The sequence below is a fragment of the Diabrotica virgifera genome, chromosome 2 (genome assembly GCF_917563875.1).
Source record: "Diabrotica virgifera virgifera chromosome 2, PGI_DIABVI_V3a".
In the NCBI taxonomy this organism is placed as follows: Eukaryota; Metazoa; Arthropoda; class Insecta; order Coleoptera; family Chrysomelidae; genus Diabrotica; species Diabrotica virgifera.
In genome coordinates, this window is record NC_065444.1 from 65,719,215 (window position 1) to 65,778,362 (window position 59,148).

The window sequence follows — 59,148 nt, forward strand, 5'->3', positions numbered from 1 at the left end:
ATATTTTTTTCAAAAAAAAAAAAAGAAATCCAATTGCAAGCATAATAATGTAAGTTAGCTTTGCTTTTAGTCATTGGCCTTATTAATTCTTCTTTATTTATGTATTATTAATAGATTTTAAAAGTTTGACTGGCTTAGAATGATTAGTTTTTAAAAAACTAGAGTTAAAAGCTGTGTGTGTGTGTGGAAAGATAATGGCATGGAATCAAGTCCATTTGCCACAGAAAGTTGTAAAAGGAATTTTCTTATAGTATAACTACAGAGATGTGGGTTATGCCGTTTTAAATTTGTATTTTATTTTCTTTAATAAAATTTACTAAAAGTTCCAAGGTGTTTTTATTGGCAGCTAACAAAATGTGTGTGAGATTTAATGGAAGAAAATATTTCATTTCAATAAGTGTACGAATTAAATCATTGGATTTTTTTAAATGTTTTTTGCAGCCGAAAAATATATGATTTAGATCTCCGTAAGAGTTCTGATCACAACTACAGGCCGAGGACTGTATAATGCCCAGCTTAGCAAGGTGCGATGGAAATCGCCCATGATTTGTTTTAAGTCGAAAAACACTTGCCGAAAAGAATTTTGAAGTAGGGTAGTTGAAAATATATAGAGGTGGGGATGGTAGGGTAGGATGTATTTTAAAGTAGGTATTTTGTGAGTTTTCTACAGTATTTTCCCACTGTCGTTCCCATTTTAATCTTATTTTATTTTTTATCAAATGAAAGACGTCTGGTAATGTATAAATATTACAAAGAACTCCGTTAAGTACTGCTTCCTTAGCCAAACTATCAGCTTTTTCATTACCTAGTATACCTGTATGACCTTTGACCCATACAAATGTTATATTTAAATCTGCTATCAAATTTTTTAAATTGCATAATATAGGACATTTCATTCTTTCAAATTTTATGCTTTTTATTGACTCCAATGCAGACTTAGAATCAGTTAGTATTACTCCATCTCGTAAATTATTTGATGTTAACCAAGTAATGCCCTTCCAAATTGCTATAAGTTCAGCAGTATATATGCTACATATTGATGGTAATTTAAACATAAATGATTGTTTTGTATTTTGGATAAAAACTCCACAACCAACTCCGTGTTTTGTTTTTGATCCATCTGTATATATAAATGGCTTATTGACTAATCCACCTAATATGGATTTTAGAAGGGTGTGATTTATATGATGGTATTCTGTATAATTGGGTATTATGACTCTGTGTGGTTTTATTAGTGATCTATAGGGTATGGTATACATAAACAATGTTTTATTTTTACCAAAAGAAATGTGATCAGCATTGGTCTCAACGAAAGCTTCTGCCAGTGGAGGAGAATTCTTTAATTTCCAAAAGCGGTTTGTTAAATCTTCTTTTGCAATATCACTTAATTTGTTGATCATGTTTGACTCTAAGGATTTTAGTTTTAAAAGATATTTTTGTGATAATAGCTGCCGACGCAAATCCAAAGGCAATTCATTACATTCTGCCAGTATTGCTTTCACCGGTGATGATATCATTCCACCTATGCAAGTTCTAAGACATTTATATTGAACTCTGTTTATTTTGTTTAGATTGGTGTTACCAGCAGATCCGTATAAACAACATCCATAGTCAATGATAGACCGCACATAGGCTCTATAAAACAATAAAGCTATACCAGTAGCTGCGCCCCAACTTCGATTTGTTACACACCTAAGCAAATTATAGCCTTTCTCACATTTGTTTATTAAGTGACGTATGTGACTCGACCATAGTAACTTGGTGTCAACAATGATACCTAAATACTTAAACTCTTTAACTACCGACAAGGTACGCCCACACAGAGTTAATCTCTCTGGTGCACGTAGTCTATGCCTGGTAAAAAACATAATAGAGCATTTTTCTGTTGAAAGGGTCATACCAGTTTCTTCTGTCCATGTACTTACCTTATGCATAATATTATCAAGAGCCTCAGTGCATGCTTCATAACTATTTTGGATGGTGTATATACAGATATCATCTGCATATTGTATGCAATTTACGGAATTATGAAATAGTGAATGAATATTGGCAGAATATATATTAAAGAGTATAGGACTAAGTACGGATCCCTGTGGCAACCCATGATAAACAACCCTTGGACCATGTAACACATTTCTATGGTCTCTAATATAGACATGTCTAGAAAAATATAGTTGCAATATATTTAGAGCAGTCGTTTCGCTAAGACCAATCTTAACCATTTTCTGTTTAAGTATATTTATATTTACAGAGTCGTAAGCCCCTTTTATATCTAGGAATAAACAAGCTAGATACTTGTTGCCAGAAAAGGCAATCTGGATGTCATTTACTAAATGAGTTACTGCATCCAAAGTACCATATCCCCTTCTAAAACCGTATTGAGTATTAGGTAAGATATTGTTATACTCGATGTACCACTCCAGTCTTGTTTTTATCATTCTTTCGAACGTTTTAGTTATACATGACATTAAAGATATAGGGCGATAAGAGGAAGGCATATTACTATCTTTAGTAGGTTTTAAAATTAAACAAATGGTAATTTGTTTGAGATGCTCAACATAGTTTGAATTCACCCACCAATCATTGTATATATTTAGTATAAAATTTTTAGCAACTTGGGGAAGATTTTTAATAATGTCATATGTAACATAATCATTACCCGGAGCAGTACATCTAGAGGTCTTAATTGAAGCTTCAAGTTCTGTTATATCAAAAGGTGCATCCATGTAGTGGCTGCCAATTTTCTCGTTCGGACCTTCAAGCATATTTGGCACAAAACTAGGCACAATATCAAAAATTTGGTTTATTAGTTCTTCAGATAGAGGATGTTTTTTAAAAGTTGAGTTTTTGTTCGATATTTTTTTTATAAAACTCCAAATTTTTGATATTGGGGTATTTTTATTTAATTTGTTAATAAAATTTTTCCAGCATAGTTGTTGCTTTTGTTTAAAAAGTAATTTAGCTTTGGCCTGAATATGCTTAAACTTGAGGTAATTTTCATAATTCGTGGTAATTTTATATTCATGGTATGCGTCTTTTCTATCATTAACAATTAAAGTGCATTCATTATCCCACCAAATAGGATTTGGAGGTTTTTTACTGTTACCTGAACGAGATTTCATTGACTTAGAAGCTGCATCATTTATTACTTTCATAAAAAAATCAAAGGAGTTATTATTACTGTTATTGTTATAGATTTGTGTTTCGATTAGGTTTTGAAAAAGCGTCCAGTCAGCTGAAGACTCAATCCATTTTCTAGAAGGTGTTTTGTTAGTGGGGGTATATTCCCGAGATATAGTAATATGGATAGGAAGATGATCTGAGCCAAGTGTATCATTCAGAGGATTCCATTCAGATAAACTTAAAAGGTTAGGTGAGACAAAGGTAAGATCTATGGCAGAAGGTCTTTCGTTAGGTCTGACTATCTTAGTAGGTCGTCCGTCGTTTAAAATAATTAGGTTAGTTTCTTCTATAGCTTCTACAAGTCGATTTCCTTGTGAGTTATCTATTGTAGAGCCCCAAAGACTGTGATGACAGTTAAAATCACCGCATATAATGACATCACCCTGTAGTTGTGAAAAAAGATTATTCCAGTCAGTCTTAGTTGCTTTTATGTTGGGAGCTTTATAAATGGAGGCTAAGGATATCTTAAGGTCATCGATATATGCTGCACATACTTCTATTTTGGAATTAAAGTTTTTACGAATTGAAATTTCATGATAGCATAGGGAATCTTTAATAAGTATGGCAGTGCCTCCGAATCCATCAGTTCGATCTACATGTAATATATTGTAAGTTGGTAAATGAAATATTTTCTTTTTAGATAACCAAGTTTCGTTAAGCATAATTAAATCAAATTTAACAGCGTGATCGTTTAGAAAATTAATAAGATTAGCTTTGTTTTTTGTAATGGAGTTACAGTTCCATTGCAATATATTTATCATCTACTTAATAATAATTTTCGTCACTATCACTATCATTGTATTGTATCGTATCTAAGATTGTTCTGAGTTCTGTTTGTGTTTCCTGGATAACTAGTGGATCTGGGTTTACCAAATTAAATTTTTTAAGCATATTTTCAAAAATAGAAGGAAGTTTCTGCAGTATCTGTGATTCTAATTTTTCTTTGTATGAATGGAAAGCTTCTCTATGTGGATTAGGAATGATAGGGTTTGAAGCGGTATTTTTAAGTTTAAATGAAGGGGGTTTATTAACTGAAAGGGGCGAACTTACTTTGCGCTTTTTCGGCTGTTGGTAATGAGGACGTGGTACCCAATTTTTATTACTCGTGGAGGGGGAATTGTTCATGTCAATATTACCATTCAGCTCAGGGAAATTGTTTAAATTATTTAAAATATCGAAATTATTATGTGTTACTATTTTAGCGTAAGACGGATTTCTTACAATAACTTCAGCTTCTTTAAATGATACATTTTTTTCAGACATGATCTTTTTAATTTTTAATTGTTCCTGGTATTTCGGGCAAATTTTTGATACGGACTGATGGTCATGCTTTTCACAGTATATGCAGTAAGTGTCAGAAGTGCAATCGGTATCATCATTTTCATCGTGGGTTTGACCACATTTTTTACATTTAGTTGTAGTGCTTTTACAGTATTTGGCTGTGTGGCCATATCGAAGGCACCTGAAACACTGAACTACAGGATATATGTAGGGCTCTACAGCAAATCTCACCAAATCAATTTTAACAAATTTTGGCAAACTATTTCCTAAAAACGTCAAGACGATCATTTGCCTAGGGACAAACTGTGTCTCATTATCAGAATCAACTATCCTACGTTTCATTCTTTTTACATCTACAACTTTATGTTCACTTTCGATATTCTCCATTATATACTTTTCGGACAAAAATGTGTCAATTTGTCTGATAATTGCCTTTTTATGGTTGAAAAAAATAGGTATATACGCGATCAAATTGTTATCTTTTATTAATTTATGTCCTATAATGGCATTAGCAATATTATAAGATTTAAAAATAATTTTTACTTTATTTCTCCCGACTAATTTTATGTCAATAACATGTGTGTTAAAAGTAGTATTTTTAAATAAATAGTGCCCAACTTTAACAGCCGATAAATGACTTTTTTTATCAACCGGTTCAACGATAACATAGTACGGTCCGATGTCTGTCGAAATATATTTGTTGTCTAAATTATATATTTTATTATCAATTTCCATTTCGCCTTGTATATCTTTCTCATCTGGTGGGTCTTTTCCAGACGGGGGAGTACCCCCGTCGGAAGAGTTACTCATTATAATATTAAAAAACTTGTACTTACCTTAACTATGGGTTTATGAAATAACAAACCAAAATAAAATATCTACCTGCCTAAATTCGAGCAAAAAGTAATTAAGCGCGTGTAACAAAACCAACCTTACTGTTCGGAAGACACACTAATACTGGAGTTAAAAGCTAATAACGACTTTTTGTAGTTTGGTAAAAAATGCCATTTTCTTCAAAATAGAAAGATTAGCATCAGATATACGAAAAAATGTTTTTATATGAAATTGTAGGTTATTTAATTCCCAAGAAATTGTTTTGAAAAAAATTTTTTCTACGGCAAAAATTGAGTGAATGGTAAATGAGTATATATCGAAAAACATTGATTTTTTCTATATAAAACTAACACTTTCGATAGCGAATAAATCGAAAAGTATTAATTTTATCAAAAAAATGTATAGAACATTTTTTGCTTAGAATGAATGTTTTTATCAAATTTTGCAGTCAAAATTTAATAAAAAATTTCCACCCCTAAGATGGGGTGGCAACCGACCCCATGGTAAAAGCGCCTTTCGGCATTATATAGATTTTGATCCTTGAACTATCCACTACTTATTCTCAAATTTTCAAGCAAATCGATCCATTCTGTAAAAATTGCGAGGTGAAATGCTTTGGTTCCTGGACTAAATAGATTTTTTAAAGACTTTGCTTATCATTTTGACGTTCTATTGATAAAATATGAATTTCTTACTTCGGATACTTTCACAATTATCGTGTAGATGGCGCTAAGATTAATAGATTAATTTATAATTACATATTACGGAACATTAAAACAACGTAAATTCAGTATTTAAAACGTAAGTATATTTAAGGTAAAAATATATACCACAGCTTTGACCAACTAATATTTTTTATAATTAATGTTTTTAATTTTAATTTTAAATTAATCATTTTGACATTTATGTCAAATTTCCAGTAAACTTTTACAGACTTGTCACTACTGGCGCTCGCGAATTTATAAATATCCCCTCTACGTACGAGCTCACAGCGTATAGATAGATAAATCAAATAGTGCAGTCACTGAAGGTGGATATGAGCTATTACCTCCGATTTCGTTGAACCTCTATCGATTTCCATGAAAATTGGTGAGTGGTTAGAGGATATCTCAAGGAACAAAGGTGACATGGTCCCAACTTGCGCTTTTACTCTGGGGGTGGATGCCACCCCTCTTCGGGGGTGAAAATTATTTTATTAAAAATAACCCCAGAATTCGATAGAGGGATAAATTATCAGCAAAATTTGTTATATAAAGTTATTAAAATAAATCAAAACTTTTTGAGTTATTAAATATCAAAGATTTTAATTTTTCTTGAGAAAAATGCATGTTTTTAACCGATTTTTCATAAATAACTCAAAAACTATAAGTTTTGCAAAAAGGTTATTATTATCAAAATTGAGGCTAATAAAAAATCAAATAAACATCTTACTAGAAAAACCTTTCAATGCTAACTAAAAGTGAGTTATAGGTAATTGAATGTATATTTCTTTCGTCGAGTACCCAAATCTAAGTATTCAAGCTTAAATACCGGAAAAATGATGCATTTTATAACATAAACTTATTAAACATTTGTCAAAGTTCATAGAAATATCTATCAAATAAGCCCTCGAACAAGTTGATAGCATTAAAATTTATGCACCAAAAATGTTTCAAAATGTATCTTTTAAAAATTTTTCCAAAAAATGTTATTGTTTTTTTGTAAATAACTCCGTTAATTTTTAAGATATCAGGTTCACCTAAAAACTAATTGAAAGCTGATTCAAAGAGCTATTAAAAACGTCAAAATTGGTCTTTTAAACGTGTTACTTTTTTAAAAATAAAAGGTTAAATGGCCTCGGATACATAGTTCTCGCAGCAAAATTGAAATCGTTTTTATCTCGATTATTTTTTATTCTACGGAAATAGTAAAATGGGTAAAGTATTCTGAACTGAAAAAACTAAAATCTAGTTATATATCATTTTTACGTGTATTGAGTATTTTTGGAGTTATTATCAAAAGAAAATGAAAAGGAAGATAATTTTAAAAATTCTGATTTTTTTAAATTATATCTTTTTTTTTCAAAAAGATGAATTCTAAACCGGTCAAAATTGTTGAAATCATTATCTATGTTAACCTAAAGAAATTCTTGTGAGGATTACTACAAATTTTAATTTTTATGGAAATGGCGTATGTTTTATTTTTCACTTTTTCCTAAAAAAATCGAAAGGGTTATCTTATTTTCATCATAACTTGCTTAATTTTGATGCTATGAACTTCTACTGGAGCTCATTTGATAGGTATTGCGAAGTACTTTGACAAGTGCTTAACAAGTATATTCTATAAAATGCATCGTTTTCCCGTTATGTAAGCTTGAATACTTAGATTTGAGTAGTCGTCGAAAAAAATATACATTCCATTGCCCATAACTCACTTTGAAATAACATTAGTTTAGTTCTTTAAGTGGGGAGTGTATTAAATTTTTTATTATCTTTATTTTGGTAATAATATTACAAATAAAATAAAAATTTTATTTTTAATTCAGTTGCAATGCGAAGGCAAAACAATCCTACTTTTCAATTAGAATACGGAGCGCAGTCCAGTCCCTTGAATCGCGATTTTCGGCTCTTATTGGAGCCTCATCGGAAAGAACGTAGGCTTGTTCTCCATATCCTAACTGATCCGCACTTAGAGGTTTTCCCATCCATTGCAACTGAAGTGAAAATATTAGGTGACTAGCGTCATCTGGCAATTAAAAGATGAAGTTTTCGATCCTAATAGCATTATTAATAATATTTAGAAAATATTAAAATATTACTAAAAGATTTTTAAATCGAAAACTTATTGGTCCATTTCCTTGGTAACACCTCCAAGGCTTCTAAAATTTGCAAGCCAAATGGACGCTGAAGCGAAGAAGACAAGAGGGAATTCAAAAAACTTTTCGAAATCGAAAATCGCGATTCAAGGGACTGGACTGCGCTCCGTATTCTAATTGAAAAGTAGGATTGTTTGCCTTCGCATTGCAACTGAATTAAAAATAAAATTTTTATTTTATTTTTATATTGGTCTTTACTCCTTCGAGTAACTAGGTCCATTTTCTGTTGGAATTTACCAGCTGAACAGACGGGGTCGTGAATTGTAAGTTTTTTAAATTCCCTCTTGTCTTCTTCGTTTCAGCATCCATTTGGCTTGCAAATTTTAGAAGCCTTGGAGGTGTTACCAAGGAAACTTCATCTAATAATATTAGAATTTTTACAAAAGCTTATAGTTTTTGATTAATATGTGAAAACAGCTAGTCCTGTCGCCAGTGAGGGTACAACGGCCTCCTTAATTCAGATGGACTTACCCAAGTTTTTTTTATGTATTTTGACCCGTAGAACACGAATTTTTTGGGTAACAGTCGATCCGGATGTCGATAAGATTGTTATACACAAAGAACTTGAGAAATCACATTACAGCGATTTTTTGCAAAACAAAACATTTTTTTGTATTTTTTGAGTCATTCTAAGCAAAAAATGTTTTTACAAGTTTTTTCGTAAGATGCATAGTTTTTGACATAAACGCGGTTGAACTTTTAAAAAATCGAAAAATTTCAATTTTTGAACCCGAATAACTTTTGATTGAAAAATAAAATAGCAATTCTGATTACCGCATTTGAAAGTTCAAGTCAAATTCTATCGGTTTTGATTATTTTCATTGCTAAAAATTAAGTTTTTTATTGTTAAACAAAACTATAAACACATAGTGATTGAATGATGTTTTCAATGCATTTCCCATTTGAAATCGACCGAGTAGGCGCGCATACATACAATTTCTACGTAGATTACGTACATTAAAACGCATGCATTGGGCACGGGAAACACTATGTGTTTATAGCTTTGTTTAATAAATAAAAACTTAATTTTTAGCAATGCAAATAATCAAAACCGATAGAATTTGACTTGAACTTTCAAATGCAGCAAGCAGAATTTGCTATTTTATTTTTTAATTTTAATCAAAAGTTATTCGGGATCAAAAATTGCACTTTCTCGATTTTTTTAAAGTTCAACCGCGTTTATCTCGAAAACTATGCATCCTACGAAGAAACTTGTAAAATCATCTTTTGCTGGGAATCACTCAAAAAATACAAAAAAATGTTTCGTTTTGCGAAAAATCGCTGTTATGTAATTCCTCAAGTTCTTTGTTTATAACAATCTTATCGACATCCGGATCAACTGTTACCCAAAAAATTCGTGTTCTACGGGTGAAAATACATAAAAAAACTTGGGTAAGTCCATCTGAATTAAGGAGGCGGTTGTACCCCCCTGGCGACAGGACTAAGCTTTAAGACATGCATTTTTTTAAGAAAAAATAAAATTTTTGATATTTAATAACTCAAAAAGTATTGATTTATGTTAATAACTTTATAAAACAAGTTTTGCTTAGAAGTTGCCCCTCTATCGATTTCTAATATTATTTTTAATAAAAAAAATTTCATCCCCGAGAAGTGGTGGCATCCACCCCCAGGGTAAAAGCGCAAGTTGGCATCATGTCACCTTTGTTCCTTGAAGTATCTTCTAACTACTCACAAATTTTCATGAAAATTGATGAAGGTTCAACGAAATCGGAGGTGAAAACCTTCAGTGACTCCACTAAAAGTGTGAATACACAAATCACTTTAACTCCGTTCCGGACACCTCTAATTTCCCATTAAAAATTACTTAACGTTTAACACACAATTATCGGAAATAGTTAGCAACAAACTATTATTTGAATTTACAGCATTCGAATAAAAATCTGATATTTACCTTCAAACGTCGGGAAGCATAGTAATTATAATTCTTCCGACGTATTAATAATGTGAAACCAAGGCGGAGAAAACCAGTTTTAAATAATTATTCGAATGCTTCAATCATATCTCAGACTCCGTAAAGATCTAACTGTATCATGTCAACAATTGTCTTGTTATTGATGTTATTGGTGTACCAAGTGATGTGTGTTCCTCCCAGATGTCAAGAGGTGAACGTAGAAACTGACGAAGTCTCTGGACAGTGTTGTTTGTTTTTCAAAAATAATATTGAAAGTAGCAGGAGGACGGAAGTTATCCAGCGGTTTTTGAAAAGTGTAAATACAGGTTAGTCTGTAAAAAATGACAATAATTTTAATCCATTCACTCATGGTAAAATATTGTAAAACTTCCGAATTCTAAAGAACCGCTCCGATTTAGATAAAATTTTGCAAGTGAGTTTATCTTGCCTTCCTCTTCAAAAACGATATGCTTATAATAATAGGCGATCTTTGTTTTTAAGGGCTGAAAACTACCCTTTTTACCAAAAATTAAAAACAGCAGATATAAGCGTTATCTAAATCCAAATTATGTGTATGTACCTAAGTATGTTAAATTAAGATTTGTTTCTCATAGGAATGTATTTTATAGTTTATTACCATTTTTCAACCCTTAAAAACTACCCTTCAGGTAAAATTTTAAATGGGTGAAATTTGTTTTTTTTTAATTCTTTGGACTGTCGTTGTACTTAACTCTGTATTGTTGTTCATTTGGCGGGTACTAATTTGTGTATTTTCTACTAGATGTCCTATTATAACTCGAACTTAACTGTCATTCGCTAAAACCCTTTTTGGAATTAATGGTTTCAAGTACTCTACATTACCTGATGGGACGAAGCGGTTTAAAAGTTTTTCGAAGGTTTTTTTGGTAGGATGTCCTCTATACGAAAATCTCTCACTATACCAGGGCCGCCGCTAAGGTGTTAGTCGCCCGTGTGCAACTTAATATTTGCTGCCCTCTTCCAATTTCAACACTTTAGAAAAATGTACCTTACTAGTATTTAAAGAAATGTGCAGAAGTAATGTGTTGCGTAAATGTCTTGTTACTTTGAAATGTCGACTTCATTGTCTTTCCAAAGAGAAGCTAATTGTATCTAAACGTCTGCTGTCTTTCCGGTGAGTACCGATTCCACAAGGATAGAAACTATTTTCACCTATTATTTTTAATAAATGAAATGTCTGTCTGTCTGTTCTCTTCTCCCTCTTTTTCTCTTCTTGTTCTCTTTCTTTCTTCCTCTCTCTTTGTTTGCTGTTTCTCTCTTCCTTCCCTCTTTTCTTCTCTGGCTTTTCCATTGCTTTTGATTGCACTGGTTCTAGATCCGATTTATTCCTTTTCTTCCACTTCTCGCCTCCAGCTTTTCTTCCCTCGAGTTTCGTTCCTTCCTTTTTCCCTCCCTCTTTTGTTTTCTCTTTCGCCCCCGCTGCTCTCTTTTCCGACTTTATTGTTTTTCTTTTTTTGTCCCATTTTTCTTCCCACTAGTTGGGTCATGCTGATCGGTTCAGTGGGGTAGTGAGCCCTTGCCCCTCCTAGGCTATTTTCCACTCGGGTTCGCCATCTATCTTAGGCATTGCTTGTAACCCACTATGTTACCCCTGGACCATCACCCCTTCGGCATGATGGTGTTACACCTTGAGTTTGGGGTGGCGCTATATTAGGATGCTACATAGCCGTCATCCCTATGCATATCCGTTTGTTTTCAGTGGTTTCCTCCACTGGTTTCAGAGGTTTTCTCCTCGGGTATAGGTTTGAGTATCGGGACTTGTACCTATGATGGGTAGGGGTGGGTATCGTATGATAGTTGGGAGTATTAACTATCACACAGGGACAGCTTAGGAGCTTGGCTAGAGGAAAGCGGACAGCTGCTCCAATTTGTTGCCTGTTACGATGAGCAGGCCCGCCTGCACACAGGGGCGAGAAAATGTCTAAAAGTCTGAAAGCCGCCAGCCGCTTTGAATGAAAAAGTATTCCCGGAACTGCTTTATGACTATACTTACAAAAGGGCAGTGCATACAATAAATAATATTTTATGATATTTTTGTTTAGATTAGGATGAAAAAGGAACTATAAATGATAAATTAAACGCATTTTAGTATTATCAGGTAATAATAATAATGGTTTACAGAATTATCTGAATCATTACTATTTAATTATTTGAATTTATTTTCGTTTTAAAAAAAGTATTATTATCAGTGGCCTGCTTTTGGCCGCCCCTATTGTTTGCCGCCCGTGTGCGATGCACAATGCTAGGTACATACATACAACCCTACCTATATCAAAAGAAATGTTGTAATATTTACTACAAAATGCAAGACTAATATACAGGGTGTTCCATTTAAAAAAAATGAGAAATTTTTGTATTTGCAAATAGTGATGACACTGTATATTTAGTAGGGAAGCCTTGGATGCTAAATTTGCAGTAACTATAGCGTCACGGGACCTATTGGGTTGTGAGGATTATGTCCTAAAACCAAAAAAAGTTCAATTTTCCATTTTAGTGAGGATTTTCCATTTTTTAATTTAATTTTCCATTGCCAAAATCGTTTTTTTTTCGATTATAGCGTCATCTATCTATAATTCGAAAAAATGTCTCGGCGAATAAAAGTTTACTTATTTTTACGTAGGAATCCAATTCTGCAATAGAAAGATGGGTTCCTATTTAAAATTTTAAAGGAATCCCCCACCCCACCCACTTCAAGATAAGATGGGGGCCTTCAATCAGATGGGGGCCTTCAATCAGATGGGGGCATTCTTGAAGAGCTACAACCTCTCTTGTCATAAAAGTAAGCATTCTGCGATACTACGCCTTCTCTGCTCTTTTTTATGGTGTTAAATCGTGGACCTTGAACAAAAATGTGCAGAAAATTGGAAGCATTTGAGATGTGGCTATATCGAAGAATACTTAAAATCCCGTGGACTGACTGGGCCACAAATAAGGAGAAGAGAGAATTCCTCAGAAGAATGAAGAAGAACCGAGAGCTACTGACCACCATCAAATCTCGAAAGTTATAATATTTCGGAGACATTATGCGAAATTAATCCAGATATGGATTTTCCTATAAGCCATCCTGCAAGGAAAAATATTTGGAAAGCTAGGTCCAGGAAGCAGAAGAACAATTGTTCCTCAGAACCTGGTTTAACATGTGCAGCTTTCCCACACTGCCACAGATAAAATAAAGATTGTCACAATCATAGCCAACATTTCGTTACGGATAGGCATATTAAGAATATGAAGAACCCATGTGTGTATAGTCTTCTTGGTGAACGAAATCTACTTTTTCACATTCAGGAAGTCGACCGGTTTCACTAATCCTACAGACCTCATAAATATCCATCGTAACCTGGAAGATTCAAGTTATATCGACAACGTTTTGGATAAATATGGTGTTTAATTAGCGAAGCCGTTTTCGAGGTTAACATTTTAACTTCAGATAAAAATATGAGTGGACACTGGACCCTGATTCTAATTCAAATTTATACTCAAAACAGGTCGCAATCAATATGGCGACGTTGAAATGCGACTTTGCGTTCCTTGTGGATTTCAGTTGAACTAACTAAAGGACGTCATGAAATTTCGATAGGTCGCAATTAATTTCGACTCCTCAAAAGTGGTTGAAATTACAATTTCGAGTCGAAATTATTGTGACACGGACATGAATGAATGGCCGAAAGCGAGGTTATGTTTAGTTAGGAGATGTGTTTTGTTTGTTTCTTGCAAGGAAAACTAAAACAAAAGGTATTAATATGGCTGGGTTTTATGGAAATTTGCTGGTTTTGGAGGAATTAGATAGAATAGTATTAAATTAGAAATATAATAATTGAGAATCTCCACAACGTGAATTATCAACTCAATGAAACGTGTAAGGTAATAATCTGGGAAAATTAATATAAAACAAGGAAAATTATGTACCAGCTATTTTATTGCTCGACATGCTGGAATCAACTCTTAAGATTTCATATATTAGTAATATAGCTATGCAGAGTCCGCAGAAAGTGTGGTATTTGGTTTATAAACAAATTAGCGCTTCGAAATCTTTTTTCAATTATTCCTCTGTAACTCGAAAGATTTTAACGTTAAACCAAAACCACTCACATAAAAATTCACTGTAATTTAATTCTGAACATAGATTTTTTTTCCGATTTCCTTCCTCGGAAATTTTCCTTGGAAAATTCGAGTTTTCCAAAGAAAATCTTTAATTTTCAACTAAAATTTTAGGGAAGTAATTATTCATCAATAATTAAATAACTTGGTGACATATAAATCTTTTTTGTTATGAGTGTCTTGAAAATATGAAAATTTGTATGTACAAAGAGGACCGGAATAAAAAGGTAATGGTTCAAAGATTGAAATCCTGTTGTTTATAACTCTGTCGCAAATGCCGGTCAAATTTGACCGGTTATACTTGGAACCACTCTTCGCAATTCAATTTTTTGGGCACAGAAGCCGTGCCCCTTTCAATAGCTTAACTTAATTTAATTTAATCTAATATTTTCTGAAGGGTTCTGTTTGTTTATAAGCCAAAAAATTGTTTGTTTATAAGCCAAAAAATTGTTTGTTTATAACATTCCTGAGACCGCTCAAATAGTCCAATTTCAATTCTGTAAAGTACGTTGAATAGGTATAGTGCTTTTTTTATACGAAAACCATAGTTATTCTGGTGTATCATAATATTTCTGGTTATTATTTCGACCGAATTTTTTTAATTAACATTTTAATTATTGCTAAACTATTGGTTAGATTGACGCCGGCCTCCTGATATATAATCTACTATAAAAAATGGTTCATGTCACCAAATTATTTAATTATTGATAAATAATTGCTTCCCTAAAATTTTAATTGAAAATTGCAGATTTTTTTGAGAAAACTCGGATTTTCCGAGGAAAATTTTTGTTGAAGGAAATCGGAGAAAAATGACTTTGTGCAGAACTAAATTACGGTGAATTTTTATTTGAGTGTTTTTGGTTTAAAGGCAAAATCATAGGAGTTACAGAGCACTAATTGGAAAAAAAGATTTAGGAGTGCTAATTTGTTTATAAATAAAATAAAACACTTTTTGCGGACTTGTCATACCCCATATTACTAATATTATGCAATCTTAAGATTCGATTTTAGCAATAAAATAGCTGGTAAATAACTTTTCCCAAAAATGACATTTTATCGATAATTTGCCCAGACTATCAACAAACGTTGTGGTGGTTGCATAGCCAATAAATCCAATAAACAGGAGGACCAACCTAAATTCTGAGAAGTTGCAAAATGATAACGTTAATATCCCCAGTTGGAATTATTATCGAAATGAATACGAATCGCTATAAATTGCGACTGTCATGGCGGAGTCGAAATTAAATTGCGACCTCGAAATAAATTAGAATCAGTCCCCTGGTTAGCTCCTCTATCCGCAGCTCCGAAGCTGTTGAGAAGCAAGAGGAAACGACTTATTCCGGCAGTTGCTCGGTCACCAGAACCAAAGACATCTAGATGAACCGGATAAACGAAGTTACTGAACGAGCAGGTGAGGTTAAGTTTTGGATGTTTTTGGGCTAGTATGTGCTTATTGTAGCTTTCGTCCCTGAGCCCTCACATTTAGGATATTTAAAGAGTTTATTTTCTGCTTAATATTGCTTAAAATAATAATAACTATTCAAATGCTTTAAGCTGTACCTGTTGTCATTTGAAAATACTTTTTACATCGTGACACTATCAACACCCGTGAGTCAAGCTCTTTGATATAGTAACAAATATAATAAAATACATAAGGAACTGACTATAGTCTAAGAGCTAGTGAACCCTCCGACTAACGGTCGTCCTGTAAGGCTAAAAATTTTTCTAGTGATAATTTATAGCACACCAAGGCTAAAAACCATGACCTGGCAGGCCTCAGCGGTGCACGTGTATCTACCAGGTGAATCGAAAAGTGCAAATTTAGGGGGTAAAATAAACTTTCTCCTGTAAGGTTTAAATTTAAGTATGTGTTTGAGTAAGTCATTTAGAAGAAATGTGTCCTTTTTCCTAAAATTATTCTTTTTGCATTTAACAAATTTTTTTAGGTTTTTTGAATCATTTCAAACAGAAAACGTCTTCAGTGATTTTTCTCTTAAGTTAATAGTTTTTGTTATATGAGCGATTGAAAATTTTGAAAATTGAGAATTCGGCCATTTGCAACCCTAAATCGGACATTTATCTAAAAATTTCAATGTTTCCAAGGTACGTAGATATTCTTTAAACATTGATTGATGAAATCCCAAAGAGTTTTTTGCAATAAAATATCGAATACCCCTTTGTTTTTTTAATTGCTAATCAAGCGTGTGCGACACTGTAGTATAAGTGAGGACGTTTTGAGTTTGCATACATTCATTATCTCGAGAATGGGCAAATTTCAAGAGAAATCCTCAGACAAGTCGATTTTTATTTTTGAATTAGGAGTTTTTGGCTTATATATAATACTAGTGACGTCATCCATCTGGGCGTGATGACGTAATCGATGATTTTTTTAAATAAGAGTAGGGGTTGTGTGATAGCTCATTTGAAAGGTTATTTAATTCTCTATTCAGTAATATAAACATTAACATAATTATTTATACAGGGTGTACAAAAAAATTTTTTCTTCTATTTGTCAAATTTAATCAAAGTTAATTTAATAAAAATTTTTTTTTGTACACCCTGTATAAATAATTATGTTAATGTTTATATTAGTGAATAGAAAATTTAATAACCTCTCAAATGAGCTATCACACAACCCCTACTCTCATTTAAAAAAATCATCGATTACGTCATCACGCAGTATTATATATATGCCAAAAAGTCCCAATTTAAAAATAAAAATCGACCTGTCTGAGGATTTCTCTTGAAATTGGCCCATTCTTGAGATAATGAATTTATGCAAACTCAAACGTCCTCACTTATACTACAGTGTCGCACCTGCTTGATTAGCAATTAAAAAAACAATGGGGTTTTCGATATTTTATTGCAAAAAACTCTTCGGGATTTCATCAATCAATGCTTAAAGAATATCTACGTATCTTGGCAACATTGAAATTTGTAGATAAATGTCCGATTTAGAGTTAAAAATGGCCGATTGCGCAATTTTCAAAATTTTCAATCGCTGATATAACAAAAACTGTTAATTTAAGAGAAAAATCACTAAAGACGTTTTCTGTTTGGAATGATTCAAAAAATCTAAAAAAAAATGTTCGATGCAAAAAGAATAATTTTAGGAAAAACCGCTAATCTTTCCCCTCGCCTGGCAAGGTCTTATGCTCTTCAGAATCGCCTGTCATTGTACACATTTCTTCTGAATGACTTACTCAAACACATACTTAAATTTAAACCTTACAGGAGAAAGTTTATTTTACCCCCTAAATTTGCACTTTTCGATTCACCTGGTAGATACACGTGCACTACTGAGGCCTGCCAGGTCATGGTTTTTAGCCTTGGTGTGCTATGAATTATCACTAGAAAAATTTTTAGCCTTACAGGACGACCGTTAGTCGGAGGGTTCACTAGCTCTTAGACTACTCGTTTATGCTACTGCGTATGAAACCCAATTTTCTTAGTTATTCATTAAGAAATTCTTCGATTGAATAGTATGGTCTTTTAGATAGATAGGCTTTTGTCATTTTACGGAACTTTGGGAAAGATGTTACAGATTTAAGTTGTAACGGGAGATGGTTGTACAGTTTCTTTTCGGAATGTAATATACATAGATTTCTTTACTAACTCAGTGGATGGAATCGGTAAATAAATGTCAAAAATTGAATTTCTGGTGGAGTAAAGATGATTGGGCCTTGCTGGAAAGACATGAAGGTGTTTACGAATTAAACAAACCGTTTCTAGAATATATAAAGATGGAAGTGTTAAAATTCCGTGATCTCTGAAGTAACTTCTACAATGTGTAGATCTTCTGAGGCCAAACAGATATCTTATTGCTCTTTTTTGCAATTTAAAAATAACATCAAATTGAGCAACTGTACTAGAACCCCAAAAAGGAAGACCATATCGAAGATGAGACTCGAACAACGAAAAATATGTTATTTTAGAAGATGCTAAATTGAGTTCCCTTGAGACAGATCTTATTGCATAGCAAGCTGAGGCGAGTTTCTTACTTAACGAATCGATATGAAGAGACCATTTGAGGTTACTGTCTAAAAAAATACCAAGAAATTTTACAGAATCAACGGTACTGATCTGGCTGTTATTAAGAAGCAAAGGTTGAAGAGCTCCTTTATAGGATAATGCTACTGTTTTATTTACGTTAAAAGAGAGTAAATTAGAGTCAGACCAGGTCTTTATCGTCAGTAGATCCGAAGTTATAGTTTCATGAAGAGATACAATAGTTGAGTTGCTCCAAGTAATACTGGTATCATCAGCAAAAAGAAAAATTTTCCCATCGATTTTTAAATTAGTGATGTCATTTATAAAGATAAGAAACAGAAGAGGACCCAATACTGAACCTTGTGGTACTCCACATACAATGTTTTTGAGAGTAGAGTCAGTATCATTTACTCTAACTAGTTGTTTCCGATTATTCAAGTAGGATTGGAACCAATTTAAAGAAATGCCTCGAATTCCATAGAAATTTAGTTTTGTAATCAAGATGTCGTGATTTACACAATCAAAAGCTTTGGCAATGATAACATGTCTCTTGCGCTAGCAATACTGTATAATTTTTTTTATCCTCTATCAGTCTATCGGGTGTTTCCAACTCTTAATAAAGCTCTGTAGACGATCTATCAGAAGCAGCTACAACGCGCTTTGCTTCCCTTCCCTTCCCGTCTATTATTTGAATATGAATTCTATCTGCGACAGGCCTTTTGTTATTTTTTTCTATAAGTATAAATTTGACAACAAGCCACGAGACACTTTTATCAATCAATTTCGTATTTCGTTATCATTTTTTTCTGTTGTAATACTTCTAATATTACAACAGTAATTAAAAAAAACCAGAAAAGACAATTATCACAAACACCAATGGTAGAGATCGTGACAGTGACCTCATTAAAACCGATAACCAACACTGCCAACACTTTCATTTATGATAAGTGACATGCTTATTATGACACAAAACTATTCTTTTCATTCCTACATATTTACGTATAACGATTTACTTAAATGATGATAAAAACATCTAACGTATAATACGACAAGGAAATCATTATATTATATTGTATTACCTATTTAAGGTCGTTCATTTAATCAATAGTTTTTCTTTCATCTTAATTATTGAAAACGTGGTTGGGATAGGCATCGCCATATCAGGCTTTTAATATTGTGTTTTTTCTCAGTTTTTGTCATTATTGAAATGGAAAATATAATAGTAGAGACTCAATAGTTAAAATCCCAAATTAAAATTAAAATATATATTAACATAAATATATTCTGCTCCACTAGCCAATTGACATGTTCTCTTGTTTGTGACGAGGTTCAATTTGAGCCCTATGTTAGCTTGTGTGAGAGTCAAAGGAAAAGCCTTAAGTCTTCTCCTAACTATCCACTGAGTGACGGTGACATCTCAAACATTCCTTAATAATTGTTGAAGCTCAACTCCTGTCGCGTGCCGATTCTTCAAGGCACCCAGGACAATGAATCGATCATCCCTCTCTGTCTCTGTCATTACATGTTGCCGACCCAACTTGGTCCTCGACTCTAGCTACTGGTCTCCTTGTATTGACGATAAGCCCTTGAGACTGCAGACTACGGGCGCAGGAGGCGACGGGCAAATGTCCTCTGGCTATAGCCCTCTAGTAATTTTGCAATTACCTGGGCCGCCTTCACTGGCGAAGTATCCATTTATGAAATATTTACTTACTTCACTTCGAAGTGTACAACCACGTTACCGTTTGAAAAGCGACTGAGACGACCACCGGCAAATTCATAGAGGTCTAAATTGCGTAGAACACGACAGTTACAATCAGGGGTAGAGTCGCAAATTAAGCAGTACCGGAACGCTATGACTTTGTGATATTACTTGTCAGTGCAGTGGTCAATTTTCCGCGGGTTTAACAACTAGAGTGATAAATATGAAAATCAGCTCACTTTTTAAATTTTAAAAAAGCAGTACCGGAACGGGGTTCCGGCTCCACTACACCCCTGGTTACAATGTTTGCTGCATTATTAGGCAAATTAAAAAAAAAATAGTTTTGTGCCAATTGGCATAAAACAATTATTTTTTGAATGCTCCATAATAGACAATTTTTTTTGCATTACCTAGTTGTTTTAATTTAAAGAACAGAACATGAAATTATTAAGCATAAACTACAATTCATCGAGCGAGTCGATTTTTTTGCTCGCAAGCGTAGAATAAAATTAAAGAAACCATGCAATATTTTTTATCGCAAATATACAGAACAGAACAATCTATTAAGATGAGCATGACATAATGTTTACTAACAATAGGTATTACCCGATTATATCACACAGGTATTGTTTGTTGTTAAAAATCGTAATTATTTATCTATTGAAATAATATTTATTTATATAAACATGTTGTAGATTATAATGAAATATTTTAAATTTTGTCTTTAAAAAATATATTTGTAAATATTATGTACCTACCTATTAGGCCTGGATTCCGCGTACAAAAAAAAGTTGATTAATAGCAAGCTGAAAATTTGTTAATAGCTTAACGGTGTCTAGTCGGATAAACTTTGATATATGGGAACACTGGAACAGGGGAAGTTTTAATGGTGGAACAGGTTAAAAATTTGGAACGTGAGACTACGAAACGTCCCATGTATTTTGTCGGACAGAACTTCCAATTGATTTGTTACCCTTTCATTAAACTCTTATGCAAAAATCAGACTGGTATTTATCACCAACTGGGCATTTTAATAAGTCCGACACGTAGAACATGTCAAATGACAAGAATTATGACAGGTGATAAATAGCAGTCTGATTTTTGCATGAGAGTTTAATGAAAGGGTACCAAATCAATTGGAAGTTCTGTCCGACAAAATTCATGGGACGTGTTCGTAGTCTGACATTCCAAATTTTAACATGTTCCACAATTAAACCTTCCCCTGTTCCAGTGTTCCGTACATCAAAGTTTGTCCAACTAGACACCGTTAAGCTATTAACAAATTTTCAGCTTGCTTTAATCAACTTTTCTTTTGTACGCTGGATCCAGGCCTAATGTACTTGTTGACTTCTAGATGTGTTTTGATAAGTTAGAACTTAAATACCCAAATTATTATTATACAGGGTGTCCAGAAACTCTCTTGGCAAACGAAAACCTGAGATTCCTCAGATAATTTTAAGACAATTTAACCCAAGTCAATAAGTCATATAGTCCGAAAATGCTTTCTAAAGGAACCGAGAGCTCTTTGAAGATGGCGCCTTGTAATTAGTTTTTTTTTAAATACCTCCAGAAAGCTTCCATTTAGAAAAACGAAAACTGGTATGCCTATTTATCTTTCAGAGATTATTGATTCTATTAATTGCGAATTTCTGGTACCGGTCATAGGCGTCCCTTTTGGGTAGGGCAACGGTTATTTTATCGCATAACTCTTTAACTTTTGACACAAGATTATTAAATTGTGAGGTATTTTAGTAATAAAAGATACTCTTACTTTAAGTCCGTAGGATACACTGTTTTCTAGAAAAATGGTTTTTTTTTTAATTTGAAAAAAATTAAAACAAAAACGGTGTATTTTATCGACTTAAAGCAATAATACCTTTTGCTACTAGAATACCTCATAATTTAATAATGTAGGGTCAAAATTGCTTAAAAATTAACGACAAAAACTATGCGATATAATAACCATTGATCTACCCAAAACGGAAGCATATTACCAGAGAACGGCAGTTCTCGTCAGTGGCGCACACACACAGTGAATTGAAAATTGGGCTAACTCCCATCTTAAACTTCAGGAAAAGACTCACCCATTCATGTGTCAACCATCCATTTTGGTCCAAGGGTGTGGATTTTACAGCCTTCCTATTTAGAGTCTGTTTTTTGTTCTCGTCCCCAAAACTCCCAAAAACTTCGAAAATTTAAGTCCGACCTTTGCGGCTTCTAATAGAACTGATCATTACCTTTCCAACGCATGTCTAATCGGTTGAAAATCGGTTATACCATTCAAAAGTTACCGAGCTCAGAAATATCTCAATTTCTATTTAAAAAAAGGGAAAATGTTTGTGGATATGTATGTACAATATGTGGAAAAGTTAAACCGATCTGAATTTTTTTCTGTGTTTGAAGAGGGGGCCAGGACCGATTCAAAACCGGTGTAGTTTTTAAATTTTGACCAACCATAAGCCAGCTATAGGACTTGGTAGGTACAAAATGGCATATTTTTTGGGGGTATATATCTTCGGTTCAAGAAGAGAAGGAGAACCACAATTGCACCAAATCAATAATGTTGAGTTAATCTTTCAAATAGTGTCTAAGCCGTCAGGGTCAGACATACACACGGCTCAGTATAGCCGAAAAACTGAAAAACAAACTTTGAAAATTTTGGTTTTTCGACAATTACTCAAAATTTCAACCTACGAATTGCGCCAATAACTGAGCGTTTGTAAAAGGACTCTAGACGAATCTAACGGTGTGTACCTCATATCCGGGAAAAATCGAATTTTTAAGTTATATGCTTCATAAGTATGATCAAATCTATTTCCTATGGGAAAAAACGGTTTTTCAAGCTCAATAATTTCTGTAATAGCTTTAGTTATCATACTTGACCTTAGATGCATCAGATACTACTTGTAGATACTGCTAGTTGTAGTGGTTACGACGCTAAATTTGATCTGGCAACCGGCAATCCGAGTACATTTACCGACCATCCCAATATTTTTTTCAATCTATTTCGAATAGAAAAAAATCTAGTGTACATTCGATGGACACTTGGTCATTTGGGAGATAATGCGACAAAGGCGACCATTTATAAAGCTTAACGTGTAATCGAGAAACATTGCATTCAACTTCATACATTTAATTTATAAATAACTTTGAAAAACTCCTGATACAAGAATAAAAAACCGCTTAACGCCGTAAAAATGGGTGGCGTATACAATATTCCAGCTACAAAAGAGGATATGAATATTACGTGGGGCGAAAATGTATTTTCGTTTTGATGCAAAACAAAATTCTAGTTTTATTTTAAAAGATTTTTCCATAATATTTGCTAAATTTGAAGTAAACGCGCCACAAAAGAGTTTCAAAATTCAGACTGTATCAAAGTTACTCTTTTATGGCGCGTTTTACTTCAAATTGAGCAAATATTATGAAAAAAATATTTTAAAATAAAACTAGAATTTTGTTTTGCATCAAAATGAAAATACATTTTGGCGCCACGTAATATTCATATTAGATCTTTTGTAGCTGGAATACTTAGGTTTGTTCGTAGTACGATCCAATCGATCAGCAACCGTTGCCAACCATCAGTCGCATGCGCAGTTAACAGTTAGCGCTGCGCAGTTAACAGTTCGAGTTCGTAGACTACGAACGCGCTTGCGTCTGACGGTTGGCAACGGTTGCTGATCGTTCTACGAACAAACCTATTGTATGCGCCACCTATTTTTACGGCGTTTAGCGGTTTTTATTCTTGTGACCTGTATACTAGAAATTCGCAATTGATGAAATCTATTCATATCTGGAAGATAAATAAACGTACCAGTTTTGTTTTACTAAATAAAAGCGTTCTGGAGGTATTTAAAAAAACTAATTACAATACGCCATCTTCAAAGAGCTTTAGCTCCCTTAGGACGCATTTTTGGACTAGGTAAATTGGGTTAAATTGTCTTAAAATTATCTGAGGAATCTCGGGTCTTCTGTTGCCAGGAGAGTTTCTGAATAACCTGTACTGTTCTTATTTTTTTCAATAACTTTATGCTTGTTACAGCCTTATTTCTTACATCATATTTGTATTGTCTCCTATGAACGTTATAAATTAGTATGATCTTCAATACAAGATTTAAACAGTTTCTTCTGCTTCTTCTTACGGTGCCTATCCATTCCGGATGTTGGCGATCAGCATAACTATTCTAACTTTGGTTGCTGCTATTCGGAATAGTCCTATTGTAGATAAATGAAACCTTTTCTTCTCCCTGGTCCCTCGCTTTCCAAATACCTTTCCCTGAAGAATAAGTTGGAACAATCTATGCCTCTATTCATTCCTCATAACATGGCTAAGATATTTTAGTTTGCGCTCTTTAATTGTGGTAATAACCTCGCATTCCTTACAGGGCCGTGCCGTGCTATGATGCGGCGAGGCAGTCGCATCAGGCGGCATGACAAGGGGGGCGGCATAAACAGTAAAATTAAAAATAAATGTCAGATTGTGTAAAAATGTAGTCAGAAACTATAGAAAAAATGAAAAGTTACAGACAATATGGCTAATGACCAAATGAAAATTTTAATAAAATTGCAGAAAATTGTGTTCCGAATTTCCAGCTGAAAATGAAATTCTAGCCAGGAGAAAAAAAAGCGTTTATTTGACTACTTACGAAAAATCTGTGGACGAGCTCTTAATAGATGAAGCTAAATTTGAAATAAATTTGTTCATCTATAATTTAGATATTGCCGTTAATACTTTATTTGATCGATTTTCGCTTCTAGAAACTCATAATAAAAATTTAAAATTTTTATAAATACTATTTTTAAATTAAGGGAAATAGATGACGAAATACTAGAAAAATATTGTATAAATCTTCATTAAATACTTTCAATAGAAAAAGAAAAAAAATCTGATGACATAATGACCTTCTAAAAGAATTGCGTGATATATTTCAAATGATATCATACTTTATGAAACCTTTAGAGGTTTTGAACTATTGGTCGTGCCAAAACGTCCTAATTTCTTTATACCCAAATGTAGTTGAAAACTAAGAATTTTATTAACACTCCCTGTCTCGGTAGCTAGTGGGGAAAGAAGTTTTTTAAAATTAAAAATTATTTACGAAGCTCCATAAGACAAACAGAACTAAAAAATTTAGCACTTATTTCAATAGAGTTCTCACTAGCTGCTATACATATCTATCCCCACTAGACTACACCAATATGATTGACGAGTTTGCTTAAAGTCATAAGGGTAAAATATAATTTTGTAAATGTTACTTAAGAGCATAAACGCAAAATTTGCTTGCAATGCTTTTTAAATGCATTCACTTTTTTTCGAATCCTCAAAAAACTAATAAATATTTTTGAAAAATTTAAACGCTGATTGAAAGAATACATTATTAACGAGGGCTGAAAGTCCCTTAGAATAAACAAAAGGTTTCTTTTGATTAATATATTTGAAATTAAAAATTACACTCAGTTTTCTTTTTTGTTCGCCCTGTAAACTATTCAAATAGACATTATAGAGCTTTTCAGGGACTTTTGACCCTCGGTAATAAATTAATCGTTTATTCTACATTTATATTTTTCAAAAATACTAATTAGTTTTCTCAGGATTCGAAAAAAAATTAATGCATTTAAAAAGCATTGCAAGCAAATTTTGCGCCTACCCACTTGATGTAGTGTTAATACATATATATTTAATTTAATTTAAAATATGTTTTGTTTTTAAAATAAAAGTTTCTGTTCATTTTGTGTAGTTTCGTTTAATAAAAATAGAAGTTAAATTTCAATAATGTTTAAGGGGCGGCATTTCGAAGATTTGCATCATATTGAAAAGATGTACCGCACGGCTCTGATTCCTTACCTATTCTACACGGGGCCTCAATATTAGTCACACGATCCACTAATGAAATTCTTAAAATGCGTCTGTAACATCACACCTCGAATGCCTCGAGTTTTCTTAAGGCTCGTTTTCACGCTACGTCTTATTGTACGTTTTGTGTGTCGTGCAAAACGTACGACAAAACGTACGTTTTGTCAATAAGCGGATTTAATTTTTTCGATTCGACAAGACGTACGTTTTGCTGTTTTCACGCTACGTCTTATTGTACGCAGGGCAGCTAAATCCATTCGGCAATATAGGCAGTTGCCTAGGGCGGCACATTATGAGAGGGCGGCAAGAATACTGTACAAAAAATATTTATATATAAAAATTACGGATCTGGGTTCTGTCATTAAAGAGTATGAAGCTCTTTCAAATTACTTTTCCGCAAGAAAGCCAAAAAATTGTGCCCAAATAAAACATATAAACAAATAAGAAAGAGAAAAATTCAATTTGACGAGGAAGCCGATGATGAACTAAACTTTTCAACTAGTGATGAGATGAAAATCCACACATTCTATATTATAATCGACACTCTGATAAGGTACCTGAATAGACATCTTGGATAGACACCTGGAATCTTATCGACTTACGTATCAACGTTTTCGTGTTATTAACAGATTTGCCAAAATTAAGCAATGAAGAAATTATTAAAGAAGCTGAAAATTTGATACAAAATAAAGAAGACCAAGATACATCATTCATACATGAATGCATTCACTTAAAGGGTCATTTGGATATCACAAAAAAATCACCAATTTATTGACATAAGAAGAGTTAGTGCAGTCACTGAATGTGGATATGAGCTATTACCTCCGATTTCGTTGAACCTCCATCGATTTGCATGAAAATTGGTGAGTGGTTAGAGGATATCTCAAGGAACAAAGATGACATGGTGTCAAATTGCGCTTTTACCCTGGGGGTGGATGCCACCCCTTGTCGGGGGTGAAAATTATTTTATTAAAAATATCCCCAGAATTAGATAGTGGGACAAATTCTAAGCAAAATTTGTTAAATAAAGTTATTAAAATAAATCAAGACTTTTTGAGTTATTAAAGATCAAAGATTTTAATTTTTCGTGAGAAAAATGCATGTTTTTAACCGATTTTTCATAAATAACTCAAAAACTATAGATTTTATTAAAAAGTTGAAGCTAATAAAAAATGAAATAAACTCCTTACTGGAAAAACCTTTTAGTGTTAACTAAAAGTGAGTTATAATAGGTAATTGAATGTATATTTTTTTCGGCGAGTACCCAAATCTAAGTACCTATTCAAGCTTGAATAACGGGAAAATGATGCATTTTATAACATAACCTTATTAAACATTTGTCAAAGTACTTAGAAATATCTATAACATGAGCCCCCGAACAAGTTGATAATCTATATTTTAAAAAATTTTTCAATAAAATTATTGTTTTTTTTAAATAACTCCGTTAATTTTGACGATATCCGGTTTGCCTAAAAAACATTTGAAAGTTAATGTTAATGGCTATTAAACCACGTTGAATTTAATCTTTTAAACCCTTTACAATTTTTAAAAATAAAAGGTTGAATGGCCCCGGTTACATGGTTCTCGCAGCAAAATTTAAGTTTTAAACGTTTCTATCTCGGATATTTTTTACCCTACAGAAATAGTAAAAAGGTAAAATATTTGATACAGAAAAATCTAAAATTTGGTTAAACAATCACTTTTTACGTATATTGAGTATTTTTGGAGTTATTATCAAAAGAAAATGAAAATTACAATAATTTTAAAAATTCTGATTTATTTAAATTATATATTTTTCAAAAATATGAATTCTAAACCGGTCAAAATTGTTGAATTCATTATATTTTACAGGTATATTTTATAAAATGCATTGTTTTCCCGTTATTTAAGCTTGAATACTTAGATTTGCATACTCGTCGAAAAAAATATACATTCAATTACCCTTACCCATAACTCACTTTGAATTAACATTAGTTTAGTTCTTTAAGTGAGGAGTCTATTCAGATTTTTATTATCTTTAATTTTGGTAATAATAACTTTTTTGTAAAAGCTTATAGTTTTTGAGTTATACTTGAAAAACAGCTTTAAAACATCCATTTTTTTACGAAAAATAAAAGCTTTGATCTTTAATAACTCAAAAAATATTGATTTATATTAATAACTTTATATAACAAATTTTGCTTAGAATTTGTCTCTCTATCGATTTATGGTACCTATTATCTAAAAAAAATAATAATTTTCACCCCTGAGAAGGGGGGCATCCACCACCACGGTAAAAGCGCAAGTTGGCATCATGTCACCTTTGTTGCTTGAGCTATCCTCTAACTACTCACCAATTTTCATGAAAATCGATGGAGGTTCAACGAAATCGGAGGTGAAAACCTTCAATGACTGCACTAAGTGAATTGAAAGATAGATATTTTCCCTAATTTTGACATTGCTTTGTACATTTATTTGTGCATCCCAGTTGCCAACGTGTCCGCTGAGAGGTCATTTTCGAAATTGTCAAGAATTAAAAATAATTTCCCATCAAGTATGACGCAAAAACGTGTTAACAATTTGTCGATTTTGTTAAGAAAAAAATTTTTTTTTTGAAAAGTCTTTTTTTGAAAAGTCTTTTTTTGAAAAGAATTCTCTGATGTGATCGAACTGGAGTGACGATTTTTTCTATTATAGGTATATAAACATCGTAGTTTAAATCCATTTTTAGTGTGTTCTTATTTAAATAAAAATTTCTGCAATTTTTTTTCGCAAAAATGGTAGGTACATGTTTGAAGGGCGGCTACTAGAGAATTGCCTAGGGCGTCAATTGACCTAAACGCGGCCCTAATTGTACGTTTTGTGAGATAGGACAAGTCCTATCACACAAAACGTAAAATAAGACGTAGCGTGAAAACGAGCCTTTAAAGAAGCTTCAGAAAGTATCACGCTACTCATGCCTTTTCTATGCGTTGTTTTATTTCAGTAAAGTGGTCCCATTGGCTGTTTATGTTGGTACCAAAGTATGTGTAGCTGTCCACCAGTGGCGTAGCTAGCCCCACAGGGGCCCCATATCAAAGTTTGTCGCGGGGCCCTTTTCCACCACTGATATGGCATAGTGCTAAAAAATTTTCAACAAAAGAAGCAAAAACGCTTGTATCGAATAGAATAGAAATATGCTTTATTGTCACTTAAAGTTTTGCAATTTTATGGACAAAGCTTACAAAGATTAGGAAAAAGCAATAACAAATACAGTTTACTGAAATTACAAAAATCTTCAATATTGTTACAAAATAAAAGATAATGAAATAAAACAAAACAATATAGGGTGTTTCTAGATTCCTGGGCTCAAAATATTATGGATTAACCCAAATTACCTACTTCGAAAATGCTTCCTAAGGGAGCTGGAGTTCTTTGAAGATGGTGACTTTTAATCAGTTTTTTTAAATACATACCACTAGAACACTTCTATTTAGAAAAACGAAAACTAGTACATCTATTTTATCTTCCAAATATAAATCGATTTCATAAATTGTGAATTTCTAGTACCAGTCATATGCGTCCTCTTTGGGTAGGGCAACGGTTATTTTATCGCATAACTTTTTTGTCTTTGACTTTTAAGCATTTTTGATACTGGATTGTTAAATCGTAAGGTATTCTAGTACTAAAAGTTACTCTTACTTTCGGTAGGATACACCGTCTTCTAGAAAAATCGATTTGAAAATGAAAATTTTCAAAAAAAAATGGTGTATTTTACCGACCTAAAGCAAGAGTAACTTTTAGTACTAGAATACCTCATAATTTAATAATTTAGTGTCAAAAATGTTTAACAGTGAACATACAAAAAATAATGCGATAAAATATCCGTTGACCTACCCAAAACTGATGCATATGATCATGATCGGTACTAGAAATTCGCAATTGATGAAATCGATTCATCCCTGGAATAAACGTACCTACCAGTTTTCGTTTTTTGTTTTTGGGTTAAATCTTAATATTTTGAGCCCAGGAATCTACAGTTAAATTATTTCCAATTATTAATGAAACAAACATATTGCAAAATTTAAATAAATTGCAAATTGCATAATACAACTTTAGAAACTAATAAGTTCTGCGTATAAAACCCAAATATAGATAATAATAATAAACCTAATAAACTCTAATAAAGCAAAGTCGAAAAATAGATTTGAATTGTTGAGGCTCGTTGTTTTGAAACAGATTCAGTTTTTTCAAGCCAAGGGTAAATGGACATACAAAATGAACGTAAACAAAGAAGCTCTGTACTTTAACGGTGAGCTACCGGCAAATTCATAGATATACTTAAATACAATTTATAGATAAAGAACAGATTACACGAAAATATACGCAAACAATACACAGTGTTTCAATGTTTCAAATATTCAAAGGTAAAGCGATTACAAATATTGCAATTTGGCATTATAAACATTATATAATGTCTCACATACAACCAACGGTGAATAGACAATAAAAAGTAGCTTGAAAACAAAAAAGTTCTGTAATTATAGAAAGCCGAGAGGCAGAAAATAGATAGGTACCTGTACATTATAATAGTTTATGTATAGATAAAGTATCCATTTCACGAAAATGTCGATATCCAAACAATATACACTGTTCAAACCGTTTATTTTGTGAAATAGTTGTAAAATATGTTCTTCAATTTTTTGAATGGAATTTTGTGTCGACATGCCGCGCTGGGGCCCCTGAATGTCGGGGGCCCCGTATAATTGATACGGCTGATACGGCGGTAGCTACGCCTCTGCTGTCCACCCTGTCAATTGGTTGCTGGTTAATCAAAAGCCAGGCATTTAATATTTGTCGATTGTGGTTACCGTGTACTTTGTTTTTTTTTTGTACTGAGATCAAGTCCATGTTCTCTACTTATATCTGATATGAGGGACACTATTCTTTGCAAGCCATCTGCAAAAATTCTTTAGACGCATTCCGTTGACTATTAGGTATGCCATATTGCACTTCTCCCAGTGCTTGCTCAAAAATATATGATCAGAGTACATATTAAAATAAAAACACTTTATACTTCTCCAGTTTCTATTTAATCAAATAACAGTTTTCCAAAACTCTCCCGTAGTTTCTTGATCACGTTCTTAAGTTAGTCATATAAAACTAAATCAAAATGTTTTGTACATCTTACTAATGACTAAATGGTAATTCAATGATTGGGAGACGTGGTTAATGAATCGACTTAAAGCATTTTTAGTTCAGTCAACAGTATCGGTGATCTTGTGGCTAATGAAGAAGTTCACAATTTCCTCCTCAAAGATGCTTTCCAAGATTTTCCCGGAGATACCAGATTTCCCGGATTACGGAAGTCGGTCCGAAAAAATACGCGTAGGTTAAACAATTTTCAGAGGTTTCAAGGTTTTATAATAATTATAACGCTTATAATTTTCCACGTGGCAGGAAAATAGCTTAACATTTTCGCATTTATTAGCTTTCTGCTTATAGTCCAGAGCGCATCTGTTTTGAGATGGACGTTGAGAGGTGACTCAAATTTTTTTGCAGAAATTGCTTGAAAATAACTCAAATAATAATATTTGAGTTATCCTCCCACTCAAAATGGTCAGGAACATTGTTTAAATAATCAAAATGTCAAAAAATGAAGGAAAAATTCGATTTTTTCTTCGTTTTCTGATTATAACTTTAAAAGTGTTCATTTCCGAGAAAAGTTTAACTGACATAAAAGTTGCGTAATTAAATTTCCTACAATATAGATTTGGTTAATAATTTAAAAAATAGTCAACCTTGTTGCAAAATAGCAATAATTGCGAAAAAATCCATACAAAAACAAGTATTGGCATTTTACGTTTTTCAACCATTTATGCTAAACTTAGGACCTTCGTATTTTACCCAGAAAAACTTTATGATATAGTTAAACAACACTGTAAATTTCATTAAGATCGGTTTAATAGATTTTGCAAAATAAATTTTGCAATCCAGCTTTCGCAAAAAAATATCATTTTTTTAAAATGTTGCAGGACTGAAAATAAAGCAGATAGCAAGTTGAATTTTTTTTGCTAATAGAAGTGTACTGTATCTTTAATTTGAAATTTGCAAAATTAAAGTCGATTAATTATTACGGCGTCAGGAAATTTTTTAAATAAACATTAATTTTTGGTGCTACGCGGTGTTCGATTCACATAAGTTGATTTCCACCAAAATTTCTTCCAATCTTTATCTAATATATTATTTTCTTACTCTAGCAGATATAGATAAGAAAATAAAGCAGATAGCAAGTTGAATTTTTTTTGCTAATAGAAGTGTACTGTATCTTTAATTTGAAATTTGCAAAATTAAAGTCGATTAATTATTACGGCGTCAGGAAATTTTTTAAATAAACATTAATTTTTGGTGCTACGCGGTGTTCGATTCACATAAGTTGATTTCCACCAAAATTTCTTCCAATCTTTATCTAATATATTATTTTCTTACTCTACATTTTGTTGTACAGTGGAACCCCGATAAGTCGGCCCCCGATAACCCGGAAGTCCGGCTAACCCGGACCGATTTTCATCAGATAAACATTTTGATTTTCAATATTTTGTATTTTTCAATTTAATTGTGGCTTATTTCCAATCAAAATAGTTAATTATCAGACACACCTTTCAACAATAAAAATGTATGTAATATAATATTTGAGAGATAATGTGTACTTATGTGTGTAATTTGAACTATACGATATTAAAAATGACTCATAGCACACGCCGCAGAAACAACAGCCACCTGTCTGTAGTATCTATTCCTTTTTATTTCAAACTTTCAGCATTGTTTAGGAAAGACTATTTAAAAATTCTTTTATAAACAATGGTCTTTAGTATTGTGTGTCTTGTATTGTTCGCTTCCATTTGCTTACGTTTGGGTTTGGTGTTTTTTAGTAATTTTAATGAGTAGGTACTGTGCATATTTATAAATATATTTCATGTTATTTCAATTCTAACGGAGTTTATCTGTAAGTATACCGTATTTTATTAATTTTTACCATATTCTCCGGCTATCTCGGATTTTCGATAACCCGGATCGGTCGCGGTCCCGATTAATCCGAGTTATCGAAGTTCCACTGTATTTTAATATTTTAATTCCACAAAAATCAAACTAATTTTATTATTGTTTGTGAAATATTGTTTAAACAATTGCAATGTTCAAAAATAATAAACTTTTATTCTCTAAGTTAAAATATATGAACAAAGAAAGTTTTTACTAAAAAAAGTGTTATTTCAAAGGATAGAGTATGTGTTTTTATTTTGCAATAAACAAATTGCAAATGAAATGCAATAAAAATTAAAATGTATCAATCATTTCAAAGGTCATTGGAATGCCCAATCAGAGCAAACTATCCGCTCTCCTGCGCGTAGCACCAATAATTAATGTTTATTTAAAAAAATTTCTGACGCCGCGGTAGTTAATCGATTTTAATATTGCAAATGAAAGGTACAGTACACTTCTATACACAAATAAAATTTCAACTTGCTATCTGCTTTATTTTCAGTCCTGTAACATTTTCAAAAACAGAATTTTTTTTGCGAAAGCTGGATTGCAAAATTTATTTTGCAAAATTTGTTAAACCGATCGTAATGAAATTTACAATATTGTTTTATAATATCATAAAGTTTTTCTGTGTGAAATATAAAGGTCCTAAGTGTAGCACAAATGGTTGAAAAACCTAAAATGCGAATACTTGTTTTTGGATGGTTTTTTCGCAATTATTGCTATTTTGCAACAAGGGTGACTATTTTTTAAATTTTTAAAGAATTTTATATTATAGGAAATTTAATTACGCAACTTTTATGTTAGTACAACTTTTCTCGAAAATGAACACTTTTAAAGTTATAATCAAAAAACAAAGAAGAAAATCGAATTTTTCCTTCATTTTTTGACATTTTGATTATTTAAACAATGTTCCGGACCTTTTTGAGAGGGAGGATAACTCAAATATTATTATTTGAGTTATTTTTAAGCAATTTCTGCAAAAAAATTTGAGTCACCTCTCAACGCCCAAATGTACTAATATTTTTACAGATGCGCCCTGGTCTATTATACAAGACTTTTAAAACATCACTTAGCATAAACATTTGCACTTTAACTCATCACATGCTTTTCAAATGCTAAATTTTAACACTTGCCTCTTCTAGATCCAACTCCAAGAAGACAACCCAGCACCGTCCATAAAATAGTCTATCCCGACGATGAAATCAGGCAGAGGAAACCAGTCCAAACCAAAAATAAAGGCAATTCAGACCAAGATATTGCTACTAGGAGACTTCCTCCTGTAGAACCTACTGCTTCAAAAAATATCAGTCTAGGAATGAGGGTAAATGTGGATGTTCCAGATACGTGTACTAAAGGATATAAGAAAGACGCCAATGGAGAATGCATGGAAGTTTTCGATGATTAGTAACTGAAATAGTGGAGTCACTGAAGGTGGATATGAGCTATTACCTCCGAGTTCGTTGAACCTCCATCGATTTGCATGAAAATTGGTGAGTGGTTAGAGGATATCTCAAGGAACAAAGGTGACATGGTGCCAACTTGCGCTTTTATCCTGGGGGTCGATGCCACCCCTTCTCGGGGGTGAAAATTATTTAATTAAAAATAACCCCATAATTAGATAGAGGCACAAATTTCAAGCAAAATTTGTTATATAAAGTTATTAAAATAAATCAAAACTATTTAAGGTATTAAAGATCAAACATTTTAATTTTTCTTGAGAAAATAGCATGTTTTTAACCAATTTTTCAACAATAACTCAAAAAGTGTAAGTTTTTACAAAAAAGTTATTATTATCAAAATTGAAGCTAATAAAAAACTAAATAAACTTCCTAGTAAAAAAACCTTTTATTGTTAAATAAAAGTGAGTTATAGGTAATTGAATGTATATTGTTTTCGGCGAGTAAATAACTCTAAGTATTCAAGCTGAAATAACGAGACATTGATGCATTTTATAACATAATCTTATTAAAGATTTGCAAAGTACTTAAAAATATCTATCAAATGAGCCCCCGAATATGTTGATAGCGTTAAAATTTATGCTCCAAATTTTTTTCAAAATTTATCTGTTAAAAATTTTTCCAAAAAATGTTATTGTTTTTTTTACTAACTCCGTTCGTGTTTACTATATCAGGTTCATCTAAAAACTGTTTGAAAGTAAATTCCAAGTGTTATTTAAGCACGTTAAACTTAATCTTTTAAACCCCTTACTTTTTTTTAATAAAAGGTTAAATGGCCCCGGTTGCATGGTTCCCACAGCAAAATTTAAGATTTAAACGTTTCTATCTCGGTTATTTTTTAGCCTATAGAAATAATAAAACAAGTAAAATATTTGGCACAGAAAAAACTAAAATTTGGTTATATATAATTTTTTACGTATATTGAGTATTTTTGGAGTATTATCAAAAGAATATGAAAATTACAATAATTTTAAAATTAGGATTTTTTTAAATTATATCTTTTTTCAAAAATACGCATTCTAAACCGGTCAAAATTATCTAAAACATTTACTTATGCTAATATAAAGAAAATTTTCTAAGGATTACTATAAATTTTAATTTTTGTGGAAATGGCGTATGTTTTATTTTCCACTTTTTCCTAAAAAATTCGAAAAGGTTCTTTTATTTTCATTATAACTTACTTAATATTGACGCTATTACCTTGTTCTGAAGCTCATTGGATAGGTATTTCGAAGTACTTTGACAAATGTTTAGCGGGAATATTTTATAGATTGCATCGTTTTCCCGTTATTTAAGCTTAAATACTTAGATTTGAGTACTCGTCGAAAAAAATACACATTCAATTGCCAATAACTTACTTTGAACTAACATTAGTTTAGTTCTTTATATGAGGAATATATTTAGCTTTCTATTATCTTTAATTTCAGTAATAACAACTTTTTTGTAAAAGATTACAGTTTTTGATTTATACGTGAAAAAACGATTTAAAACATGCATTTTTTAAGAAAAAATAAAATTTTTGGTCTTTAATAACTCAAAAAGTGTTGATTTATTTTAATAACTTTATATAACAAATTTTGCTTATAATTTTTCCCTCTATCGACCTAAGGTATTATTTTTAATAAAATAATTTTCACCCTCGAGAAGGGGTGGCATCCACCCCCAGGGTAAAAGCGCAAGTAGGCATCATGTCACCTTTGTTCCTTGAGGTATCCTCTAATTACTCACCAATTTTCATGAAAATCTATGGAGGTACAACGAAATCGGAGGTGAAAACCTCAGTGACTGCACTAAAAAGACTCTTATTAATTTTAATAATAAAATATTTTTTATTAAGTAATAAATATTTATATTTTATTTCTGTAGAAATATACAAAAATACATAAATCGTTTGTAACTTATTTGTAATTTTTTGTTTTATGTGTTAGTATAACTATTTCTTTTTATATTATTTTATATTCCTTTAAAAATAACGAGCTAAAGATTGTCATCAAGATCTAAATGCTACATTCACTTCTATAAATAATTTTTTTTTGTGTTTAGTATGCAATCTGTTCTAGGCCTGGATCCCGCGTACCAAAATAAAGTTTATTAATAGCGAGCTGAAAATTTGTTAAAAGCTTAACGGTGCCTAGTTGGACAAACTTTGATGTACGGGAACACTGGAACAGGGGAAGTTTTAATTGTGGAACGTGATTTTAATTGTGGAACGTGTCATCCTGACAAGTATATGATTGTGAAAACTAGCAGGTTGTTTTTAAGTTTATTTAGAGACAGGGGTTAAACATGGATGTATACTATCGCCACTATTGTCCTCCATTTTATTAGATGACGTAATGAGGAAAGCATTAAATAACAAGAAGGGAGGAATACAATGGGGTTTAACGGAAAACCTATAAGATCTAGATTTTGTAGATATGCTTACTGTCGCAAAGCAGGGAACATGCAGGAAAAGATAGAAGCGTTATGGCGCGTCCGCATTGAAGCATGGTATTGAACTAATGGTTTATCGCAAGAATTTGCGTCGCAAGAATTTGAGTAGCAAATTTTTACCAGTGAGGACGCGGTGCTCAAATCGTTTTGTCTTCGCTCGAAAGCGATAATCGATGGAACGCGTGCGTTGTATGCGTCGAAAATTCTTGCGTCCGATTTATGCGACGAACACGTCCACCTAGCACAATTTACTTCGAGCACGCAAATATTTGCGACGAACAGCTGGTACAAATGAAAAATTTACCAATGCGGACGCGGCATTAGAAAAAGAAGCGGGCAAAGTCGGTTTAAAAATAAATAAAGGAAAGACCAAATCGATGAGCTTGAATACGACACAAAATATACAACTAAGAGTAAGAGAAGGAATTATAGAAGAAATAGACGAGTTTAACTATCTAGGAAGTACTATGTCGAAAAAGAATGCAGTACTCAGAGACGTCGACAAAAGAATAAATAAGGCCAGGAGCACTTTCGCAAGATTAAACAAGATATGGCGTACAAGCCAGTGGCGTAGCGTGAGTGTCGGCTGCCCGGGGCGCGAAGACAATTTTGCCGCACTCTTGTTAAGTATTTTAATTTAATGTGTACTATACATTACATACATTAATTATATAGAACTTTTCGGCGAGAACAGTCATCTTTATTTTGTATTATATAGGTTAGATTTTAAATAAAAAAGTTTATCTAAGTTTTACAATCACGTTTATTAATACAAAAATTCTATTACTTTAACCAATTAGATACATTGATATAACTTAGGTAGCTATCACTTAAGGTTAGGTACACCTTGACTATCGACAAGATTAAATAAAATCAATTTTTAATTAGAACTATACTAAATTTACAATCAAGATGCAGTAGAAATAAACAAACCAAGACACGCTAAATGCTACTAGGAGCACTGCCGAATCATAATCCCAAATCATGATTTCCAAAGTTTATACATTGTAAATTATGATTCGGGAGTGCTTCTAGTAGAATTTAACGTGTCTTGGTTTGTTTATTTCTACTGAATCTTGATTGTAAATTTAGTATACAGAGAAGTCCTAAATTATGGAATAAATTCATTTTCTCTAAAATGGACGACTATAGAGAAAAATCCTGAAACAGGTCGATTTTTGTTTTTAAATTACAACTTTTTGGCATATATTTCATACTAGTGACGTCATCCATCTGAGCATGATGACGTAATCGATGATTTTTTTAAATAGGAATAGGGGTCGTGTGGCACCTCATTGGAAAGGGCGTTCAATGCTCTATTCAATAATACAAACATTAATATCATTATTTATACAGGGTGACCAAAAAAATAATTTTTGAAATAAATTAATTGACGAAAAAAGAAGAATTAATGCAATTTATTTAACTCAAAATACATTCTATCGCTGTCACAAAATAGAAAAAAATGTTTATTTGGCAAATAAACCTTGCTTTTCGCTTAAATTAAATGTTCAAACTGCCAAGTGGTAGGTGGGAGGCTGTTTGTGATTTAATTTAAGCGAAAAGAAATGTTTATTTGTCAAATAAACATTTTTTTTGTATTTGCTGACAGCACTATAATGTATTTTGAGTTAAATAAATTGCATACATTCTTCTTTTTTCGTCAATTAATTTATTTCAAAAATTATTTTTTTGGTCACCCTGTATAAATAATGATATTAATGTTTGTATTACTGAATAGAGCATTGAACGCCCTTTAAAATGAGGTGCCACACAACCCCTATTCCCATTTAAAAAAATCATCGATTACGTCATCACGCTCAGATGGATGACATCACTAGTATGAAATATATGTCAAAAAGTTGTAATTTAAGAACAAAAATCGACATGTTTCCGGATTTTTCTCTATAGTCGTCCATTTTAGAGAAAATGAATTTATTCCATAATTTAGGACCTCTCTGTAGAACGATATATTGTTATATTTTTATTTTTATTGCAAAGTAATATGAGTATTTGTTGGAATTAAAAACAAAACTTCCGTCTTCAATTAAAAATTTATACTTCTACTTTTTGAAGAGCAAAGTCTTTTATTGCACCGTCAATGTCTATCGCATCACACATCTCTTGCTCAATAGACAGAATAGCCAAATTAGTTAGTCTTAGAGTACTCATTGTCGATCTTAAATATTTTTTAATCAATTTCAATTTTCAAAAACTTCTCTCACAGCTGGCATTGCTTATAGAAACTGTTAAAGATATTCGGAACATTATTAAAATATTGAGCAGAGTATCTTCCAGCTTTGATTTAACAATAAATTTAAATAATTCAAGTGAGTCTGCATTAATCAACTTATTTTCATTGCCTGTAGCAGCAACGAAAATCCGCAGTCGAAGTCTTTCCAGCTTGAAATCCTGCACGCCAATTTCGTCAGATGGGTAGTCTAGATTACATTCAGTGTTGTCTGGATCTAATAATATAGCAGCGTTAGATAAGCAAACTTATCCGTTACATTCTGTAGCTGTTGAACACACTCAAGAATTTCTACAATAATCTATCTAACGAAGAAAACAGCTTCCGTCTCAACTCATTTTCACAAGACAAGTTTGCATCTCTAGTTCCGTCATTAAAAATATGCTTTCTTGTTATGCGCTCCGAGGTTTTATGGAAATTACAAGTTCTTCACACATATTTTTTGTATAACCTACGGCGCCATTTGCCCATTCCTCTCTTTTCTTTGTCAATATTGTGAGCGCACAACATTATGTCAAGTCCTCTTATTTGTAAATATTTTCTGCATCATGTAGCACCGCATAGCACAGGCCCAAAAAACAAAGAAAGGAAAATGACTGCATCGAAACTAGTAAAACACCTGCATCTGTTCTAGTGTTTAAGCTTTCACCTGCTTCAGTTTTTCACCTGCTTTCATCTCAGTTTTTCCAAAGTGACGAGAATGTCTTTGTAATGAGGCCATGTCACATTTACGGCATCGCTTCTTGCATTACACCGCGTGTCTTGAACCCTTTTTACTTTTGCCTGTAGCTGCTATCAAAACTTCCCAACGATGTGTCGATAAAGAAAAAAAATAGCAACGTTCTGAAGTGCCGAAAAAAGTTACTGAATCCACCTCAACTGAGGCAGCGTGTAAACAAACTAGGTTTAACGAATGATTTGAGCAAGGTACGAATTCAGCTTTAAGGTTTATTTCTTGAATTCTTTGCTGAACTCCTGAATCCTTTCCAGCCGTAACAGCAGCATTATCATATGCTTGGCATCTACAGTTGCTTATATCTAGGCCATCAGCTTGAATCTTTTCCAAAATCATCTTTAAAATTCCCTCAGCACTTTTGTCTTTAGTTTCAATGAAATCTATATTTATTTATTTATTTATTTATTAACGGGATAAACCCAATACATACAAAATACAATAAAGCAGAGCTTTTGTCATAATAATGAAAATATAAAATTTAGATACATGTAAAACTACAACTATAAAACACAAACATAAAAAATAAAAAAGAATATAAATTATTTGTAAATGATGAAAACAACTGAATTAACTATAACAGTTAAATCTATTTAATTTTTTAAATTCAAAATTCAAGACGCCCGAGTTCTTGTTTAATAGAGGAAACTGAAGAACCAAACAGATCTATTACATGACTAAACTTGTTTCCATACAGGGCCAATCTACTAATTGGTGCATATTGACCATAATTTGTAGCATGTCGTTGTTCCCTGAATATTTGTGGATTTCGTGCCAATCTAGCAGGTATATTAAAGTATACAAGACTTATCAATTCTTCGGAGTTAATAACACCAGAGATAATTTTGCGAAGACAACAAATATCCAACATGTCTCTTCTGCGTTCAAGAGTTTGTAAATTTAATCTCTTTAATATATTATCATAAGTATAATTTCTAACTGTTAAACCCATCTTAAAAGCTGCGAAACGTAAAAATTTGTTTTGAACCTTTTCAATATTTAGGATTTGATATGCATAACTAGGTGACCAGATAATAGAACCATATTCAATAATTGATCTCACGATACTGCAATATAAGATTTTTATTGTGTGAATTGACAAATCTTTTAATGAACGCAATACAAAACCCAACATCTTAAATGCTTTCGAAACAATATGGTCAATGTGAGAGTAAAATGTTAATTTACAATCAAATATTATACCCAAATCCCGAATTTCGTTCACACGTGTGACAGGAGTATTATTAATAAAATATTGATGGTGAATAGGCGAATGGGATCTAGCAAAAGTTATTAAAAAGCATTTATTAATATTAAGTTCCATATCATTTCTACCACACCACTCATAAAAATCATTTACTTGTGACTGAAGCTGAAAAATGTTATCCTCATTATTGACAGTCTTATATATTTTAACATCATCAGCAAACATTAAAAAGTTAACTTCCTTAAAAATAGAGTGAACATCATTCAAGAACAGATTAAATAGAAGAGGGCCACAGTGGGAACCTTGCGGTACTCCAGATGTAGCTGTAAAAGCATTAGAAAGAAAACATCCTATTTTTACACTTAAACTTCGATTAGTCAGGTAACTTTGCATCCAATCAAAGAGACTTCCAGAAACACCGTATGCTGTAAGTTTTGCAAGATATTATGATTGACCTTATCGAATGCTTTAGAAAAATCAGTATAGATGGAATCTACTTGTAATTTGTTCTCCAAAGCAATAACAATGTCATTCTGATAAAGAAGTAAATTAGTTACTGTAGATTTACCCTGTACAAAACCGTGTTGTTCATTCACCAGAATACTGCCGAATTCACAAGTAAGCTGCTTAGTAACTAAATAATCTAATAATTTTGGAATTGCTGATATAGTACAAACTGCTCTGTAGTTTTCCACATTTGACTTTGAACCAGATTTAAATATAGGTTTTACGTAACTTCGTTTCCAGCAATCAGGGAAAACCCCTTCTTGCAAAGATTTATTAAAGAGTATACACAATGGCTTAGATATAGTACAAACACATTGTTTTAATAGATAGTTAGGAATGCCATCAGGGCCAAAATTTAGTGTAGGAGCCAAATTGTGAATACTCTCAAAAATAGTATTTATGTTAAAAGAGCATGAACTCATGTTACCAGCATTTTCAAATTGATATTGTGGGGGGGTAGTAATATGGTCAGTGAACACTGTAGAAAAAAATTTGGCAAATAAATTCACAGCTTCCTCCCCAGAACTACTTTGATCATCTCCTAAATATAAATGGTAAGGTACATCATAATTTTTTTTGCGACTGTTTATATATTTCCAAAAAGTTCCTGGGTCATTATTAATTCTAAATTCAGAATCTCTAACATATAAATTATAACAATCTTTACTCAGTGTACTACATTCAGATCGTAAGTTATGAAAAATAATAAAATCATCATAATTGTTGAACATCTTATACTTTTTATGATATTTTTTCTTTTCTATTATTAGTCGTTTTAACTCCGGGCTAAACCAAATTGGAAATGTACTTGTCTTACATACTTTTTTAGGAACATAAGAATTTATTGCATGATTGACAATATCGTAAAATTTAGACACAGCGTCTTTAATATTCAAAGCCTTTAGTGAATCCCAATTTATTTCCGACAAGAAAAAGTTCATACCAATATAATCACCGTTTTCAAAAACCATAATATGACTCTGCGTACTTTAAAGGATCACTGTTATTTATTATATTAACATCAAATGTTACACCATTGTGGTTAAGGGAGTTAGGAAAAATTAAATCAGCAGCATTTACAACACTCAACTCGTTACAATTAGAAAAGATTAAGTCTAAAATTACATTTCTACTATTGGACACAAAATTATTTTGAAAAAGGTTGTAAAAACTATAGCAATTGACCATATGTAAAGCTGGTGAATTTGGTGGATAGTTCAATAAACTAACTCCTAAATTATCGTTTGTCCACATAACATTCGGAAGATTAAAGTCACCAGAAATAAAAACCTTAGAGTAGTTATTGTTCATTAATATAAAATCAAGGACATTACAATGATCTTCGTATATTTCATGATCAGACCGTGGCGGTATGTACACAGAGCCAAAAATAACTTTCTCTGTTCCAATATTAACTAGTACAAAAATTTGTTCAACTTTAGTATGAGGTATAGATAGAGCAAAACTGTTAAACTTTTTCTTAACGGCTATAAGGACACCGCCACCTCTTCCCTTATCTTTAAAATGATCAAAATTATCACGATCTGCTCGAAAGATATTATAATCAGAATCCAAGCCCAATTCTGAATCAGAATAGCTATTTGTCAACCATGTTTCAACAAGTATAATAACATCATAACTCGAACATACTTAGACTAAAATCTATCAACTTCGTACGCATGCCTCCCACATTATGAAAATAAACAGATAGCTTTGAATGATTTAAATTAGATTTATCCCTACAGATTAGTTTTTTTCTTTAATAGGTAAAATTTTAGGAATTCCATGTACATACTTAATAGTCAGATTTGATTCACCAGCACTTTTTTTTATTTCCAGTTCCTTCCTAAGTTCATTTAAATAATTTCGCTGACTGATAGTAAGATCGGAGCTAACTCTAATATTTGAAGGTAATTGACTTCGGTTTTTTAGTACACGAATAACACTAGCAGAACTGTCCAGAATTGCTTTAATTGGTCGAGGCCTATTTCCTTGCTTTCCAACACGAAACAACTTTTTTATGGATACTTCAGTAAAACCTGAAAGTAATTCTTCAACTGTTTTTAAATCTTCGGCAGATTCGTGAACATTGAACAACATAAGGTTATTTTCACGTTTACGACGTTCACTATGTTCACTTATAAACGATTCATAATGATTACCAGTGTCAGTTGATTTCACATGATCAGAATTTGAAACAGTTAATTTGGAACTTTGAGTTACTTTATCAGCTTCGTAAATCTCCATTCTTAGTATCCTTTGCTCTAAAGTTGTGATTTTGCAATTAAGGCTTGATGAGAAATTTTGGAGTTCTAATTCCAGATCATTAACTTTTTTTATAAGGGCAGGTATGTTTAAAGCATCCCTACATGAAGGGCAAAAGAAAGGCATTATTCTATTAGACATAACTACAACTCTTACTTCAGAAGCTGATAAGCCAGAGCAAGATTTACAAATTACTCTTTTGCATAAATCACATGGGCATCCAAACATCTCATTTTTGACTTCTTTATAATTACATGAAGTCTGACACTTATAACATATTCCAGCCATTTTTAAGTTTTAACAATTAGATCCTTTGTTGAATTCAAAGAACACTCCACCACTGGTCACCAAAACACATTAACTTTTTAAGTGGAAAAAGTCTCTTTTTATCAACAACTAATTACATTTTGGTGTTAAATGCAATTTTACAACTAAACCATTAAATTTATTATTGTAACTTTATAATTTTCAATTAGATAAATCCTTAAGGATTATTTTGATGCAAAACTTCGGTATTTTTTCTAATTTAAAACCACTTAAAAGTTGATAAATTCTAAGAGCACATTTACTGTGTATGTATACTGGTTTTTTTAGTACTCTGGCTTTTTTGTTCTTTATGAGAAAGATCTAGAGTGCTGTCAAATATAATTGAATAATACTTAGCCTTTTTTATTTGTTCGATGATATGTTGGCGAACATTATTTCCCAAAATGGCAATAAATTCGTTTTGTATTTGTGGTGACATATAAGTGATTGAAATTTTGCCACATATTTTAGACCTTGCAAGATGTTCACGAAGTACAGGATCGTATAGACGTTTCCCACAAGGCAGTATAGACGTTGTTGCCAGTCGCTACAAAATATCATACAAATTACAAAAATAATGAAAAATTCCGTGCTCCTTTCAATCGGTCCTAATTTGTAGTTACGATAAAAATATAAATTGGTTCAAAAATTTACAAAATATTTTTATTATTTATTGTTAAATTTGGCCGCCCCCTAATAAGTGACGCCCGGGGCGGGCCGCCCCAACTACGCTACGCCACTGGTACAAGCACTCTGACAACCCATACAAAAATATAAAAGTCTTTAAATCAATGGTTAAACCAGTCTTACTCTATGACGCAGCATCGTGGACAATTACTAAAACAATAGAAAATAAACTCCAGGTTTTCATAAATAGATGTTTAAGAAGAATATTTAAGATATGGTGGCCCGAAGTTATAACCAACCGAGAGCTGAGCTCGAGCAGAAGAAGAGGAAATTGGAAAACAAATATGCAAACGGAAGTTTGGACGGCTGGGACATACTTTTAGAAAAAGCGGAAACGGAATTCAAAAGAAAGTCTTACATTGGAACACACAAGGAAGAAGAAAACAAGGATGGCCAAAGGAAACTTGGATTAGAAGTACCCAAGCAGAAGCAAATATGAGCTTTAGACAGATGAGTTACATCACGAAAAACAGGCAGAAATGGGAAAATTGTTCGACCACCATGCTTACAGGAAGGACAATGGGTTACATACATACACACATTATCGTTAATCATTTTTAAAGTCACTGCAAGGTCCCAATTTTTCCAAGGAAGTCCTGCAGGACCCAAGTCCTGCAATGTTTATTGGGTCCCTAGTGCCTATCTTCTGCTATTTGCTAGTAATCCTGAGTTATTTATGTGATATCCCCTACTACCAAAGAGTATTTTATTACAAATTTTTACTATTTAGTCACACTTTTTAAATAGGTACTAACGTTAACGAATTTGTTTCTTCCAGCCTTCACTTCAAGAAGAGAACATAGCAATATCCAGACAGAAGTCTTCCCCAACCACGAACTCAGGCGGATTAGGATTGGGCAGATAAAGCCAGTTCAAACCATAATCAAAAATAATTCCGACGAAGGTGTTGCTAATAAGAAACTTCTTCCTGAAGACGTTAAAATTATCACCCCAAAGTTGAGAACAAATATTGATCTAATGGATAATTCTTGTGCTGAAGGATTTATGAGAAACTTTGGCGGAATGTGTGTAGAAGTTTTTGATTAGTAGGTACCTAAATCAAAAACTTCTGTCTGCTATATTCAGTTATATTGTATTTTTATTAGGCAATTCATAATTACAGTTTATTTTTTGGACATAATATAAAAAATACAAAATATTTATAAGTTTATTTTTTTTTCTACGACCGTTAATAACATAATAGATTGACTTTCCGACTAAAGTTTTCAGGTACTACAGATAGTCAATTATTGTTCTGTGGCCTGATTGAAAACTTGCCTGTTCTTCTAATACTCCAGGGAAATAAGCTAGAAATAGACCATGTTCGGGACACTCAAAGATCCAAGTAGCTGACTACTTTTTTAGTTATTGTGGACCTATAGGAAGAAAACCTACCTGTTTCTTGCCTAGAGTTCGTGTCCGTTTTTTAATTATTAACAATTTAGTGCCAAAATCTCGATTTTTTCTTTCGCACCCCATTCAAAAGCTAAATAGTTGACATAAAATTACAAAATTTAATTTTTTAGAACATTGAAAACCCTTCAAAATGCCGATTTTTTAAAGTTAAAAAGTTAATTTGTTGCTACGCAAACTGCAAATTAAGTGAAAATCGTTATTTGTTTAAAAGTTATTCTATTTGTTTATCCCAGAGACCTTTATTTTGCAATAACATAAGACAGAAAATAATGAACATAGGGTAATTCTGCGTATGCCAAATGAAAGTAGAAAAGTGACACTATCAAATACATATGTAGTACTAAAAAAAGATAAGAAATTTTCTAATATAGTCAAAAATCCCAATGCCAAATTTTTGAAATTTTTTTTAGAATAACTTTAAAAATATTGTCCGTAGAAAAAATCATTTTACATATTCGAAAAGCTGGTATTTTATACGAATTTTTAAAAATATAGTTCAATTGGTGACTAGTCGTGGTATTTCATTACAAATATGCAATTTGTCTTGACATTTATTAATTAATATAGAACTAATTTGTTTGTCTAATTTGTTTAAACAATTTCTGGAAAAATAATTTTTTTCCAAAAATCTATGATTTTAATCATACCATCATTATTAATCATAAAAAAAGTTAAGGTATACTTTAATAAATAAATTATCTTCAATAAATAATTATCTAATAAAAATAATTTATTTATTAAAGTGTACTTTAACTTTTTCTATGATCATTAATGATACTATGATTAAAAAATAGATTTTTGTAAAAAAAATATTTTTTCAAGAATTGTTTAAACAAATTAGACTGTATATTAATTAATAAATTTATAAAAAAATTGCATATTTTTAATGTACGTAGAAATTACATACATATTAAAAAAATAAAGATCACAATCCATTTAGTTGAACCGGAGATACAGAAAATTGTATTAGTTTGAAATTGCTTTTTCAATATTTCAACTCGGTGGATTTGTAGGTTCCCCCTAGTAACCGTTTGAACTACATTTTCGAAAAATCGTAGAGGGTGCTGTAAAGGTACAATGTTTATGCGAATTTTTTAACAAAAAATACAAATCCCATTCTTCAAAATGGCATCAATGAGATTCCTTAAATATAAACAAATTAGCTGTGAATTAAAAAATACTTGGATAACTTTGTCCCAAATGAACCCAGGCTAAATTTTTTTGATTTGATAATTTGTGTTAAAATGTGTATGTAGATTTTCGAATATATAAAAAGATTGTTTCTACGGACAATATTTTTAAAGTTATTCTAAATGTTTATAAACTACAAAATTTCAAAAATTTGGCATTATAATTTTTGACTTAATTAATTACTTTTTATCTTTTTTTAATACATTTTGATACAATCACTCTTCTACTTTAATTTGGTATACTCAGAATTGCCCTATGTGCATTATCTCCTGTCTTATGTTATTGCAAAATAAAGATCTCTGGGATAAACAAATAAAATAACTTTTAAACTAATTAATGGATCGATCTCAAATTTTGAGGTTTTGTTAAGTACCAAATTACCCAACGCTAAAATTGTAAGTTACATTTAGTAAATGTTATTAACAAATATCGATTTTCATTTATTTTGCAATTTGCGAAGCAACAAATTGACTTTTAACATTCAAAAATCGGTATTTTGAAGCTTTTTCAATATTCTATAAAATCAAATTTTTGTAATTTGATGTCAACTATTTAGCTTTTTAATGGGGTGCAAAAAATCGAAAAAATCGCGTTTTTTGCACTAAATTGTTAATAATTAAAAAACGGACGCAAACCCTAGGCAGGAAACAGGTAGGTTTTCTTTCTATAGGTCTACAATAACTAAAAAAGTAGTCAACTACCTGGATCTTTGAGTGTCCTGAGAAAATCCTTATTTCTCTGGACTATAACGGGTTTTATTGAGTTAATTAATACAGATATTGAGTTTTACTTCCAATTTGTTTGCCAGTAGGTATAGGTGATCTAATTTATCTCATTTTTTATGAAGGAGGATTGTAATCAAATTTTTCCATTTAAGTATTTGGCATATTTTCGTTATTATCCCGGTTATTTATAGGGTTCTTGGCCTTACGGTTCCCAGTTTCCAGCTTCGTCGGTTGTTCCATTCGCCATGGTGGAGGTTCCTTTCTGATATTGCCTCCCGAATGCCGCCTAGCCAGTAGTGGGAGCACGAAAAATAGAATTCTATTTTAGCGACGTCACGTTGCCTAGCAACCGTCGATTCTCGCATTGTGAAATTCGTTTTGTGACGTCAGCAAAATAGAATTCTATTTTGCGTGCTCCCACTAGAGGATAGTTTCGGCCTTCCTCTCTTCCTTCTTTTTCTTGGTGTCCATTTTAAAATTTGTTTTAGCAGCCTGTTGTCGTCCATTCTTTCTACATGACCATACCAGTTGTCTCCTTTGAATTCCGTCTATGATGGTTGACTTGACTCCCATTATATTTCTGATTTGGTCATTTTGTATTCTTTCAGGCCTTGATTTTCTAGTCAATCTTCTCCAGAAGTCCATTTCCAATGCGAGTAGGCGTCGTTCCAGGGATTTAGTAAGTTGCCATGTTTCGTATCCATAGAGCACTATACTTTTAGAGATGAAGTTAAAGTTGAGATTTTTTCTTTGCTTAGATAGTTCTAGCATCGGGTTTAGGCATCCAATCACCCTTTATCCTTTCACGAACCTTTGCTGTATCTCTTTTTCGGTGCGCCCACTCTTGTTGATTGTTGTTCCCAAATATACAGGGTGTAACAAAAATACAGGTCACAAATTTAATCACATATTGTGGGACCAAAAATAATTCGATTGAACCTAACTTACCTTAGTACAAATGTGCACATAAAAAAAGTTACAGCCCTTTTAAGTTACAAAATGAAAATCGATTTTTTCGAATGTATCGAAAACTGTTAAAGATTTTTTATTGAAAATGGACATGTGGCATTCTTATGGCAGTAGCATCTTGAAAAAATTATAGTGAAATTTAGACACCCCATAAAAATTTTTATGGGGATTTTGTTCCTTTAAACCCCCCCAAACTTTTGTGTACATTCCAATTAAATTATTATTGTAGTACCATTAGTTAAACACAATGTTTTTGAAACTTTTTTGCCTCTTAGTATTTTTTCGAAAAGTCAGTTTTTATCGAGATATTTCGAATATTTGTCAAATTCACCACATATTTGTACTCGTATATGGTTAAGTACGATTATGGAGACTTGGTAATAATATACGAACATTTATTTTTATGATTTACATTTTTAGGGATATTTTGAACCATATTAAAAAAGAAGTCACATCTCGATAAAAGGTGCCTTTTCGAAAAAATACAAAAAGGCAAAAAAGTTTTAAAAACACTGTGTTTAACTGATGGTACCGCCGTAATATTTTAATTGGAACGTACACAAACATTTGGGGGTTTAAAAGAATAAAACCCCCATAAAATTTTTATGTAAACATATTGAAAAATAAGCCTCAACTCGATAAAAACTGCCTTATCGAAAAAATACTAAGAGGCAAAAAAGTTTTAATAATATTGAATTTAACTAATGGTACCACAATAATAATTTAATTGAAACGTACACAAAAGTTTGGGGAGGTTTAAGGGAACAAAATCCCCATAAAATTTTAATGGGGTGCACAAATTTCACTATAATTTTTCTTTAAGATGTTCCTGCCATAAGACTGCCACATGTCCATTTTCAATAAAAAATCTCCAATAGTTTTCGATATATTCGAAAAAATCAATTTTCATTTTGTAACTTCAAAGGGCTGTAACTTTTTTTATGTGCATATTTGTACTAAGGTAAGTTAGGTTCATTAGAACTATTTTTGGTCCCATAATATGTGATTTAATTTATGACCTGTATTTTTGTTACACCCTGTACATATTTCTCACGTTATATTTTCGTTATATAGGCGAACCCGCTTATTAGAATACCTGTTAAAGGAATATCCCGCTTTAAGGAATATAAATTTGAGGTCCCGTAAAGTTTCTACTAGCCACCAATGATCGGTTATTAGAATATCCTGGTTAAAGGAATACTTTTGGTTGGCACGAAGGCTATTCCAATAAGCGGGTTCGACTATACATAGATTAAAAAATATTTGGATTTGTGACAATAAAACTGGATCTCCTGGTTTGATTGTCTCAATGACCACACCATTTTTCTCTGCTGAAGCTCTAGAATTTGTTCTGCCAATGCTTCTTTGCTTTTGTTTTTATATTTTCTTCGATCTGTTATTTTCTTATGTCTCATCCGATAGCTTTAGAAATTTCGTTATTTATGGTGTTTATTTCTCGTGGGTCAACATTCCCTGACTCTATTTTCTTTTTCTCTTGACTCTCTATTTTCAGTACTCTATTCCATTTTTTGTTTTTCCCTACAGAGTAATTTTTTTTTCTTTTTCTTCATTTTTGGTGTCGAACTTTTCTTGAGCATCTGTTATTGTATATTACTAGAACATACTGGACATATTTATAATCCGGTTGAGGAATTCGCGACGGTTGATATTGAGATCAATATAATACACTAAACATAAAAGTTAACGCACCACCTTAAAAATTGGACTTTTTTGCTGTCTCGTATTTCCCAAACCTGTTGTCCAATTTTAGTGATTTTTCCATTATATTATAGCTTTGTTCTTTGTTCTTCAAGAATATCGGTGTGATAACATTATTGCTAAACAGGTAAGAGTCATTGTATACCGGGTGTAACAATGATAGTGTGTTTTTTCCTCAAAGTTTGGAACACCCCGTGGAATATTCTAGCATATATAAAATATTGAAATTAAAACTGAACTATAGCCTTAGGCTCTCTTAACATTTTGCTTTTTTAATTCATTCGCTTATGTGGGATAATAAAAAAGTTAGGTACTTTAACAACTAGCCATGTTATTCATCAATACATGGTGTTTCTAAATAAGTGCGACAAACTTTAAGGGGTAATTCTGCATGAAAAATAATGGCCGTTTGCTTTATACACATATGTTCACAAATGCTTCGTTTCCGAGATACGGGATGTTGAATTTTTTCTTACAAACTGACGATTTATTTATTGGTGAAATTTAATGAAAAATTTTCTTCTTGGTAAAAGGTATATTAGTTTAAAAAGGGCTACTTTAGTTTACTAAAGGGCTACAAACATATGAACAAAACGTTTTCGCTCTGTAACAAGAGCATCATCAGTGTTACCTAAAATAAATATAACCACATTATTTAAACAAATGTTAAAGTTAAAATGATGACCAAGCTAAAAGTAAAGTTTGGTTATACTTACAAGAACATGGTGAGCCAACCAAAAAATACAAAGGCCAAAGCCTTTCAAAAAACAGACAAAAGTCTTATATAAATAAAAACATCGAAAGATCCAAAGGATGGATAAAATTCCTAAGGATACGGCCCTAGGGCAACATATGACTCCCACACGTTGTAAGTGGGTCAAAAGGTAACTAGGTCATTCTGTTATAAGAGGTGGCAGGCAACTAATAGATGAGACTTCAAAAGCGAATCTGTCTGATGTCAGAACAATTGTCAATGATTGAAGTTTTATGAAATTTTGGTTACGCAGCTACTAAATTTAAAGTTATTTATGGTACAAGCAATGATAACAGCTAACACACACTCAGCATTTGACATCACAACCCCTATTCACTTGTCTCATCTTTATGCAGCCTTTTTATCAACCATCATTTGTGTTGGTTCACAAATATTAATTATCTAATTTTAACACAAACAGCAAAACATGCCACCTGTATTTTGGTTTGCCTATCTTCACTTCATCAATTTATATACACCTCATTGATGATTTTGGAATTTCAAATTCGCCCATTATTTTATAAATCTTAGATAATTTATTCGCACTAAGTTCTTGTAATTTTATAATTCCAACTACTGATGTTAGCTGTTTTCATTGCTTGTACCATAAATAACTTTAAATATAGTAGATGCGTAACCAAAATTTCATAAAACTTCAATCATTGACAATTGTCGTCATGACATCAGACAGATTCGCTTTTGAAGTCTCATCTATTAGTTGCCTGCCACCTCTTATAACAGAATGACCTAGTTACCTTTTGACCCACTTACAACGTGTGGGAGTCATATGTTGCCCTAGGGCCGTATCCTTAGGAATTTTATCCATCCTTTAAATCTTTCGATGTTTTTATTTATATAAGACTTTTGTCTGTTTTTTGAAAGGCTTTGACCTTTGTATTTTTGGTTGGCTCACCATGTTCTTATAAGTATAACCAAACTTTCCTTTTAGCTTGGTCATCATTTTAACTTTAACATTTGCTTCATTAATGTGGTTATACTTATTTTAGGTAACACTGATGATGCTTTTGTTACAGAGTGAAAACGTTTTGTTCATATGTTTGTAGCCCTTTAGGGCTTTTTAAACTAATATACCTTTTACCAAGAAGAAAATTTTTTATTAAATTTCACTTGTAATTAATGGGATACAGCCAACTACAGGAAGTTCTTCCTTGTGGATATTTATTTATTGCTCTAAAACCGGTTGAGATATGCAAATTAAATTTGGTAGGTTTTAAGAGGGATGGTGTGTGGCCGCCTGTTACAAGCAAGTTGGTTTGAAAGTGCTCTCTCAGAAAAATTGTGAATTTGGGTACGTACACTTTTTATTTAAACTGAAGAACTGTCTACCATATACCAATAGATGCAAAGAAGAGTTTGAGAAGAAAGATTTCAAAAATATCATTCTATTCTTCTAATAAAAGGAAAAGTTCAAAATTAGTAAATTATTCCTTAAAACTAAAGTAAAAGTTTTTAGTATAACCAATTTTAATACATTAACTTTTTGCATTGTAAGTAACGTTTTTGTTTAAAACAGTAATTACGGTCTGCTATAATAAAGGTGACCATACACTAAAATCCACCGTAGTAAAAATATGGAACAGAAAATTGATGCGATCCTTGAAAAACTATTAAAGTTAGACCTACTGGAAAAACAAAACATGAGAATGGAAGACAAAATCGACACAATCACTAGAGAATTGGCAGAACTAACAGAAGAAAATATAGAGTTAAAAGAAAAGAATCAAGAACTTCAAACAATATTGCAAATTCAAGAAAGAAGGGTAGAAGTATTAGAAAGAGAAGTAAGAAAAAAGAATCTGATCATCCAAGGAATAGAAGAGATCGAAAATGAAGACGAAACGCAAATCAAGCATAAGATTTCAGAAATATCAAGAAAATTGCAAGTAGAACTAAATACAGATCAGGACATTATAGAGATACGAAGACTTGGTATCAAAACTGTTAATAAGAAAAGACCGATCCTCATAGAATTCAAAAATTGGAGCAAAAAAAACGAGGTCCTTAAAGAAACAAAGAAATTAAAAGGTACAGACATATTCATAAATGAAGACTATCCAAAACACATACAAATTCAAAGAAATGAACTTCGCAAATATCAAAAAGAAGCAAGAGAGAAAGGTCAAAATGCAGGCATTCGTTATAACAAATTGCTCCTAAATGGCGAATTATTCACTTTGAGTCAATTGCAAACCCTATCGCAAGAGAATGAAGCTATAGTTATAGAAGATCAGAAGAAGAATGGAGCTAGAAAATATGGTGATAGATCCCTCTCCGAGGAAGAGTTATCAATGGGCTCTACTACAGAAAGATCAACGAAAATAACGAAAACAGCGTACTCAAAAAACAAGTAACTAAAGCAAGTTGGACAGAGTCAAAGAAAAAAGAAAATAGGACGAAAACAGCAATGGAAGAAGACACTACCGAAAACCGAAGAGAGAAAGAAATACTCACTGTCGGTGCGGACGCCTGCAGCGTACTTAATAGTAGTAACAGTAACGTTAAGGTGGTTAATCATTATTATGGCGACGGCGTCCGCATTGAGGGTGAAAATAGTAATAGTTATAGGTACAATAAGAAAAATGATGATTTTTTTATGAGAACATTTGATAATTTTGATTTTGTTTTTAATAGTGATGTAGACTTTAATTTTAAGAATAGGGGTAAAGATAACAGAATTGTAAAGGTAGGTCAGAAAAACGAGCAAACTGCAATAATAAACCAAGATAGAACTCCTCATACTTGTAATGTTAGGGAAAGTCAGGGCAATCATAGAGCAAAGAGTATTGGACAGGAGCGTCATCATCGGGTGACCGCTGGGGGCACATCGGGGGATTTTCCCAGCTCTAGTCAAATTAAGGCAAAAAATCAAAATTCAACAAGTAAGGCTGAAATAAAAAGTGGCCACGATAGCGACATAGAGATTGAATGTACGGAAGAGACTAGAAAACAGGATAAAACAAACAAAAAGGTGAATAAGTACAACAGGAAAAAGAAAAATAAGAAAAAGGGAAAAGTTTTAATTGGAACTTGGAATATAAGAACATTGGGAGAAATAGGAGAACTACAAAACCTTATTGAACAAATAAAAACCTACAAAATAGATATTTTAGCGTTGCAGGAAATGAGATGGAAGACCGAAGATATCTGGGAATATGGAAAATATCTAATATGTCATGGTAATTCAAGAGGTGGACAAGGTGGGATGGGCTTCATAATAAGTGAAAGATACAAACATGCGGTAAAAAGCTTTACTAATATAAATGAAAGGATAGCTATTCTGAAAATGAAAGGCAAGTTCTTTGATATTAATTTCATTAATGTGCACGCACCTACAGAGGACAAAGAAGCAGAAGAAAAAGAAAATTTTTATGCCAGATTAGACCAAGAAGTGTCAAATATAAACAATTATAGCGTTAAAATACTTTTAGGAGATTTAAACGCAAAAATAGGAAGAGAGGAATTATATCAGGGAACAATAGGTGCACATAGCCTGCACGAAATAAGTAATGACAACGGGCAAAGAATCATAGATTTTGCAACAGACAAAAAAATGGTGATAAGCAGTACAAAATTTCCACATAAAAATATCCACAAAGAAACATGGGTTTCTCCCGACATGAAAACAAGAAACCAGATCGACCACGTCTTAATAGACGCCAGACATGCTTCAGACATTTCAGATGTGAGAAGTCATAGAGGGGCAAACAGCAGCTCCGATCACCACCTTGTGCTAATTAAATATAAACAAAAAATTACCGCCAAAGAAACAGAGAAAGGTGAAAAAAAGATCAAATACGCTTCAGATATATTGGCCTCTAATGAAGAAAAGAGAGCAAGATATGAAACGAAAATAGAGAACATAATTGAACAATATGATCAAGTAAATGAAAATCAGGTCAGAAATATCGAAGATAAATGGAATGTCTTAAAAGAAGCAGTGATAGCAGCTGCAAAAGAAGTAGTGGGGGAAAGCAAAGAACCTAGCCAAAAAATATGGTATGACAAAGACTGCCAGAGACTAATGGAACAAAAAAACCAAGCTAGGCTTAAAATGCTGAACAACAGTACGGAAGAAACCAAAGAGGAATATACTACAAGAAGACGACAATTAAAAAAACATCTAAGATTTAAAAAGAGGAAACACAATAAAGATAAGATTGAAAGGCTAGAAGAACATGAACAAAAACGTGAAATAAAACTATTTTATAAGGAAATAAATCTTGAAAAAAAAGGTTTCCAACCAAGAACAAAATTATGCAAAGACAAAAATGGGGTCTTAATAGCAGACGAAAAAGGAGTGCTAAAACGGTGGAGAGAACATTTTAATGAACTGTTGAATAAACAAAATCAACGTTACGAAATAGAAGAGCCAAGATTAGTAGGAGAGACTGAAATAGACCAATATGCACCAACAGAAGCAGAAATAAAAGAGGTAATAAAAAAAATGAAAAATAACAAAGCCCCAGGATGCGACACAATAACTGTAGAAATGTTAAAATATGGAGGACATAGAATACAGAGTGAAATATCAAACTTAATACTAGAAATATGGACCACAGAAATAATGCCGGAACAATGGAAAATTGCCGTGATATGCCCTATACATAAGAAGGGAGATAAGCTAGATTGCAATAATCACCGGAGAATATCACTACTAAATGTTGGATACAAAATATTTAGTAAAATATTGGAAGGAAGACTAAATAATATAATGGAACAAACAACAGGGGATTATCAAGGAGGATTCAGGAAAGGCAGGTCAACTATAGACCAAATATTTACAGTAAGGCAAACGCTGGAAAAATTCTACGAGCGGAATACCGAACTACATCATCTATTTGTAGATTTCAAACAAGCGTATGACTCAATAATTAGAAAGGAATTATATAGCGCAATGCAAAAGTTAAATGTACCCAAAAAACTAATCAGATTAGTAAAACTATGCCTAACCAACACTAAAGCAAAAGTAAGGATCCAAAATCAACTGTCCGATGAGTTTAACATTAATGAAGGTCTAACACAAGGGGATGCACTGTCAACAACACTTTTTAACCTTGCGTTGGAACAAGTAATCAGGAAAACTCCTATAGATAGGGATGGTACAATATTTACAAAGCTCAATCAGGTCGTTGCCTACGCAGATGATATAGACATAATCAGCTGGACATTAAAAGACCTAGAAAAAATTTATACATATTTTAAAGAAGCGGCACAGACTATGGGTCTAGAAGTTAATGTCTCAAAGACAAAGTACATGATAACAACTCGGGAAAAAGTACAAACGAAAAGCAACATATCTCTGAGCGGGCAAATATTTGAAAGAGTGGACCGTTTCAAATATTTAGGATCAACAATAACAGAAGGAAATAAAAACAGTGATGAGGTAACAGCAAGAATTTCTCTTGGAAACAAATGCTTCTACAGCCTACAAAATATCATAAAGCCAAAATCACTATCTATTAATTCAAAAGTAAAAATATACACAACAATAATGAGACCTGTAGTAATGTATGCATCAGAAACATGGACCTTGACTAGTGAACAAGAGGAACAACTTCTTAGATGGGAAAGAAAAATCTTAAGGAAAATATATGGACCTATACAGGAGAATGGAGAATGGCGTATAAGAATGAACCACGAAATAAATAGAGTGTTTAACAGACCGACTATCACAAAAGAAATACGAAGTAAACGACTAAGTTGGTTAGGACACGTAGAAAGGATGGATGATAAGAGAAATACAAAAAAAGTACTTAGAAAAGAATTAAATGGGACGAGACCGAGAGGTAGGCCTAGAAAGAGATGGATTGATGGTATTAACCAGGATTTGAAAGACCTAGGAATACGAGAATGGGAAAAACAAGCAAAGGAAAGAAAAGCATGGGCAGCTATAGTCAAACAAGCAAAACACACATAACGCCGAAAAGACCTCCTCAAAAAAAAAAAAAAAAAAAAAGAAAGTAATGTTGTTCTGAAGCTATTTCCTTGTGGCATTTTTATGATTAATTATTTATATGGGAAATAAGCCACAATTAAAATGAAAAAAATAATTTTATTAACGTTTCGACGCCCAAATCGGGTGCCGTTGTCAAAATACAAAATATTACTAAAATAAACTAAAGTGTTGTTGCTAAGCAAAAAAATTCTTCTAATAATTTATTTAATCTCACTCATTTATATTGGCAATTCAGACATATATTATACATTTTAAAGTAGAAGACTTTAAAATGATATTGCTAATATTTATGAGTTGCGTTCCTGGGACGACTTACTGAAAGATAGTTCATTCGATTACATGAAATTAACCCCAACTCAAGAATATCCGTCATAAAAAATTATAGCATGTGATATGTCTTTAAAAAGACAACCAAATGCAACGACAGTAAAATTCTCGCGTTAGAGACTTCATAGTAAATCACAAGGGAAAACCAGGAAAAACCCTGTGATACTATCCCGACATCGTAAGTATGTCTTACATTAATTTACTCTCAAAAAATAATACCAAATTCTGACTTGTAACATGTTTAAATTATAAATAATATTAATAATACTAGATATATAAGTAATACTAAATATAAAATATGCACTAGCTCGATATTATTGACTTACTAATCTTGGTATTTTCTTTCTATTGACTTCCTCTTTCAGTATGGGTAACCACATCCTACTGCATTCTACCGAGGAATTTGCGACACAATTGGTTTCATTTAGCATAATTAGAGCCGCTTCTTTGATTTTTCTCTTTTTACTATCTGATTCTTTCAGGACTATACTTGAATCTCTCCACTGAACTCTATGTTCATTATCCCATGCGTGTTGACATATTTGAGATCTCTCAAATTCTCTATTTTTAATATAAGATTGATGTTCAGTATATAGAATGCAGTAGGATGTGGTTACCCATACTGAAAGAGGAAGTCAATAGAAAGAAAATACCAAGATTAGTAAGTCAATAATATCGAGCTAGTACATATTTTATATTTAGTATTACTTATATATCTAGTATTATTAATATTATTTATAATTTAAAATGTTACAAGTCAGAATTTGGTATTATTTTTTGAGAGTAAATTAATGTAAGACATACTTACGATGTCGGGATAGTATCACAGGGTTTTTCCTGGTTTTCCCTTGTGATTTACTATGAAGTCTCTAACGCGAGAATTTTACTGTCGTTGCATTTGGTTGTCTTTTTAAAGACATATCACATGCTATAATTTTTTATGACGGATATTCTTGAGTTGGGGTTAATTTCATGTAATCGAATGAACTATCTTTCAGTAAGTCGTCCCAGGAACGCAACTCATAAATATTGGCAATATCATTTTAAAGTCTTCTACTTTAAAATGTATAATATATGTCTGAATTGCCAATATAAATGAGTGAGATTAAATAAATTATTAGAAGAATTTTTTTGCTTAGCAACAACACTTTAGTTTATTTTAGTAATATTTTGTATTTTGACAACGGCACCCGATTTGGGCGTCGAAACGTTAATAAAATTATTTTTTTCATTTTAATTGTGGCTTATTTCCCATATAAATAATTAATCAAAGAAAGTAATATTTTAGATAAATATCGTTTAGAACTTTTGAGGAGTTGTGCGTGTGGCTGGCCTCCACACCATGTAAAACTTTAGAGCCTAGAAACCCCAACGGGCGACCATGGCCCTCCATGGGCTGTCAGCGGTCACCGATGATGATGATGAGGTTTTAAGAGGTCGTTACGCATTTTTTGACATACAATTAAGAATTTTAT

The 59,148-nt window shown here is 32.2% G+C and overlaps 1 protein-coding gene across 3 annotated transcripts; it reads left to right on the forward strand.

Moving 5' to 3' along the window:
- The first annotated feature begins 9,997 nt into the window (after window positions 1-9,997).
- Window positions 9,998-45,761, forward strand: LOC114340297 (uncharacterized). Of its 3 annotated transcripts, none has more exons than XM_028291033.2 (2): window positions 9,998-10,390; window positions 45,374-45,761. In XM_028291033.2, the coding sequence occupies exons 1-2, from the start codon at window positions 10,204-10,206 to the stop codon at window positions 45,640-45,642; spliced, it is 456 nt and encodes a 151-aa protein (XP_028146834.1). In that variant the 5' UTR covers window positions 9,998-10,203; the 3' UTR covers window positions 45,643-45,761. The 3 variants fall into 3 exon arrangements, with proteins under 3 accessions (XP_028146834.1, XP_028146835.1, XP_028146836.1); XM_028291034.2 differs by lacking the exon at window positions 45,374-45,761 and adding an exon at window positions 33,892-36,107 and having other exon boundaries at window positions 10,016-10,390; XM_028291035.2 differs by lacking the exons at window positions 9,998-10,390; window positions 45,374-45,761 and adding exons at window positions 15,351-15,612; window positions 33,892-36,107.
- Window positions 45,762-59,148: the final 13,387 nt, after the last annotated feature.

Coding starts and splice junctions, on each gene's coding strand:
- LOC114340297 (XM_028291033.2), top strand. CDS start 10,204: ATGTCAACAATTGTCTTGTTATTGATGTTATTGGTGTACCAAGTGATG. Junction 10,391..45,373: donor TTTGAAAAGTGTAAATACAG/GTTAGTCTGTAA, acceptor TGTTTCTTCCAG/CCTTCACTTCAAGAAGAGAA.